We start from the raw sequence: 72089 nt of genomic DNA, 5'->3' as shown, positions 1-72089 counted from the left end.
TGCATCATATGCCTCTACTAATGCTAAGATTCACTTACTCCTAGCACCTAGAAATACTTTGATCTATTTCCTAATTCCAAAAAAAATACCTCTCTAGCATATGTTTTCTCACTTAAAGTTACATCATTGCTGCAGTGGTTGTATTCTTGGAGGCCAAAGGAAAAACTTTCTTCATGCCTGGAATCAACACATTACAGCATTAGTTGCAGAAGTATATTGAGTCCGAAGTGGGGGAGGAATATGTTTGAAAAGTAACATGTTGCCTGACTCAATTAAACTATTTATACTTAGGCCATGAACTTTTGAATTGCCCTTGTAAATTAAAAAAATTTACAAGGGCAATTCAAGGAGAGGATTTATTTTTAACTCTCATTGAGTATGTATTACTATTGTTTATACTGATTTTAAAGTTTAACTGTAATTTGCCTTGTTTAAATTTCAACATTTTAATTTTTTTTAACTTATTACTATTTTTAGAGCTTCTATGAGAGTAACTTAAAGAAACATTTGCAACATTGTGCAATATATAACAGTGAGTATACTTATTATATAGTTCATATAAATGGTATATTTTCTTTATATTTTTAATAAACTGAATCAATAATTTTCTCTTATTTTACACAAAAGCAGCAGTTTCATGCAATGCTCTCATCAGTGCCAGTGGCCTCAACAGTCCCACACTGGTGTTGTGCACAGTGTCAAGCGAGATTGGTGGGGAGGAATAATCTGCTGTGGGTGACAACCCAATGTAGGGAAGGGGGCCTGAGCCTTAGGTGTAAAAAGTGGGAAGGATCCAGAGAGCTTTTATATCCCATGCCTCGGAGGGACTGGGTCTGTGACAATTCTAAATGTCCCTATTTGTCCCTAAATTTCTTTAATATAAGAAATTATAAGAAATTAAATGCTTTGCACCATATAGAATTGATGAATTAATTTATTGAATGTTGAAGAAAGATGTTTATTGCAAATATATATACTGATTAGGCAAACCTAATGTAGATGGACCCTTAGCCTTAGGTGTTTCTGAATTCTCATTGGGATTTTGTCATCAGCCCAACTAGAAAGGTTAATGATACAAAGAAATAAAGAAACTGGTGAAAAATAAGATTAACTATATTTATGAGAAATGAAAGGATATAATAGAATAAATAAAATTGATAAAATATATGATAGAAAAAATAAAATAACTTGAAAGGAATAAATAAATAAAATAAAAGTAGTTTAAGAAAATGTTACAGAATGTTTAGCAGAATAGACTGAAGCATCTATTCTACTTAAATTTTAAACTGAGAAGTTAAAGTTATAAAGGAAACTAGTTGAAAAGTTTATTAAATTAATATACAATACTAAAGTATATTAATTTAGGCCTTTTTTGATATGCTAAATTAATATGTCAAAATAGGCCTAAAATATTTAATGTAAGAAATGAAATGCTTTGTGCCATATACAGTTGGATAATTAGTTTATTGAATGTTGATGAAAAATGTTTATTGCAAATATATACCAATATATTTGGAATTCAGAATTTTGTAGATTCGTTGGATGATTATTTTCTACAGCAAGCATGTTCGAGAGGCAATCAGAGGAAGTAATATTCTTGATCTGATTATCAGTAGTGATTATTCATGCATTAGGAATCTGTAGATAAAGAAACCAGTAGGCAGCAATGGTCATAGTGTACTGATGTGTGTTTTACTCAAAGATGTAACTACCATCAGGAGTAAAGGGAAGGGTTTTTTCTTTCATAAAGGTGACTACAGTGGTCTCAGACAGTTTTTAAATTCTATACAGTGGAACCATCTGATAATGTTACCAACAGTAAATTCTAATTTGGAAGCATTCAAGGAATTAATCTTGGAAGCTACTAGACTTTTCATACCAACTAGGAAATACTGCTCAAATTTTAAGCCTAAATGGATGTCAGATGAACTAATGAGACTCGTTGCAGAGAAGAAAAATGCATGGGATGTATATAAATTATCAGGTAATAGAGAAATCTCTGGTTGATATAAGCTAGTCTGTAATTGAATCACAAAGGAAAGTGAAGTCAGATTACCAGAAATCTTTAGCAAAGGATGCAAATAAAAACAGCAAAGACTTCTTTTCATATGTAAACTCTAAAAGAAAGGGGTGAATTATATTGGTCCACTTGATATCGATGGTTTGACTGTTAAAGATCCTGCTTAGGTAGATGACAAACTGAATAAGTATTTTGCATCTACATTCACATATGACAAATTCTGTGGGGAAAGGGGGACCAGAAGCTTATTATTATTATTAGCTATATAGTGCAAGGAAGCCTGAGGCTTATGCTGCACCAGCCAAAAAAAAAAATTCCCAGGTTACCCTGAGAGAGAGAGAGAGAGAGAGAGAGAGAGAGAGAGAGAGAGAGAGAGAGAGAGAGAGTCAAAAGTAGAAGGGCACACCAAGAAAGAGAAGAATGATGATGGTATCCTGCTCAGGACCCTGGGTGTGCCAATCCCATACTTACCAGATGTGAGCCCCTGGGGTTATCAGACTCTAACAGGAAGCTAAATGATTTTGTAATAACTGAGAGGTGCCATGTAGCCAGGTGGGTAGGAGCAGCAGTGCATAGCACACGCTTCTTGATTAGACCGGGGTTCGAGCCCGTGAACACTAAATACAGAGGATGCGGAAAGGTCAGGGAATGACCACTGCATATTCCCGGAGCAATATGGTCTTAGTTGCTAATGCTCCTAAAAACAAAATAACGACAATAACAATAACTCAGAGCAAAGTGCAGGAGAAATTATTGAAGTAAACATAAGAAAGGTATCTGGGTTGGATGGGATCTATCCAGTTATATTAAAGGAGGGTGACAAAGGAAGTAAGCAAACCCTTAGCCATAATTATGAGAGCATCCTTGGACTCAGGAAGGGGATCCCCACAGACTGGAGATGTGCAAATGTATCCCCGATTAATAAAGGGGGAACAAAGGGTGAAACCAGTAATTACAGACTTAGTTTCACTTCTTTTTCAGGAGAAAATAATGGAGTCACTGGTTAAAGAAGCATTGCAGGATCATCTCGAAAAAACTTTCCAGCAAGGGGAAGTTTTGTCTCACCAATTTGACTCGATACTACAATGTGGTCACAAAGGAACTGGATTCAAAAAATAATTTTGATATCATATAGTATTAGTATTAGTAACAGCCACATGGTGCAAGGAAAGCCTATGGCTTACGCTGCACCAGCCAAAAAAAAAAAAAAAAAAATATCCGAACAAAACAATGATAAAAACAAAAAAAAAAAATAATAATAATAAATAAATAATAATAATTAATAAAAAAAAAGGAAATTAAGCCTATCATCCTATGCACTTCCCTTACCCGAAGGTACTATCCAGATGACCTTTGAATTTCCCCAAACTGTCAGCCTCTACCACCCATGAAGGCAACTTATTCCAGTAATTTATAACTCGCTGGATAAAATAAAACTTCCTGCAGTCCAATCTAAACATTTCCCCCCTAACTTGAATTTATGTCCCCTAGTTCTAGCATCATTTATAACCTTGAAAATTTTTTGTCCTTGTTCATTTTACTGATGCCTCTCAGAGCCTTAAACACCTCAATAAAATCTCCTCTAAGGTGTCTAGTTTCCAAACTCTGCAACCCACATATTCGAAGTCTTTCTTCATAAGGATGGCCTTTTGCCAATCTTACCAGGCGAGTTACCTGTCTTTGCACGCTTTTAAGAAGCTCGATATCTTTCTTTAGGTGCGGTCTCCATACTTGAACATAGTATTCCAAGTGTGGTCTAACATAAGCCTTATATAAAGGGATTATCACGCCCGTATCTCTACTTGGAAAAGTTCGATAGATCATCGATAGGACACCATGGGCCTTCCTTGCAACCTGTTTACAATGCTCAGAGAATTTCATGTCTGATTGTATCGCAACACCCAAGTCCCTTTCCTCCAGTACTGGGTTTAGTTGAACTCCACCAAGTGAATAAGTTATTTTGGGATTACTGTTTCCCAGGTGTAATACCTTACACTTTGTTGGATTAAAGCATAGCTGCCATTTTTCTGACCATTCCTGAAGTCTATCTAGGTCTCTCTGAAGAAGCTCAGCTTGACAGTGATCATTAACTACTCTACCAGTTTTAACATCATCTGCAAATTTAGACATCGCAACCTCTATCCCTTTATCGATGTCGATTATGAAAATTAAAAACAACAGTGGTCCTAATACTGATCTTGGGGAACCCCACTTCTTACATCAACCCAATCTGAGGAATAGCCATTTATCACAACCCTCTGCCTCCTGCCCTGAAGCCATCCTGCTATCCATCTAAGCATTTTCCCAGTGATTCCAACCTGTTCCAGCTTATAAAGCAACCACTCATGTGGGACTGAGTCAAAAGCTTTGCTGAAATCTAAATAAACAATGTCGAAATTATTCCCTAAATCCAGCTCATTAGTGACCCTTTCAAAATAGCGAACTAGATTTATTAAACATGATTTTCCCTTTACAAAACCATGCTGAGTATCCTTGAGAATTTCAATTCGATCCAAATGATCCTGAATTCCACCCTTGATCATTGCCTCCATGATTTTCCCTACTACTGAAGTCAGACTGACAGGTCGATAATTTCCAACTTCACTTTTAGAACCACCCTTATGTATGGGAGATACATTTGCACTTTTCCAATCCACGGGAATCTCCCTAGAGTGTAGTGATGCTCGCATAATTAGCCTCAATGGTTCAATGCACTCACTTGCCACCTCCCTTAAGATTATAGGGTATATTCCATCAACTCCAGGAGCCTTACTGGTCTGTAGGCTCGAAAGCTTTTTCATTAAATAATCTTGCGAAATTTCAGCATCATTAATTACATATTTTTTAACTTCGCTCCCACAATTTCCCATTGCCACAAAAGGTTTTTCATTTGTAAATATTGATGCAAAATAACTGTTGAGTTCTTCTGCAACTTGGTGTATTTAATACTATCCCCTTTCCCTTATGTAAAGGTCCGATCTGGTTTGTCCTGCTCTTCTTGGCATTTATATATGTGAAGAATTCTTTATCCCACCCCTCTTTGCTCTGTTTGCTAGTGATTTCTCATAAACTGCCTTTGCCTGTCGAACCTTTTCTGTGGCTCTATTACACATCACCTTGTAGCTGTTATAGGCTTCAGTACTTTTTATTGCTCTGTAACCTTTCCATGCCACCTTTTTCTGCTCAAGTAATGGCAACTTCACTATTCATCCAACTTGGAACCCTCCTCGTGGAGTATTTTTTTAATGGTATATACGCATTCAAGGCATCTGTGATTAATGTTTTGAAAGCGTACCACAGTTCAAATGTATTCATTTTCTGCACGATATCTACTCAGTTAATAGAGGCCATGTAGTACCTTAAGGCATCGTAGTTTCCTTTTCTAAAATTAAAACCCATTCCTTTGCCTTTTACTTTTGCTACCTCTCTCATCATCATCCACCATAGAACTCCGTGATCACTTCCTGCTACTGGTTCCTCTACTGTCAACCCTGTTATGTAATCTGATTCATGGGTGATGATGAGGTCTAGGATATTCTTTTCTCTAGTACTTTCCCTGACATGTTGATACAAATAAAAGTCATCTAGTTGATTTAAAAATTTTGTTCCCCCCGTCGAGTTTTTTCCCATTTACTCCAATCAATTAGAGGCAAATTGAAATCACCCATAATAAGACATTGACGCTTACTTGCCCATTTCATTTGCATGTAGAGGCTTTTGTCATAATCTTCACAATCACCTGGTCTGTAGATTACTCCTACTCGCATTATACCTTTGTTTCCAACTATCTCACACCATACAGACTCTATACTAGCATGTGAAATATCTGAATCCAGGAAAGCTATCGTCACACTCAGGCTGCTTCTGATAAGAAGCATTACCCCACCACCCCTTCTATCTACCCTATCCTTCCTAAATACATTATACAAGCCGTACTTAAACTCATCATCCCCAATTTCCGGGTGGCACCACGTCTCTGTAAGCCCTATTATGTCCGCGTTACTTGTTTTAACCAGCAGTTCGAATTCACTCATTTTATTGACAACACTTCTAACGTTACTGTATAAACAATTAAGATTTACAGTTCTTGTATATTTAACAACACTAACACAACCCTTGAAGTTTTTTAGGCTCTTTTCCCTGATATTAGCTACCCGCTCACATGAAACGTTTCTGCCCCCAGAACATCTAGATAATAGATAGTCCAGTTGGGGTAGCAGATATGAACTCTTAAGGTATGTGCAAGAGTTACTTTGACCAATATTATCAGATAAACGCATGTCAGTATTACCCACATCCCTCCTAGCTAGCAGTTTCCCTGAACCTTTAAGGTATCCTCAATAATACTGGCAAAAACTTTTGCACCACCTTTGTTTAATTGTATCCCGTCTCTACAAAACAAATTCCTTCTACCTACAAGTGTGGGTCATGCTGATAGAAATTTCCCCCCTAAAGCCTTGCAGATTCCTTCAAGTCTTGAGTTAATCCATAAGGCTCTTAACATATAATCCCTCCTATCGTGTCTGGGCAGAATTGCAGACACGTAGACATTATGGCCTAGCTTGCGGCATTTCGTCAGCATGGTCCTGTATTTTTCCAACAAATCGTCAGATCGTGTACGTTTAATATCATTAGTTCCCACATGAATAATAATATTCTCTTTACCCCCTTTAAAATCTGACAATCTGTTGGTGACATCATCAATAGTTGCTCCCGGCAGACATACCCTGGTTCTACTCCACCTATCCTTATTACAAAAAATATTCCCCATTTCCCTGACAATGGAGTCTCCTAATAAAACAAAGTCCATTTTAACCAGAGTAGTTTGCACTTGGTTTTTCTGTTTTGAGGCTCGAATCGGGTGTGCATCACTTGGTAGATTGCTGGAGTCTTGAGTCCCTGACGAGCTCCCAGATGCATTATTCTCGAGGGCAAGCACCCGTTTTTTCAGGGACTCAAATAGTTCCATCAGTGCACCAAATTGTAATTTAAGATCGTTGCACTCCTTACATTGATCACAAAGAAAAGAATCCCCAGGTGAGGTAGGATTAGTCACCAGGTCGACCTTGGAAAACATTCCACAGGTTCCACAACGGATTAAATCATGACTCACCCGTAAATCGCCATCGGCTATTTCCGTGTAAGTCATGATACCTTGTGACGTGTTTAAGGCAGATCTCGTAACTACCATTATAAAATTAAATAAATATCAATGAAAGTTAACTTTAAAAAATTATATCTATAATATTATTAAAATCAAACTGTTACAGGAAACCTATAACAAAATAATCCAACAATATCTAAATAAATCAAATATTCAAAAGCACTATCCAAAAGTAAACCACTTAACTGAGGAGCCCTGACTAAGTGCGTCCGCTCACCTCGAATGCCAACACTGAACTCCCTTGGATATACTTGGATCTCAGGACAGCTTTTGATACTGTTGCACATGGAAGACTACTGTACAAATTGGAGCAGTATGGATTTAAGGGCTAGTTTACACTATGAATAAAGGGGTGTTGAGTGGGTGAATACAAAGAATGGTAATCAATAGATGCTGCTCTTCGTGAACTAATGTTATTAGTGGAGCCCACCAGAGTTCAGTTTTGGGCCCACTGTTGTTTTGTGTATTTATCAATGGTATTCATGAAGGTATATCAGGCTTAGTGTCGAAGTTTGCAGATGATACAAAGGTTAGCAGGGTTGTTAATGACAATAATGGCAGTGTGCTACTGCAACAGGATCTAGAAAAGTTGGCCAGATGGGCTGAGAAGTGGCAACTGAAATTTAACATTGATAAATGCAAAGTACTGCATATGTGTAGAAGTAACCCCAGAGAAACGTACCAACTGTGTGGTACTGGACTTAAGGATGATAGAGAATGAAAAAGACCTAGAGGTAATTGTGCAGTTAGATATGAAGTTTTCTGATCAGTGCAGACAGGCTGCTAGATCAGGTCATGAGGTATTGTCAATGATATAGAGGAATTTTGTGAGCAAGGATAAGGAGGTGATTATCCCTTTGTATAAGCAATGGCCAGTCCACGCTTTGAGTACTGCATACAGGTGTGGAGGTCTCATTATGGACTAATGGATACACTTAAATAGATACACTTATGGATACACTTAAATAGAAAGGGTGCAAGAATATTTGCTGATGCTATCGAGGCAGTGTTAGGTGGGTCAGAAAACTGCTAGCTTGGGGGGAGACAAAGACCAATAGATTGACAGTAGCCACTGGCAGAGGTGAAAGAGATTCTTGCACTGCTTCTATTAGAATGAGCAGAAGCCTGAAAAACAAGATGCATGATATTTCAGAGACTGCTGGGAGCCATTGCGGTACAAGTAAACACATGGGTTGTGTTAGGGTAGCTAAGAATAGAAACAGGTGCAGGTATACTTGCATGTACACCAATGCTAGGAGTTTAGTAAACAAATTTGATGAATTTGAGGTATTGCTCAAAACATCAAAGGCAGATATTGTTGGGATATCAGAGACGTGGTGTCAAACAGATATAAGGGATGCAGAACTGGAATTTGGGGAGTACAACGTCTACAGAAAGGATAGACAGGATAGGAAGGGGGGAGGGGTTATGCTATTAGTTAAGAAACACATAAAAACCAAGGAAGTGAAGCCAGTCGACATCGCTGGACAGTGCAGTGTTGAGTCAGTTTGGTGTGACATAAGCATTGGGAGATCAAAATTGAGAGTAGGAGTGTGCTATAGGCCTAATGACTCTGATGAGTATAATAAGAAACTGTACAGGAAAATAGAGTGGGCCAGTAAATCAGAGAGTCTTATAATGGGAGATTTTAATTTCCCAGATATTGACTGGAATTTGGGGGCTGGTCACTCACACACTAGCAGGGCTTTTGTGGATTTATTGGATGATTGTTTTCTACATCAGCATGTTCGGGAGGCAACTAGAGGGAGTAATACTCTTGATTTGATTATCAGCAGTGATTCTTCATGCATTAAGAATCTGCAGATAAATGAACCACCAGTTGGCAGTGATCACAGTGTGCTGAAGTGGGATGTACTCAAAGAGGTAACTACCATTAGGGGTCATTAGGGGTAAAGGGAAGGGTTATTGCTTCCGTAAAGGCAACTACGATGGACTGAGACAGTATTTAAATTCTATACAGTGGGACCAACTGATGATGTTACCAACAGCAAATTCAAAATGGGAAGCATTCAAAGAACTTATCTTGGAAGCTGCTAGGCTTTACATACCAACTAAGAAATATTGTTCAAGGTTTAGGCCAAAATGGATGTCAGATGAACTAATGAGGCATATGGCAGAGAAGAAAAATGCATGGGATACTTACAAATTAACACATGACACAGAAGCCTATGATAGATACAAGTTGATATGCAACCAAGTTACAAAGGAGGTTAGGCAGGCGAAGGCAGATTACGAGAAATCCTTGGCAAGGGATGCAAAGAAAAACAGCAAAGAGTTCTTTACTTATGTAAACTCTAGAAGGAAGGGGATGAATCAGATTGGTCCACTTGATATTGATGGGTCAACTGTTGATGATCCTGCTCAGGTAGCTAACAAACTAAATGAATATTTTGCATCGACATTCACACATGAGGAGTTATTCAGCGAGGGGAATGCCAGAGTTGTATTCAACTCTAGCAGTAAGCTACAGAATCTTGAAATAACTGGGAGTAAAGTGGAGGAGAAATTGTTGAAGTTAAACACAAGAAAGGCACCCGGGGTGGATGGAATCTATCCAATTATATTAAAGGAGGCGGCAAAGCAACTAAGCAAACCCTTAGCCATAATTATGAGAGTATCCTTGGACTCAATGGAGGTTTTAACAGACTGGAGATGTGCAAATGTATCCCCAATTCACAAAGGGGGATCGAAGGGTGACACGAGTAATTACAGACCAGTTAGTTTAACTTCTGTTCTGGGTAAAATAATGGAGTCACTGGTTAAAGATGCATTGCAGGATCATCTAGACAAGACTGCAGCAATAATTCAGACACAGCATGGGTTTGTTAAGGGAAAGTCTTGTCTGACAAATTTGATAGGATATTATGATGTGGTTACAAAGGAACTGGATGCAAAAAATAATTTTGATATCATATATTTGGATTTCAAGAAAGCTTTTGACACTGTTGCGCATGGAAGACTATTGTATAAATTGGAGCAGAATGGTATTAAGGGTAAGTTGCTACAATGGATAAAAGGATGGTTAAGTGGGAGAAGACAGAGGGTGGTAATCAATGGGTGCTGCTCTTTGTGGACTAATGTTATTAGAGAAGTCCCACAGGGTTCGGTGTTGAGTCCACTATTGTTTTGTATATTTATCAATGATATTGATGAAGGTATATCAGGCTTAGTGCCCAAGTTTGCAGATGATACAAAGGTTGGCAGGGTTGTCAAGGACACTACTGATACTATGCTGCTGCAACAGGATCTGGAAAGGTTGAGCAGATGGGCTGAGAGGTGGCAAATGAAGTTTAACATTGACAAATGTAAAGTACTACACATGGGAAACAGCAACCCCAGAGCAACGTACCAACTGTGTGGTACTACACTTAAGGTGGTAGAAAATGAAAAAGACCTCGGAGTAATTGTGCAGTCAGATATGAAGTTCTCTGAGCAGTGCAGACGGGCTGCAACAGTAGGTCATGGAGTTTTGTCAATGATATATAGGAATTTTGCTAGCAGGGAGAAGGAGGTGATTGTCCCTCTGTATTAGGCAATGGTCAGGCCACACCTTGAATACTGCATAGAGGTCTGGAGGCCTCATTTTAGGAAGGATGTAGATTTACTTGAGCGTGTACAGAGAAGGGCAACAAGATTGGTGAGGGGAATGAAGGGATCCTCTTACCAAGAGAGGCTTAAGTTCTGCAAATTGCAGCGGCTGGAGACTAGGCACCTCGCGATGATCTGATTGAGGTGTATAAGGCCTTGAATGGGTTGAGCACGCTGAATTCTGATGGGATCCTTCCACTTTTTCAGATTACGAACCTAAGGGGGCATAAATTCAAATTAAGAAAAGACAGATGTAGAATAGATGTGTGAAAATTTGCCTTTAGCCAGCGGTTGGTTAATTGCTGAAACAAACTTCCATCTGTCGTTGTGGAAGTTGGTAGGTTGAATAAATTTAAGGAAGAACTGGACAGGCATTTGGAGGGAGTGGTGTGATTTTTTTTTTTTTGGCTGATGCTGCATAAACTCATACACTTGCTTTCTTGCATCACATGCCACTACTACTACTATTAACAACCCTGCCAACCTTCAAACATGGCCAGTTCATCTGTAAACTTGGCCAGTAAGCCTGATATACCTTCACTAATATCATTAATGAATACAGAAAACAACAATGGACTCAACACTGAACCCTGGAGGCGTCCACTAATAACATTGGTCCACAAAGAGCAGTGTCCATTTATTACCACTCTCTGTCTTCTCCCACTCAACCATCCCTTTATCCATAGCAGCAATTTGCCTTTAATGCCATACTTTCAATTTGTACAATATTCTTCCATGTGCAACAGTGTCAAAAGCTTTGTTAAAATCCAAGTCTTTGATATCAAAATTAGTTTTTTACATTGAGCTCTTTTGTGACCACATCATAGTATCCGATCAAATTGGTCAGACAAAACTTCTCCTTAACAAACCCATGCTGTGTAAGAACTATAAATGCAGTTTTATCTAGATGATCCTGCAGTGCTTCTTTAACCAGTGTCTCCATTGATTTCCCAGGAACAGAAGTTAAACTGTAAGGTCTGTAATTTCTAGTGTCACCCTTTGATTATTATTATTATTATTATTATTAGCTATAGGGTGCAAGGAAGCCTGCGGTTTATGCTACACCAGCCGAACAAAAAATTCCTGAGTTACCCTGAGATAGAGAGAGAGAGAGAGAGAGAGAGAGAGAGAGAGAGAGAGAGAGAGTCAAAAGTAGAATGGAATCACCAAGAAAGAGAAGAATGATGATATCCAGCTCAGGACCCTGGGTGTGCCAAGCCCATACTCACCAGATGTGAGCCCTCTTTGTGAATTGGGGTCACATTTGCAATTCTCCAGTCCATGGTGACCTCCCATCCATCTAAGGAAGCATTCATAATTATGGTTTGCTTATTTTCTTTGCTGCCTCCTTTAATATAACTGGATAGATAGATCCCATCCATCCCATGTGCCTTTCTTATGTTTATCTTCAACAAATTTCCTCCCTCTTTGCTCTCAGTTATTAGAAAATCAGTCAGCTCCCTGCCACAGTTTGATAAACTTCTGGCATTCTCCTCCCTGGATAAATCCCCATGTGTGAATGTAGATGCAAAATACTCATTCATTTTGTCTGAGCAGGATCATCAACATTCGAGCCATTGATATCAAGTGGTCCAATCTAATTCATCCCTCTTGCATCCTTTGCCAAAGATTTCTCATAATCTGGCTTCCCCTGCCTCACCTCCTTTGTGACTTCATTACAGACCAGCTTATATCTACCTTGGGCTTCCATGTCACGTGATAATTTATATGCATCCCACTCATTTTTCTTCTCTGCTACGAGTCTCATTAGTTCATTTAACATCCATTTAGGCCTAAACCTTGAACAGTATTTCCTAGTTGGTATGAAAAGCCTAGTAGCTTCCAAGATTAATTCTTTGAATGCTTGCCATTTAGAATTTGCTGTGGGTAACATCATTGGTTGGTCTCACTGTATAGAATTTAAAAGCTGTATCAGACGACCGTAGTCACATTTACAAAAGTAAAAACCCTTCCATTTATTCCTGTTGGTAGTTACATCTCTGATTATACATCACCTTAGCACACTATGATCACTACCACCTAGTGTTTCATTTATCTGCAGATTCTTAATGCATGATGAATTACTACTGATAATCAGATCAAGAGTATTACTTCCTCTGTCAGCCTCTCTCGAATATGCTGCTGCAGAAAACAATCATCTCCAATAAATCCACAAAAGCCTTGCTAGTGTGCGAGTGACTAAACCACAAGTTCCAATCACTATCTGGGAAGTTAAAATCTTCCATTATAAGACATTCTGATTTACTGTCCCACTCTGTTTCTCTGTACATTATGCTCATCAGAGTCATTCATTATGCTCATCAGTCATTCATTATGCTCATCAGAGTCATTAGGCCTATACACACTCCTATTCTCAATTTTGCTTTCCCAGTGCTGTGTCACACCAAAGTGACTCAAAATTGCACTGTCCACCCATATCAACTGGATGCACTTCCTTAGATTTTAGTGTTTCTTAACTAAGATCATAACGCTTCCTCAATTCCTCTCCCGTCTATCCTTCTTGTACATATTGTACTCCCCAAATTCCAATTTGGCATTCCTTATATCTGTGTGACAATACTTCTCTGATGTTCAAACAATATCTGTTGCCTCTGATGTAGAGGCAGACCAGCACCCCAAATCCATGAAATTTATTTACTAAACTCCTGGTATTGGTGTAGATGCAAGTATACATGCACCTGTTCTTATTCTTAGCTACCCTAACACAGCCCATCTATTTACATGTTCAATGACTCCGAGCAGTCCTTGAAATCCTCAGCATCTTGTATTCCAGGCTGTTGCTCATATAATAGAAGCAGTGCAAGAATTACTTTCACCTCTGCCAGCGGCTTCTGTGAATCTTGTTAGTCCCTGTATCCTCCAAGCTAGCAGTTTTCCAACCTACCTAACACTGCCTCTATAGCATCAGCAAAATTCTTGCACTCTTTCTATTTAGGTGTATCCCATCCCTGTAGACGCAGTCTCTCCTGTTAACAAGCACAGACTAGGCTGTGAAAAATTCTACCCCATGAGCCTTGTTCAATCTCTCCAGAGCTGAATTGATTGACAAGGCTCTCATCATATACTCTCTCCTATTGTGTGTGGGTAGAATTGCAGACATTTTCCAACTGCTAACTCGTGACTTTTTTTCAACATTGACCTGTACTTGTTAAGTAATTCCACTGTTCTCCTACTCTTAATGTTATTAGTGCCGACGTGTACAGCAATATCTGCTTTTGTGTCCTTAAAAGATGATATCTGCTCCACCTATCCTTTTTGCACAATATGTTATCCTTTTACCTGAAAATAGAGTCGCCGACTCTATTTTCAAAGTCGGTGACTGAAAATGTTTCCTATGGGAACAAACAGTGGATTTTTCCTTGGGAATTGCCGCTGGGTGCCTGATGTTCAAGTGCAAGCTCTGGTGTTGATATGGGCAGCCGAGAGCTTGAGGGGCACACAATTTGAATCCTTATGATTGCATCTACTCCATTCTTCAAGTTCTCATATTAGCAGATAACAGTGCTGAGTTGGCACCTATGTTCCTCCCACTCCTTACATCAAGCACACACGAAGACAATCCCCCTTGGCAATATCTTATCCCATTCCTAATAGTTTCACAAACATCAAACAAGCAGTACATTTGAAAAAGATTGTGATTCAGAGGACAATCCCCACCTCAGTTCTCCCCTCAAGCCACAATACTCCCACTACTTTGATCCTTTTGCTTTGCTGCTCTGGTCTGAGGCATGATTTTGATTCAATTTTTATACAATTAAAATTATTAGACTAAAGTTATATCCCAATGCAGTAATAACACTATATATATATATTTCAGTATCTAGTTTTATGTGCTACCGGGTTAATGATATTCGAATTTCATATCTCCTATCAAGTTTAAGTTATATGTATTAAGCTATAACATTACATTTGTAAAATTAATCTGGTTATATGTATTAAATTAAAACTTTATTTTTGTTAAATCTAAGTAAAGTCAGTCCTTGTATAGCACGGTAGTTGTGTTCCTAGAAACCATTGTGCATTGCAAAATTGTGCAATATAAATAACAGGCCTTATGGAGAAAATGAGGTTAGTTGCCGACCACCCAAGGTTGAACACACATTTGTAACCAAAACATTGCCAAACACAATAAATAATCATCATAAAATACGTATTTTATTATGATTATTATGTAATAAAATATTGATAATGTTTTTGCTTCTGTTGTAAGAAAACTTGTTCTTTGTTTGATCTTCTATTCAAACAGATAACAGACGTTCCATCTCTTCCAAATCTTTGCCTTGATCTAATGGATTTTGTTACACATTGTGTTGTTCCTGCTATGAAAGTTGCTTTTATCTTCCTTGCATTCTTTCTAATTGTTCTCAGCATTACCTTGTTTAGGCCTATATATCACATGTTCTTTCATTTCGCTCTAAGCGTTTCACAATTTCATATATTTCCCCCTATCGATATTGCTTTTCTTTTTCTCTCTGAATCTGTAGATCTTCTCCAAGACGCTTCTTTTCACACTTTTTTTCAAATATTTTACTCATTTTTAGGGAATAAAGCAACAATTACAATATAAAAAGAACAAAAATGAGGAGGCACACTTGATACACTAACGAAGCAGTGCACATGTAGCAATTGTAAAGCAACAATTACAATATAAAAAGAACAAAAATGAGGAGGCACGCTTGATCTGCGTAAACAAAGCAGCACATGTGCAATTGAATAAACACTGCAGTAAAGGCAGAAACACATTATTATCACCTCACTCTAGCTCACATGCTTGCATTTTACTAAAGCACATTTCTGGAGGTCACTACCATAAAACATTAAAAACAATCTGCAGTTTCTGGTTTGTTGGACATTCCTGCTAGTGGAATCTGTTATTAAAGTTAATAAACGCAATCTAATTGCATTTGTGATAATACCGATAGCTGGAATTCTGTGGGTTTTTACGTTATTATGGTGAAATGTATTTCCCCTTCACTGAAATCTTCAGTCATATAAATAAATTTCAGAATCTTCTCTTCATTCTTATTGTGTTGCATTCGGTTGGAGTGATTCCAGTGTTCAACTGCCATTTCTTGTAAACGCAAAAGTGGATCATGCATAAGCGAATTCGGTTTGTGTTATATACGACATCGTTTCCCTATTCATAAATCGTGTATAATCGAATTCTTGTAGTGTAATCATGTATTATACGAGGACTGACTGTAGTTATAATAGATAATAAATTTAACTGTCTATTGCCACCTACATGGTTCAAATCTCGCACTAGCTATTTGTGATATTGTATCTATGCTAAATCACTTATTCACCGATAAGGTGGTGATTATCACCTTGTATAAGGCAATGATCAGGCCACACCTTGAGTACTGCATACAGGTCTGGAGGCATCATTTTGATAAGGATGTCGAGCTGCTGCTGGAATGAGTACAGAGCAGGGCAACGAGATTGGTGAGAGGGAACAAAGGGTTGCTCTTACCAAGAAAGGCTTAAGTTCTGCAAATTGTAGTGTCTGAAACCTAGGCACCTGCAAGGTGATCTGATTGAGGTCGATAAGGCCTTGAAGGGTTTGAGCAAGCTCAGTGCTGATGGGTTCTTCCTCTTGCTCAGATTACACATCTGAGAAGGCACAAATTCAAAGTAAGGAAAGTCAGTTGTAGAATGGATGTGTGGAAATTTGCCTTTAGCCAGCGGGTGGTTGATGCCAGAACAAACTTCCATCTGTCGTTGAAAGTTGATAGCTTAAATGAATTGAAGGAAGAACTCGACAAATTTTGGAGTGAATGGATAGGTGAAAGGGAAAATTATTTATTTATTTTTTTGACTGATGCTATATAAGCTTGCTTTCTTGCATTATATGCCTCTACTAATGCTAATCCTAAATAGCATGTCATAATAGTCAACTCTCTAAATTTTTGATAGATTTAGGGCTGAGATGAGGAGCACAACTCAAAATAAGAATAGATGTATTGGGTCCTTATAATGAGATTATAAGTAGGAAATGCCTCAGAGTGAAAGTGGTTATGAAAACACAATGGAAATTCAATCAATTATGGGAACAGCATACGATTAAATCTAATATAATTAAAGATAAAATGAAAAAATGATAGATAATAAAAAATTAATAAGAAAAAAGTAAAAAAAAACAAAAAAACATCAGACACCAAGATTCTTGTCATAAAACAGTAATTTTTTTTATATGCAGTGTCCAGTGAAGATCACAAATGCCAGGTTAAGTTATTCTTATAATTCATAAGTTCATTATAGTTCATGTAGTATTATTAGCCAAAATACTAACTTTCAATCAGATGTGAAAAATCTACCTGTATGTTCACTTTAGTTATGAAAAGCTTTTATGGAAAAATTACTATTACTGTTATGAACTGGGTATTTATATTTAGGAAGAAAATCAGATCATTAACCAAAAAAATAAATTACAAAAAGAAATTCATAATTTTGGGTCCATTCTTACTCAAAATGTCTTCTTATGTTTCAAAGCCTGATGTCTACTGAGGTTAAAGACCACTACTCCTCCCTATTATATATTAAATGTATTGTTTTCATTTGACTCCCCTTCATGACACTTGAAAGTCAACAAGATGATGTTAAATAATGAAAATTATCTTTTATGGTGCAGTGAATATGTCAGCACTTGAATTAACTTGATATGTCACACTTGCAAGTTCAAGAGTTTGTCTTAAATTTTAATGGCTTCATAATAAATAAAACCGTTTATGGGACTTGTGTATTTCCTGTGGCAATGGACTTTTATTATGCCCTATAATTTGGCTGATTACTGCATAAATGCTATTAAAATACACCGATGAGCCAAAACATTATGACCAGTGAGTCATTATGTAAATCAAAGCAACTGCAGGTGAACACGGTATGTACGTGGGTTGGGACATGGTATAAAAATCACCTGATACTGTGCTCCGTTAATCAGTGTTACTCTTGTTCTTCAGATGGGAAAGGCAGCGGACTTAAGTGAGTGTGACAAAGGCCAAATTGTAATGGTCAGATGACTGGGTCAGAGCATATCCGAAATAGTACAGCTGGTGGGATGCTCATGGTCAGCCATGGTTAGTACCTACCAAAAGTGGTCCGAGGAGGGAAAACCCATGAACTGGCAGCGAGGTGTTGGATGACCATGGCTCATCGATGCTCGAGGTGAATGAAGGCTCTCCCAGATGGTACGTGGCAACAGAAGGGCGACTGTGGTGTATTTCGCCAGTAATTGGAATGCTGGTGATGGGAGTAATGTGTCACAAGACACAGTACATCAAATCCTGCTGAAAATGGGGGCTGCATAGCCTCAGGCCGTTCAGAGTGCCCGTGCTACCCACGGTTCACCGGCAGCAGTGCCGGGCACACGAGCATCGAAACTGGACCTTGAGTGATTGGAAGAAGATCATCTGGTCCAATGAATCACATTTCCTGTTGCACCATGTGGACGGCCAGTATGTGTGCGTTTGTTTACCTGGGGAAGTGATAGTGCCTAGATGTGGTGCATCCAGGCAAAAACAAGCCAGTGGTGGTGTTGTCATGCTTTGGGCGATGTTCTGCTGGGATACCCTGGGTCCAGTCATCCATGTGCCGGACACTCTGATGTCTACCACCTACCTAAATATCTATTTAGGTAGGTGGTAGACATCAGAGTGCACATCTGACCAGGTACACCCTTTCATGTTAACAATCTTCCCCTCTGGCAGTGCCGTCTTTCAGCAGGATAATGCAGCATGCCACACTGCCCAGATTGTTCGAGACTGGTTCGCAGAACATGAGGAAGACTTCCAGGTATTGCCCTGTCCTCCAAATTCCTCAGACATCAATCCCATCAAGCATCTGTGGTTTGTGTTGGAACAGCAACTCCGATCTGCGGCGTCTCAAACACGGACCTTACAAGAGTTAAAGGATCTGCTGGTTATGTGTTGGTACCAGATACCACAAGACACATTTAGAAAATCTTATAGTGTCCATGCTTCGCCAGGTATGAGCTGTTTTGGCTGCACGTGGAGGACCAACCTCATATTAGGTAGGTGATCATAATGTTTTGGCTCATCAGTGTATGTTACCAATATATTTTCTGTTAAATTATAGTTGAGCTCAAGAGATATTAACAAGTAGTATAAGTAAAACTGTAAATTTCCTTTTTTTTTATCTAGATCATCCCCTTCTTCAGAGTCCAAATCACACTAGCCTTGAAGACTTGCCTACTTTTCATAGAAATGATAGTTTTGAAAATGAGAGGAAAATTCAGAAGCAGCCTTCTTCTCTTTCTCTTTCATCTCTCAATTCCAAGAGGGATCCAGGCTGTGTCTGTGGAGGATTAACTTTTGAAAGTCAGTCATCTTCGCAAACAAATGAAGACGTCATAAATACAGAGGCATCAAACTTATGTTTAACAGGCCTTACAGAGTGTAAGTTTTACCTTACTCTTTAACTATCTCATTCATTAAGTAATTGAATGCTGTTTTGAGGTGAATCCATAGAATAGTGCATGCAAAACTGTTTTATCCAAGGTGAAATGCCTCAATATGGACTTGTTATACCTTCAGCCTCATGTTTGCCTTTTTAATTTTGATTAACAAAATAGCATAAATGTAACTGAATAATAGACTAACAGGAGTTTAATTAATGTTACAGCTGGAATTTAAAAAAATCTGAATTCAGTGTGAGTTGTATAAAATTATTTTTACATTTTCAATTGTATATTTATACGAGTAGACTGTTTTTTTTTTTTTTTTTTTTTTTAAGAAATAAACAAATTTTCTTATTTATTCTTGATAGCTGTGAAGTTTATTATTGATGGCACATCTTTGTTAGCTATTGAATTGTCTCCTGTTATCAGTAGGAGACAGTTCAATCACTAACAAACAATTACTAATAAATAATGATAAACAAACAAACAGAAACAGTTCAGTGGTCAGTCAGACAACAATAATTGCAACAATTTTATGGAAGGAATGGAATTACCAGCCTTACCGGCAATAATGACTGCTTTGATATTCATCAAAGATTAGGTTACATATGATTATTGCTAATGAAACTTTATTATTGCTGGTAATTTCTCTTTTCTCAGTCTAAACTAAACAATATTAAGATTGTATTTCATTAATTGATATAAATAATCCTCTTTATTGAACTAATAAATACAGAAATACAAATCAAACAAAAAACAATGTAGTATAACACTTTTCTCAGACTGTTTCAATACTTCCATTGAAATAGTACCTGCTCCTTTACATCGTTGAAACAAACAGTACTATGAAAAATACACTTCACTGAATGAATAATGTGTAATCACTGAAAATTACTAATTCTTTTTGATGAAATTGTTTACACTTGATTTTTAGCAAAGAGTGAAAAAAAATTACAATTTTCTTAGGAATCTAGGTGCTTTTATTACTTAGTTTTTGTATACAGTAACATTAGTTTTGTATTTTATATTTGTATTAGTTTTTAGGTGCATTCACAAATGCGTAAAGTGCCTATTATTTTTAACTTGCCCACCCATATGCATGTAAACAGCTTGACTTTTTTACAGAGGTTTATCAGACCATCCTAAATTTAATTAAAATTGCACAAACAGAAATCCTGCAGTTATTTATTATAATTATTATTTAATTTTTTTTCAATACATATCATATAGGTTATCCATATGCTGCATACTGTAGCTGAACTCTGCTTCAACAGCTTGTCCCAATTAATCGAAATAAACCCTGGCTATTTTCTTGTTTGAGCTCTGTTTTTTAAGATTTTCCCGAAATAAACAGCTGCCTCGATTAACCGGTGGCCAAATAACTGGAATCCACTGTATATGTTATGGACAAAGTGATTAATTGGGCATTATTCATACTGCCTGGGCACTATATAAAGGACTGGAGATATTGGGCAGAGTGATAAAAATGTGTTAATTTATTACTTTGACCGGGCATTATAAATTGGCACACCCAGGGTCCTGAGCTGGATACCATCATTCTTCCCTTCTTGGTGATTCCCTTCTTCTTCTTCTTCTCTCTCTCTCTCTCTCTCTCTCTCTCTCTCTGGGTAACTTGGAAATTTTTTTTTTTAGCTGGTGCATCATAAGCCTCAGGCTTCCTTGCACTATATGGCTAGTGATAATAATAATAATAATAAAATAATGTTTCCTGATCTCCGGGCAATGTGATATCCTATAAAGTTAGAAAATATTTTTCAACGATTTTAACTTACTATGTTGGTCTGAAGGTTTGTTGCCTTCAGTAAAGATTATGCATGCTAATTAACAATGAAACAAACTATGAAACTCTTAAAGTATTAAACAGTTATTTGTAAAATACATGGTTAAAAATTCTGAAAAATTCAAGTATGATATTTTGAATATTCAAACACAAAAAAACAACACATTCTAATCCAGTATTTTTTTAATTTTATATAGAATTTTGTTTTAGAAAATTGGAACTAAATAAACAATTATCCTAACATTAAATTAACAAGTCTTCTTAAAATGACCACAAAAATAATACATAGCAGCATTGAACAAAATAGCTTTAGTTACAAACAAAAATGAATTAAAAACACAAACAAGGCTAATTTTTATTTTTAATGAATCGAGAAATTTGTCATATAATTTTTCCAATTTATTCGAACAATTGAGACTTTAGTGGCATTTGGAATTACATATTTTTTTTATCGTTCCGACATTTACATCTATCAGAATTACAGCCACCTTTGCAGTTACATTTACTGTAACCTTGCCCTCCTAAAACTGATGACATTCTTGAGCATTCTCTCAGCAAAATTTCCATATCTGTACATCTTCAAAGGCCAAGAAATTTTCTTTGCAAATAGTAAATTCGTTTCTGGAATACAGTGGACTTAATTTTCCATATTTGGTGCCCAATTTATACGAATTTTGATTAGAAATTTCCAGAACAACGGCTAAAACATTTTTTACATCACTGCGTTCTCGGTCTACATCTGGTACTTGAATCCTTACAGTTTCACCAACATTTACAGGAGGATATTTTGAATATGAGGTGTTTAGCATTTTCTTTGCTTGCTTTTCTAGTTGCAGATATATTTTTATTTTTTCTTCTATTTTTGAATCTTGAATTTCATTTTCATCTTCATTATTCATGACCTCTTCATTAGTCGCCAGATCATTTTTTAAAGATGAAATTAATCTAAAGACGACGTTTGGGAGTGTTCAGCTGCACCATGAGTCGAGTGTAGCATTTCTAGACCTATATCGTTTGTTGCAGTATTGACTTCTTTAATATTACCTTCACTTTCCTCTGGATCATTCTGATTTCCATGAATTTTTCTTCTGTTTAATAGTACCTCCAAGTCCTCATCTGTTTGTTCAATAATTCGGAAGGTAAAGAAGTTTTTAAGCCAATTCTCAACTTACAATCCGTAGCCAGGTGGGCAGGAGCAGCAGTGCATAGCACACGCTTCTTGATTAGGCCGGGGTTCGAGCCTGTGACCATCAAATATGGAGGATGCAGAAAGGTCAGGGAATGACCATCGCATATCCCCGGAGCAATATGGCCTTATTTGCTAATGCTCCTAAAAACCAAATAACAAACAAACAAACATCAGCTTACAATAAAAAAAAACATCAGCTTACAATCAAACATGGCTTCGTAGGGACTGTAGTTAATACCAGTATGATGAGCTCTGTTTTTCATGATTTGCACAAACTTTATGCCTTCCGACCATTTGTTGGTATTGTTAGTCCAATCAACCAAGAACTGAGGATGTTCTTGATTTGTCCTTTCTACTGAACCTTGACTCTGTGATTGTGTAGGTTTTCCATGAACTATTTTAAGTTCATCCCACATACTGCACATTTCCTCAATAATTTTGTTGCAAAATTCCCAACCATTATCACTCTGTGAAATATTTGGCACTCCAAAAATCGTGAATATGTCTAAGAGAACATATGCTACTTTTTCAGCCCTTTTTGTTTTTAAAGGATGAAGCTGTACAAATTTTGTGAGATGATCCTGATAAACGAGAATAAATTTATATTCTTTATCTTCTTGACTTTGCATGTCTATCAGATCAACTTGACATCTGGAATTCAGTGAATGTCAGTGAACTAATGGGACTCGTTGCAGAGAAGAAAAAAGGCATGGGATGCATACAAATTATCAGGAGACACACAGATGCCTATGGCAGATATAAGCTAGTCTGTAATCAAGTTACAAAGGAGGTTAGGCAAGCAAAGGCAGATTACGAGAAATCTTTGGCAAATATTAATACTAATAATATTAAGAGTAGGAGACCGGCAGAATTACTTAACAAGTACAGGTCACTGTTGAACAAAAGCCGAGAATTAGGGTTGAATTTGAAAGTGTCTGTAATTCTGCCCAGACACGATAGGAGGGAGTATATGATGAGAGCCTTGTTGATCAATTCGGCCCTGGAAAGATTGTGCAAGGCTCAAGGGGTAGAATTTTTTTCAGCCTGGACTGTACTTGTTAACAGGAGAGAGAGAGATTGCTTCTACAGGGATGGGATACACTTAAATAGAAAGGGTGCAAGAATATTTGCTGATGCTATCGAGGCAGTGTTAGGTGGGTCGGAAAACTGCTAGCTTGGGGGGAGACAAAGACCAATAGATTGACAGTAGCCACTGGCAGAGGTGAAAGAGATTCTTGCACTGCTTCTATTAGAATGAGCAGAAGCCTGAAAAACAAGATGCATGGTATTTCAGAGACTGCTGGGAGCCATTGCGGTACAAGTAAACACATGGGTTGTGTTAGGGTAGCTAAGACTAGAAACAGGTGCAGGTATACTTGCGTGTACACCAATGCTAGGAGTTTAGTAAATAAATTTGATGAATTTGAGGTATTGCTCAAAACATCAAAGGCAGATATTGTTGGGATATCAGAGACGTGGTGTCACACAGATATAAGGGATGCAGAAATGCAATTTGGGGAGTACAACGTCTACAGAAAGGATAGACAGGATAGGAAGGGGGGAGGGGTTATGCTATTAGTTAAGAAACACATAAAAACCAAGGAAGTGAAGCCAGTCGACATCGCTGGACAGTGCAGTGTTGAGTCAGTTTGGTGTGACATAAACATTGGGAGATCAAAATTGAGAGTAGGAGTGTGCTATAGGCCTAATGACTCTGATGAGTATAATAAGGAACTGTACAGGGAAATAGAGTGGGCCAGTAAATCAGAGAGTCTTATAATGGGAGATTTTAATTTCCCAGAAATTGACTGGAATTTGGGGGCTGGTTACTCACACACTAGCAGGGCTTTTGTGGATTTATTGGATGATTGTTTTCTACATCAGCATGTTCGGGAGGCAACTAGAGGGAGTAATACTCTTGATTTGATTATCAGCAGTGATTCTTCATGCATTAAGAATCTGCAGATAAATGAACCACTAGGTGGCAGTGATCACAGCGTGCTGAAGTGGGATTTACTGAAAGAGGTAACTACCATTAGGGGTAAAGGGAAGGGTTATTGCTTCCGTAAAGGCGACTACGATGGACTGAGACAGTATTTAAATTCTATACAGTGGGACCAACTGATGATGTTACCAACAGCAAATTCAAAATGGGAAGCATTCAAAGAACTTATCTTGGAAGCTACTAGGCTTTACATACCAACTAAGAAATATTGTTCAAGGTTTAGGCCAAAATGGATGTCAGATGAACTAATGAGGCATATGGCAGAGAAGAAAAATGCATGGGATACTTACAAATTAACACATGACACAGAAGCCTATGATAGATACAAGTTGATATGCAACCAAGTTACAAAGGAGGTTAGGCATGCGAAGGCAGATTACGAGAAATCCTTGGCAAGGGATGCAAAGAAAAACAGCAAAGAGTTCTTTACTTATGTAAACTCTAGAAGGTTAGGGGATGAATCAGATTGGTCCACTTGATATTGATGGGTCAACTGTTGATGATCCTGCTCAGGTAGCTAACAAACTAAATGAATATTTTGCATCGACATTCACACATGAGGAGTTATTCAGCAAGGGGAATGCCAGAGGTGTATTCAACTCTAGCAGTAAGCTACAGAATCTTGAAATAACTGGGAGTAAAGTGGAGGAGAAACTGTTGAAGATAAACACAAGAAAGGCACCCGGGGTGGATGGGATCTATCCAGTTATATTAAAGGAGGCAGCAAAGGAAGTAAGCAAACCCTTAGCCATAATTATGAGAGCTTCCTTGGACTCAGGGGAGGTACCCATAGATGGAAATGTGCAAATGTGACCCCAATTCACAAAGGAGGATCAAAGGCTGACACAAGTAATTATAGACCTGTGAGCTTAACTTCTGTTCCAGGAAAATTAATGGAGGCACTGGTTAAAGAAGCGCTGCAGGATCATTTAGACAAGACTTCAGTTATAGCTCAGACACAGCATGGTTTTGTTAAGGGGAAGTCTTGCCTGACCAACTTGATTGGATACTATGATGCAGTCACAAAAGAACTGGATGCAGGGAATAACTTTGATATTATATACTTGGATCTTAGAAAGGCTTTTGATACTGTTGCACATGGAAGACTGCTACACAAATTGGAGCAGTGTGACATTGGAGGCAAATTGCTGCTATGGATAAAGGGGTGGTTGAGGGGGAGAAGACAGAGAGTGGTAATCAGTGGACACTGCTCATCGTGGACTAATGTTATTAGTGGAGTCCCTCAGGGCTCAGTGTTGGGTCCATTATTGTTTTCTGTATTTATAAATGATATTGATGATGGTATATCAAGCTTAATGTCCAAGTTTGCAGATGATACAAAGGTTGGCAGGGTTGTCAAGGACACTACTGACACTATGCTGCTGCAACAGGATCTGGAAAGGTTGAGCAGATGGGCTGAGAGGTGGCAAATGAAGTTTAACATTGACAAATGTAAAGTACTACACATGGGAAACAGCAACCCCAGAGCAACGTATCAACTCTGTGGTACTACACTGACAGTGGTAGAGAATGAAAGGGACTTGGGGGTGATTGTGCAGGCAGATATGAAGTTCTCTGAGCAGTGCAGACGGGCTGCAAGAGTAGCTCATGGAGTTTTGTCAATGATATACAGGAATTTTTCCAGCAGGGATAAGGAGGTGATTATTCCATTGTATAAGGCAATGGTCAGGCCACACCTAGAGTACTGTATACAGGTCTGGAGGCCTCATTTCAAGAAGGATGTAGAGCTGCTGGAACGAGTACAGAGAAGGGCAACAAGATTAGTGAATGGAACAAAGGGGTGCTCTTACGAAGAAAGGCTTAAGTTTTGCAAATTACAGTGTCTGGAGACTAGGCACCAGCGAGGTGATCTGATAGAGGTGTATAAAGCCTTGAATGATTTGAGCATGCTCAATGCTGATGGGATTCTTCCTCTAGGGGCACCTCCGTAGCCAGGTGGGCAGGAGCAACAGTGCGTAGCACATGCTTCTTGATTAGACCGGGGTTCGAGCCCGTGACCACCAAATACGGAGGATGCGGAAAGGTCAGGGAATGACCACCGCATATCCCCGGAGCAATATGGCCTTAGTTGCAAATGCTCCTAAAAAAAAAAAAAAAAAAAAAAAAAAAACTTCCTCTAGCTCAGAAAAATCACCTGAGAGGGCATAAATTCAAATTGAGGAAAGACAGATGTAGGATAGACGTGCGGAAATTTGCCTTTAGCCAGCGGGTGGTTGGTTGGTGGAACAGACTTCCATCCCTTGAAGTGGAGGTTGATAGCCTAAATAAGTTTAAGGCTCAGCTGGACAGGTATTTTGAACGAACAGAGGGGTGAAGTGGGAGTGGGTTTTTTTTTTTTTTTTTTTTTGGCTGATGCTGCATAAGCTTGCTTTCTTGCATCAAATGCCTCTACTAATGCTAATGCTAATATTGCAAAGAAATAATGCAAAGTCTTCTTTACTTATATAAACGCCAGGTGGGCAGAAGCAGCAGTGCGTAGTACACGCTTCTTGATTAGACTGGGTTTGAGCCCGTGACCACCAAATACGGAGGATGCGGAAAGGTCAGGGAATGATCACCGCATATCCCCTCTCCCCCAGAGCAATATGGCCTTAGTTGTTAATGCTCCTAAAAACCGAACAAACAAACTTATATAAACTCTAGAAGAAAGGGATGAATCAGATTGGTCCACTTGATATCGATGGTTCAAGTGTTGATGATCCTGCTCAGATAGCTGACAAACTGAATGAGTATTTTGCATCTACATTCACACATGAGGAATTCTGTAGTTGAACGCTCAAGAAGCTTAATGTCTTTCTTTAGGTGCGATCTCCATACTTGAACACAGTATTCCAAGTGTGGTCTAACAAAAGGCTTATATAATGGGATTATCACTTCCCTATCTTTACTTGCAGAAGTTCGATAGGACACCATGGGCCTTCCTTGCAACCTGTTTACAATGCTCAGAGAATTTCATGTCTGACCGTATTATAACACCCAAGTCCCTTTCCTCCAGTACTGGGTTTAGTTGAACTCCACCAAGTGAATAAGTTATTTTGGGATTACTGTTTCCCAGGTGTAATACCTTACACTTTGTTGGATTAAAGCATAGCTGCCATTTTTCTGACCATTCCTGAAGTCTATCTAGGTCTCTCTAAAGAATCTCAGCTTGACAGTGATCATTAACTACTCTACCAATTTTAACATCATCTGCAAATTTAGACATCACGCCCTCTATCCCTTCATCAGTGTCATTTATGAAAATTGAAAACAACAGTGGTCCTAATACTGATAAGAAGAACCCCACTTCTTACATCAACCCAATCTGAGGAATAGCCATTTATCACAACCCTCTGCCTCCTTCCCTGAAGCCATCTTGCTATCCATCTAAGGATTTTCCCAGTGATTCCAACCTGTTCCAGTTTATAAAGCAACCACTCATGTGGGACTGAGTCAAAAGCTTTGCTGAAATCTAAATAAACAATGTCGAAATTATACCCTAAATCCAGCTCATGAGTGACCCTTTCAAAATAGCGAACCAGATTTATTAAACATGATTTTTCCTTTACAAAACCATGCTGAGTATCCTTGAGAATTTCAATTCTATCCAAATGATCCTGAATTCCACCCTTGATCATTGCCTCCATGATTTTCCCTACTACTGAAGTCAGACTGACAGGTTGATAATTTCCCACTTCACTCTTAGAATCACCCTTATGTATGGGATACATTGGCACTTTTCCAATCCAACAGAATTTCCCCAGAGTCTAGTTGATAAACACATTGATAACCACTCTGTCTTCTGCTCAACCATCCCTTTATCCCCACCAGTAACTTGCCCCTAGTACTCCACTGCTCCAATTTTTACAGCAGTCTTAAGTGCAACAGTATCAAAAGCTTTTCTGAAATCTAAGTATGTGATGTCAAAATTGTCTTTTTTTTGCATCCAGTTCCTTTGTTACTGCATCATTAGCATTAGTAGAGGCATATGATGCAAGAAAGCACACTTTCTTGCATCATATGCCTCTACTAGACCAAAAAAAAAAAAAAAAAAAAAAAAAAACCTTCCCATTTTACCCATCCATTCACTCCAAATGCTTGTCTCGTTCTGCCTTGAGCTTGCTCAAACCATTCAAGGCTGTATACACCTCAATCAGATGCCTAGTCTCCAGATGCTACAAATTGCAGAACTTTAGCCTTTCTTGGTAACAGCAACCCTTTGTTCCATTCACCAATCTTGTTGCCCTTAAATCATCGTATCCAATCAGATTGATCCTTAATCATAGTATCCAATCAGATTGATCCTTAATCATAGTATCCAATCAGATTGATAAGTCAGTATCGCTCCCTAACAAATCCATGCTGTGACTACTATAAAGCTATAGTCCTGACTAAATGGGCCTGCATTACTTTATTAATCAGTAACTCTGTTGTTTTCTCTGGAACTCAAGCAATTACAGACTTGGCTTACAGATCTGTAATTACCCACTTTCACATATGTAATTTCATTTCATCTTTCATATGTCTTAGACCTCTTGAAATTTTGTTTATATTTCAGTAGAGATGTATTAGTTTTTTTTTTTGCCAAGAATTTCTTATATTTTTTCTTTTCTTTAATTGCTTCTTTAACTTCTTTGGTTTATCAAGCTATTCTGAATTCCATGTCTTTATATACCTTCACGCTACATCTCTTTTATATCTTCCCCTAAAGTTCTCTCAAATTTTTGCTGCTGTTCATCCCAAGTCATGGATATTTAAATGCCATCAGGAATGCATTTAAATTTTGAACAAGAATATATCTGTGTTTAATGGGTGTTGGCTTTTTGATTTTTGTCCGTTCTAACTTTTTTATACTTCTTATTTTTGACACTTATTATTATTAGTTTTCTCAATATAAAATGATGGGCACCTCTAGTCTCAGATTTTATGTTTATCATTGTATCTTAAGCTAGTTGTGACAGTCAACTTATATCGAGAAAACTAGAGTAAATTATGGTTCTTCTGTGTAAACTTGTGGCTATCTCATTTCTGAAATACTGTTTTTGTAATTAACCCTTTCAGCAGTATGCAGTTGTACATTTTTCTTGTATGGACTTTGAGAGTATGTACATAGATCTACTTTTCACATGTGGGTTCTGGGTAGTATGTATGTAGATCTACATTTTGAAGGTGGCTTCAAACAGCATTTCTGTTAATGTATGAATTGTTTTGAAAGTTTTCTGGTATGTACTGCCATCTCCTTTCTGTGTTTTCAGCTAATTGTAGACACAGTTCACAATAGATGGTGGTACCAAAATTGCTTTGAAAGTTAAATGAAGAAAATTCACATGTTCACTTCATTTGTCTGATTTGGACTTACAAAATTAAAAAAGTTGAATTTAGAAGTTGATAAAACCGAATAAAATACAATAATACATAAATTGATATAGAGGATATTAATGCGTTAAAAAAAGTAATGGTGGACTTTATTTAAATTTTTTGTTAACCTTTAACTTTTTTTTTTTAAATTCTGATTTGATTTTTGACAATAATGAGGATCGTGTTGACCAGAGTGACTTTCCAGCTGCTACATTTCTTGACTGCTTTATCCTACCATGATAAAATTTTTGTTAATTTGGTTGGGTTAGTCCCATGATGGTAGCCAATCTTAATTTAGCTTATTTGTAGCCATATAACTGGCTCTCCTCACTACAGCTTACACCATGTGAAGGCATGAAGTGGTCTTTGGGTCTCTGCCCTCTTGGTTCTCCACAGTTTGTCTTATTAGATGTGGAGATCTTCTGGTTAAATAACCTCTGACTTTTCAGTAATCTCTTTAGAAAATTGAGTTTAGATTTAGCATTAGCATTAGCATTAGTAGAGGCATTTGATGCAAGAAAGCAAGCTTATGCAGCATCAGCCAAAAAAAAAAAAAAAAAAAAACCCACTCCCACTTCACCCCTCTGTTCGTTCAAAATACCTGTCCAGCTGAGCCTTAAACTTATTTAGGCTATCAACCTCCACTACAAGGGATGGAAGTCTGTTCCACCAACCAACCACCCGCTGGCTAAAGGCAAATTTCCGCACGTCTATCCTACATCTGTCTTTCCTCAATTTGAATTTATGCCCTCTCAGGTGATTTTTCTGAGCTAGAGGAAGTTTTTTTTTTTTTTTTTTTTTTTTTTTAGGAGCATTTGCAACTAAGGCCATATTGCTCCGGGGATATGCGGTGGTCATTCCCTGACCTTTCCGCATCCTCCGTATTTGGTGGTCACGGGCTCGAACCCCGGTCTAATCAAGAAGCATGTGCTACGCACTGTTGCTCCTGCCCACCTGGCTACGGAGGTGCCCCTAGAGGAAGAATCCCATCAGCATTGAGCATGCTCAAATCATTCAAGGCTTTATACACCTCTATCAGATCACCTCGCTGGTGCCTAGTCTCCAGACACTGTAATTTGCAAAACTTAAGCCTTTCTTCGTAAGAGCACCCCTTTGTTCCATTCACTAATCTCGTTGCCCTTCTCTGTACTCGTTCCAGCAGATCTACATCCTTCTTGAAATGAGGCCTCCAGACCTGTATACAGTACTCTAGGTGTGGCCTGACCATTGCCTTATACAAGGGAATAATCACTTCCTTATCCCTGCTGGAAAAATTCCTGTATATCATTGACAATACTCCATGAGCTACTCTTGCAGCCCGTCTGCACTGCTCAGAGAACTTCATATCTGCCTGCACAACCACCCCCAAGTCCCTTTCATTCTCTACCACTGTCAGTGTAGTACCACAGAGTTGATACGTTGCTCTGGGGTTGCTGTTTCCCATGTGTAGTACTTTACATTTGTCAATGTTAAACTTCATTTGCCACCTCTCAGCCCATCTGCTCAACCTTTCCAGATCCTGTTGCAGTAGCATAGTGTCAGTAGTGTCCTTGACAACCCTGCCAACCTTTGTATCGTCTGCAAACTTGGACATTAAGCTTGATATACCATCATCAATATCATTTATAAATACAGAAAACAATAATGGACCCAACACTGGGCCCTGAGGGACTCCACTAATAACATTAGTCCACAATGAGCAGTGTCCATTGATTACCACTCTCTGTCTTCTCCCCCTCAACCACCCCTTTATCCATTGCAGCAATTTGCCTCCAATGCCACACTGCTCCAATTTGTGTAGCAGTCTTCCATGTGCAACAGTATCAAAAGCCTTTCTAAGATCCAAGTATATAATATCAAAGTTATTCCCTGCATCCAGTTCTTTTGTGACTGCATCATAGTATCCAATCAAATTGGTCAGGCAAGACTTCCCCTTAACAAAACCATGCTGTGTCCGAGCTATAACTGAAGTCTTGTCTAAATGATCCTGCAGTGCTTCTTTAACCAGTGCCTCCATTAATTTTCCTGGAACAGAAGTTAAACTCACAGGTCTATAATTACTTGTGTCAGCCTTTGATCCTCCTTTGTGAATTGGGGTCACATTTGCACATTTCCAGTCTATGGGTACCTCCCTTGAGTCCAAGGAAGCTCTCATAATTATGGCTAAGGGTTTGCTTACTTCCTTTGCTGCCTCCTTTAATATAACTGGATAGATCCCATCCACCCCGGGTGCCTTTCTTGTGTTTATCTTCAACAGTTTCTCCTCCACTTTACTCCCAGTTATTTCAAGATTCTGTAGCTTACTGCTAGAGTTGAATACACCTCTGGCATTCCCCTCGCTGAATAACTCCTCATGTGTGAATGTCGATGCAAAATATTCATTTAGTTTGTTAGCTACCTGAGCAGGATCATCAACAGTTGACCCATCAATATCAAGTGGACCAATCTGATTCATCCCCTTCCTTCTAGAGTTTACATAAGTAAAGAACTCTTTGCTGTTTTTCTTTGCATCCCTTGCCAAGGATTTCTCGTAATCTGCCTTCACCTGCCTAACCTCCTTTGTAACTTGGTTGCATATCAACTTGTATCTATCATAGGCTTCTGTGTCATGTGTTAATTTGTAAGTATATTAATAACTTGTATTTGTAAGTATATTGATTTATTAATAACTTGTTTACAATAGTTATGAACTTTGGTGTAGGTATAAAAGGAAAGCGGAAATGTTCACAAGCCAATTGTAATATGCTTTATTGTTATCAATAGTAGCCATATACTTTTTTTTGAAAACCATGGTTTAGATCAGAGGTTCCCAACCTTTCTCGGTTCACGGTGCCCTTACTGTCCCAGTAATTTTTTCACGGTACCCCTAGGCCAAAAGAAACTTAGCACAGTGGTTTCAACCTTTTAATATATACCTATATAATAATTTTATTCTTTATATAGAGGTATTAAATAAAGATCAATTATAGATCACCACAAAATTAAAAAGATACGGCACAATAGATATTGTATCGTACTCTTTTTATAATGAAATAAATATATAAATTTAAAAAAATAATAATAATAATAACTTTAAGTAACTTAAACCCAAATTACACGGCACCCCAAGAATGTTGTTGTGGCACCCTAGTGTGCCACGGCACCCCGGTTGAAAACCACTGGTTTAGATAAAGGATAAGAGCTTGGGATGGAATAGACATTAAAGGGTTTTGTTCCTGCAAGAATGATTTCATTCATATGATATGAGCAAATATTAGGAACAGGAGATCTAAAATGGAAGTGCAACTGGGGAAAAGAGGAATAGAAATAAGCATATTCACCATATATTGCAAGGAAGCCAGAGGCTTTTGCTGCACTGGTAAAAAAAAACATACCAAAAAAAAAAAAAAAAACACCTAAGTAGATAAGAATATACAAATTATATGCTTCTCTCTTCACACAGGTAACTCTCCAGTTGATCTTTGAATTTATTCAAACTGTCAGCCTCAACTACCTGTGAGGGCAGCTTGTTCCACCAATCAACGACTCACTGGATAAAAGAAAACTTCCCACAATCTAATCTAAACTTCAACCCCTGGGCTTTCCTTCTTTTGATCTTGCCATTTGAATTTCCAGTCTTTGGATCCTTTCATGCAGCTCAATGTCTTTTTTCAGATAAGGTCTCCATACTTGAACACAGTATTCCAAATGTGGTCTTACAATTACTTTATACAGTGGAATTATGACCCCCCCTATCTCTACAGGAAAACATTCGATAAATCATTGATAGGACACCACAGACTTTCCTGGCTGCCTATTTGCATTCAGAAATCTGCCCATATTGTAACTCCCCGATCCCTTTCCTCCTCCGCTGTTTTTAATTCAACCCCACCAAGCATATAATTTATTTGTGGTTTGTTTCCCCCAATTGTAAGACCTTGCATTTAGCAGCATTAAAACATAGCTGCTACTTCTCTGACCATATTTTGAAGTCTGTCAAGTCATCTTGAAGGAGTGCTTGATCATTAATGATTCTGCCAATCTTTATGTTATCTGCAAATTTTGACATCATGCCTTCTATCCCTTCATCAATGTCATTTATAAAAATGAGAAACAACAGTGGTCCAAGAATTGATCCTTGAGGGATCCCACTCCTGACATTATACTAATCTGAAGAATATCTATTAATCACAATCCTCTGCCTTCTGCCTTGCAGCCACCCAGAAATCAATCTTAGATCATCCCATTTAGCATTGTTGTAATCAAACAATATGAGAATAGCTTAGAGATAGAGGCTGGATTGGTTAAGATACCATCACCAAGTTCTGATCTGAGGTACCTGGAGGGCAGTTAATTTTAGCTGTGTACTTTTGAAATTTTATTAGCGAGATAAAGATCAATAATATTAGGTGTGTGGTTAGGACTGTCTAGTATTCTAGTAGAATTAGTAGTGGGTGGAAAATGATGCAAGGAAGCAAGCTTATATAGCATCAGCCAGTTAAAAAAAAAAACAAAAAAAAAAAAACATCCACTTCATCTGTCCATCCCCTCTGATAATTTGCCTAATTTCTCATGATAATTTTATTTAATGCCATTAGCAAATCGGGAAATCTCAATTTTATAGCAATTATAGATGCAAGTCTACTTGACCAATGAGTTGTATTTAATTTCTTTAATACAATATTACATTCACTTGTAATTTGAGATAAGTCCCAGCGGTTGATACTGTAGCCAAAAAACACACATATACTTTGAACAATGCTGAAATAGTTGGATATTTCTGGTACTCCATTTGCTGCATCATTAATAACTAGATTGAGATTGTGCACCGCACAATGTACATACAACGCATTCGGTTATAATTCTTTTAGGTGGTATTGTACTTCTGAATATACACCACTCATTATGTTTGCTCCATCGTACCCTTGCCACAACAAAAGATCCAAATCATTTGAATTTATGGAGTCACAAATAATTGATGTTATTCCAGTGGCTGATCCATCAGTAATGGTGAGAAAACCAAGGAACGTTTTTCACTAACATCTATACGGATAGGTCTGTTGTTATACAGATCTTTTACAATATGGACATAACGGTACACCAAGCTTAGTTGGTCCATTTCTGAGATATCTTGCATTATATCAGCAGTGATGGAAAAATATGGGGCTTCTTTAATATCGTTAGTTAATCGTTTTCTTAAATGTTGGGCCAAGCATTCAATAACTTCATTCTGGATTTTGGGACTTAAGTAAGTAATGCTTCTGGTCAGTAAATCCACAACCTGTCTCATGATTGGGTCATATTCTGCTAACAACTTTACATCTGACAAAAAATTTCCAACGTATGTATCATTTAAATTTTCTTGATGGCCTCTTAAAGCTAATGAATTTCTCAACAATTTTAGAATTATTTTAATCACCCCTTCTAATACTTTTCTCCAAAAATTACATTGTTCATGCAAATTTTCTTCCATAATTCTATCAAGTCCTGCATTGCTTTTCCATGTTTCTTTGGTAATGCATGCTTCTATGTGCTTAAAGCTGTTTTCTTGGTTCTTAACTTTAGTAGATAAATTTTGCCAATCATTGATGCCTTTCATCCAGTTACATCCAGTTCCAGAAAATATCCAACGTGCCTCGCAATATACAGAATCCAGTTTTTTGGAATAACACATCCATTGCCTGTTCATTTTTAATCTAAATTTACTAGTGGTTGAGTAATATTTTACAGAAAATTATCATTCTGAAAACTATCATATTTTACGAAAAATAACTAAAATTATTTTTGTTATTTTTCAGAAATGGTCCTTTTGGCTTGCAAGCACCATATTTTATAATAAATGTCTTCATATCTGCTGTTAAATTCTCTGGATAGTTTTCAATGTCAGTGGGGTAATTCCCTTTTTTAAGATTTTCGATATTGATATTTTCAGTTTCTTTCAACTTTGAAAAAACTTCATTTTCTTCTGCGGAAGGTGATGGTCTACTTGAGGATTCTTCATCCTCAGGCAGTTTTTTGAATGTCATTCTCTTGCTTAATTTCAATTGATGGTTCTTTTCCCATTTCATTGGTGTCAAAAGTTGTAGATTGGCTTGTCGATATTAATTCTGTTTCTGGATGAGCGAAATATGAAGTCAATTTTGGAATTTTTTTAGCTTATTTTGTTAGAGCTTCATCAGCAGCATGTTTTATTTTGCATTTAAAAGCACCGCTTTTATGCTTTTCTCCATGGTTAATTCGAAAAATAATTATAAAATTTTTATACTGAACTAAATAACAAAATACTAACGAAAAATAAAATGACACTGAATATTAGCACAAATCCGAAATTGCACTTATAGACTTTCAGCAAGGCTTACTCCAGTTATGTTGTCACCCTAGCAGAATACATCACTCCTAATCTCAATAACCTACACTTTACCACCACTAATGCTGATCTGTTACTGTTTTAAAAATGGATGTGAATTATAATGTCATGAGTCATTTATGAGACGATTGGGGGACGTAAAGAACAAAGGAAACTGCAACCTTTAGATATTTTAGTTTTGGTTTGGATTTGGATCTAACTGAAACAAACAGCAGTGTCATTAATCGCTTTTCCCTTTTTGGCACCCAAACTTAGTGACTTCACCTTTGTTTATATAAATAAAAACCACACTGATGGGATACAGAGATATGTCTATATAAACATACCACCTTGAGCGAAAATCATGAATACTCTACCTTACTATGTGAGAAGGTTGGGAGAGGGAATAAATGGAGGTAATGTGAGCCCAATAACATAAATTTTGTTTTGTTTTTTTTAGTAATTCGTTTCAAAACCTCATGAGTTGAAATTTTCTCTATATAACTAAGTTATTTATCTCTCTAAAAGGTTATTTTTATAATGGAAATTGTATTAGTTTTATATAAATTTATGTAAAATAAGCACAACACACAAAAATCACTTTTACTAAAGGATGCAAAAAAAAAAAAAATATATGCGTCCGACACTTTTACAAACACTGCTATTGTTTGAGAGGAAGGGCTATGTAATCCAGTTGGAGACAATCGTAAGCCCATCGTATTGTAAAATAAGTAGGCACTGGTTAATTTATAGAATAAAATTTCAAAAAACCAATTCAAATAATTAAAATGCACTACACTTTCATCATTATCATATGTTCAGTTAAAAGAATCAATTTTGAATCCCTTTGTGATATTTTTCTAAAGCACATTTCTGGAGGTCACTACCATAAAACAATAAAAACAATTTGCACTTTCCAGTTTATTGAGCTTTTGTGTTAGCACAATCTATTATAAACAGGTAGTAAACCCGATCTTATTGTATTTCCGATAATAGCGATAACTGGAATTTATTGGTTTTTAAGTTACGGTATTATGGTGAAATATGTTTCCCTTCACTGAAATCTTCAATCGTATAAGAAATATAATTAAATTTTCAGAATCTTCCCTTCTTTCCTATTTACTTATTACAATGATGAAGCAAAAGTGACTAAAGTAAAGTGATCAGATCCTTAGCATTCCAATGTGGGACATTAGGGGGAGAATTTTACAACCTGTACACAGTGCTCAAGGTGGCCTGAACATTGCCTTATACAGTGGGATAATCACCTCCTTATCCCTGCTGGAAAAGTTCCTGTATATCATTGACAGACCCTCATGAGTTGGTCTAACAGTCTGTGTACACTGTTCAGAGCACTTCATGTTGGACTGTACAGTTACCCCTAGGTCTCTCTTTCATCCTAACCACCTTGAGTGTGGTAACACACAGTTAGTGTGTTATTCTGTGATTACTGCAGTCCATATGCAGTGCCTTGCATCTACCAGTGCTAAACCGCATTTGCTACTTCTCAACAACCCACTGTCTAACTTTTATAGGTCTTGCTGGAAAAATTAGTATACCTTGATTTCTGTTATTAACCACTATGCACACCTTTATTAGCTGCAAATTTAGACAAGTTTGATATGCCTTCATCAGTATTGTTTATAAATATTGTAAACAGTAAGGAGCCTATCACTGAACCCTGAAGGACTCCACTAATAACATTAATTCCAAGAACAGCAGTGCATATTTATAACTAATAATCATGAGAATTAATGTCACTGCCTGTTACAGTCTGTTTTTTGAAGTTAAAGGATTTGCAAGTAGGAAAAGAGAAAGGATGCAATTATTAAATGTTCTGTTTTATAATAATACAGTCAACCAGATCTCTCTCTCTGTAGGGAAAATAACATTGAGTAGTAGTAAAGGAAACTGACAGTTGCAATTCTTTTAAAAAAAATTACGTTGCAGTTACAGGAATATAGATGGAATTGGAGGTTTTGAGATTACAACTAACACCACTTATATTTTGTTAAATGAATTAGAAATTTTTGGATAGTTTAGTTCTTTTAATAGGTAAGTTTGTTTCTTTGAGATACAATGTAGACAGACTTCTTATATAAAGTAAAGTTCTTAGATAAATCATACACGTGGCAAGATATATCCATTTTATAATGTGATAACATGAAATGGTCTTGGCTGTGTTTCCCCTCCCATTCCATGCTGTTGTTGTTGTTTGGTTTTTAGAAGCATTAGCAACTAAGGCCATATTGCTCTGGTAATATGCGGTGGTCATTCCATGACCTTTCTGCATCCTCCATATTTGGTGGTGACGGGCTCGAACCCTGGGTCTAATCAAGAAGCGTGCGCTACGCACTGCTGCTCCTTCCCACCTGGCTACGGAGGCGCCTCCCCATTCCATGCAACACTATTTTGACTCCCTCCATTCATTGCTATAGTAGTTTGAAGTAAGATTGTACACTACATCAGAGAATTACCAGTTTGGTGGAATATCTTGTGGCCACTGTGCAAAAAAGCTGTCCACACAAGCAGGCAGACTGTTGCATTACATGCAGACCTCAATATCTTTAGAAAAAAAGGCAAGGAATTATTTAAAATGGTGCACTTTGAAATTTTTTTTTTTTTTTTGTTCTGACACTATAAGAATAAATAATATATTTAAAAACAGTAGTCTTATTATCCAGAAATATTTCCTGGCTACCTCTCTTCTAATGTATAGTATCGTGGAGCAAGAGAAATTGAAGCCAAAAACCAAAACTCTATGGAAAAAATATATATGTGTATTTTATATGCTAACACTGGGAAGCATTCAAGGAATTAATTGTGGATGCTACTAAAAGTTTCATACCTATTAAGAAATATTGTTCAAGGTTTAGGCCTAAATGTTTATCAAATGAACTAATGAGACTCATGACAGAGAAGAAAAATGCATGGGATGCATATATAAATTATCAAGGGATATAAATTATCATGGGATGCATATATACTTAAAGTCGAGTCGCTTGAGTCGCGACTCAAGCGACTCGACTTTAAGTTTTGAAAATTGCAGTGGCTGGAAATTAGGCACCTGCGCAGTGATTTGATTGAGGTGTATAAGGCTTTGAATGGGTTGAGCACGTTGAATTCTGATGGTATCCTTCCACTTGTTCAGATTATGAACCTAAGGGGGCCATAAATTCAAATTAAGAAAAGACAGATGTAGAATAGACGTGTGGAAATTTGCCTTTAGCCAGCAGGTGGTTAATTGCTGGAACAAACTTCCATCTGTCATTGTGGAAGTTGATAGGTTAAATAAATTTAAGGAGGAACTGGACAGACATTTGGAGGGAATGGTGTGATTTTTTTTTTTTGGCTGATTCTGCATAAGCTCATACACTTGCTTTCTTGCATCACATGCCACTGCTACTACTACTACAACACTGATTTTTTACAGATACACCTTTTCAATAATGAATGAGTGATGCAGAATGAAATTAAACACAATATTGAGAACATTTAAAAATTCATAGTGACAATTTTAATATGTAAATTTAAGAGGGGTGGTCATGGTGTATATCGCACCTGCTGATGGATTAAAGCTTACTTCTCAAAACATAATGAGTGTCAAGTTTCACTCATGATATTTGGTATAATTTCATAAGATGTCACTCATTCCGCAGAATAGAACAGGTGTGTTAGTCTGGAGCTTTGCTTTGGAAATCAAACATGGTTTTGTCCAATTCAAGCCTCCATTACAATAACAAAATGATGATATATATATTGCACCTACGTAGCATAGATAAGGTGGCAGTGGTTCAGTAGGTTGTAAAATTCTGAGTGTGAAGGGTAAAAGGAAGGATTTATTGGACTTTGATAAAGGACAGATTGTGGGTGCTCGATGAGCTGATGCCTCGATTTCCCAAATGGCTGAACTAGTGGGGTGTTCGAGAGCTGCTGTAGTTAAAGTGTACCAGGACTGGCGTCAAAATGGTCAAAACAATGACCCAACAGCAAAACTGCAAAGGTCAGCGAAAAGTTGATGTTAGAGGTGAGTGCTGGGTCCGACAACTCATACAGATGAACAGGCGCAGCACTGTTGAAGAGTTGACTACCCAATACAACATGGGCCAACCCGAACAATATCTGGCATGACCATGCATCGCACACTCGCACGTATGGGCAATACCAGTAGACGATCCCTATGGCATCCTCTCCTAACCAAGGTTTATCGGCGTAAAAGACTCACCCGGTGCAAAGAGCATGCAAGTTGGACGTTAGAAGACTGGAAGAAGGTGTTCTGGTCGGATGAGATGTTATTTACTCCACACCGTGGATGGTCGTGTACAGATTTGGCATCAACATAAGGTTCTTGATCCATCATGCATGGTATCAAAAGTGCAGGCTGGTGAGGCGGTTGTATGGTGTGGGGCATGTTTCACTGGCAGGAACTTAGACAACCGGTGCATATAGAACAACGTATCAGTGATCTCCACTATCTGTGTACACCCTGCTATGTTACACTTTTCCCGAATGGCGATGGTGTCTTCCAAGATGACAATGCGGCGAGCCATCAGGCACTTGTTGTGCAGATGGACAACAAGTGCCTGATTCTTATTTTGAGGAACACAGTTCTGACTTCCAGCATATTGATTGGCCTCTGAACTCCACTGATATCAATCCCATAGAGCACGTGTGGAACACTATGGAAAGGCACATCAGGCATCTGGATACACCAATCACCATCACACCTGCATTGCTGACCGCATTACACACAACTTGGTTGGCCATATCTCCCGAATGCTTCCGACATCTTGTTGAATCAGTGCCACGTCGGATAGCTGCTGTACTGAGGGCAAAAGGAGGACCTACGAAGTATTAAGTAGGTGGTCATAATTCAGTGATCACTCAGTGTATGTTAAATCACTATCCCTTTGAAAGCAGAAACTCTTTGCTCTGTAGATAATATGATGAAATTATTCGAGATGCTGATTTTCTAAGAGAAATAAATTGATTTCAGAAATAAGATATACAGTTTTTCTGGTCATGCAAATTTCATTTGATTGTATGTATGCAGAACATTCATTTTTACATACATCAAATGTTTTTACTTATATAAAATTATTTTCCCTTCTAAAATATATTGTGTATGGTTGATGAACCACTGCCAAATGTTTCTCACAATTGTCTCACAATTGCCAGAGTCTCTCTAGTTCCTTTAATAATGCAACAATTTGCAGACTAGATAATGACCTGTATTTTCATTTAGATCCTTCACAATTCTTGGGCCACTTGCTTTTCTCTTAAACAGCATACAGGGAAATATGAAAGAATGAAAGTTGCTGTATCATTGTTGTTTCATGTACGAATCTAATAAATTTCGTGATGTGATTGGAGTGTAGTAAAAACCACACTCACACTTCAGATGAAATTACCATCTGGTTTAATCTCTGAGGAATTTCTTAGGCAGATGTTCAACCCAAACACTAAATATGTTGATTCATCCAATTTCCTTAAGATAACCAGAAAATGGGTGGTGCTAGCTAATGGATTTCTGGATTTGGGAGGTATAACTATATTGTAGAAATAAAAATGTCTTGCACTTTCACTTCATAACCATATGGTTATAATATTCTGACTGAAATACTCCAAGAGCCACTAATCAAAACAAAAGTAAAATGTTAGTTGGCTGGAAAATCAGGTAAGAAAATTAGCATTAAATTGTAAAGCTTTTAAACAATAAAGATGGTATTTGTAATGCTTTTCATTTTAAAAACATTATTATTTTATTTATTCATTTTATTTGTGGTAGGACCTACATTCTTATTTTATAGTATAGGCAGTAAAAAAAGGGGCTAAATCTTGGAAAGGCACTGATCTCTCAAATCAGTATTGTTTTGAGAGGCTACCACCATGAGTTGTTGTATGTTACACTACTAAGAAGTTTATGCACCCCTAAACCCCCGTAACACACACATACACTACTAAGAAGTAAAACTTTCTGAAAAAGAAGAGCATATTGTTAATTATTAGTAATGTGGTGCCCCCTCAATGCCCATTTTGGTGCTTTCCATCTCTTCAGTGGGAAGCCAGATACTCTTTAGTACAGTATTTGACAAATAAATGTTAATTTAACTTGCAAGATTAGAGATGCCAAAAGGGTGAATAATGAATTTCCAAATTTATTTATAGTATTTTTTGCAGGCAGCTCAGAGCATTTCTTAGCTCCAGTTTGAAAATTTTATTGATTTTATATAACACTGTTAAATAGTTTTTGTCTGAATAGATTTTTCAATGATAAAATTCTAAAAAAGTAAAAATAAGTTTAAGAATTAGTCATTCCCTTACCACAGTCAGAAGTGGATCGTCACTGGCTGTTCAAACAAGACAAGTTACTTTTCATGTTAAAGAAGGACAAATGGTAAGTAAATAATATTTTTTGCATTATTTCAGAATTACTTTTAAGATTTTACTTTACATAGAGATTTATCTTTTTTATAAGATAGTAATATGAAATTTCATAAATGGCAAAAATTATAGCTTGATATCATTTTGTATTATCATTGCCTGATGTTAGAAAAGTTTAAAGCAGTTATAATACAGTATGATCACAAATTATCTTTGAAAATTTGTTGAAAATTCATTCATTTCCCTGCTAGTTATCTCAGTTTTTTAGCCCATACAACATGCAAATTTGTGCATGAACAAACACACACTTCTACAAACATAACACACTTATGGTTATGAATGCATTCTTGGGAACCATTAAGTGCATGCTTGAGAACCACGGACCCACACCGTTGGTCTCCATGGTGCAGGTCTGTTGCTTCAGTGGGCTGACCTTTGTCAGTTGCTTTCCTTTGCAATGATTTGCGTTGCATTTGAAATGCAGTATTTTCCATGACACTTTTTTCCAGTAGCTCTCTGATGAGAATGGACTCAATGGTCGTCTGTTTTTCTGTTTTTTTATTTTTAGTTATTTTGTCTGTCTTGCTTTTGTGTTCGGTTTACCATGTCTTTATTGTGATAATTCATGTTTTTTGGCCTCGATGTTTACTGGTTGCTGCCGCTCTAAATTGGTTCCTTTTTAGCTTTTAAATCTAGCTACTTTTGCCTACTTTCTTACATATTAAATTTTTTTTTAGATACATATTCCTTCCACTCCATTCATTATCTTAGTTTTCTATTTTCTCTTTCACCATTTATTTATTATACATTTATTGGATGGTTTATTGTATCTTGTGATTTTCATATTTTTGACCTCAGCACCATAAAAGTGCACTGGTCTAAATTTGTTTGTTATTTATTGGCTTGTAATCTTGGCCACATTTACCCTTTCTTTATAGTGTGCTAAATTTTTGATAATATATTCCTTCCACTGTACTCTACTTTTTTTCTTTTTTTTTACTTTTCAATTGGTTTAACTACTGTCTTAGTGTAACTTGTTTCTTCACTTTTCTCTGCACTTTTCCATTTGCTTACCTCTCCTATTTTCTTTACATATGTTATATATATATACAGTAGAACTTCAATTGTCCATCACCCTATTTACTGTCAGTCTCTATTAACCGTAATTTAACCCCACTATGCCGTAATGCATTGTGATATTGGCGTCATGTGTCACTCAGTCTTTGTTTACAACCGGTTGTACTTTAACCTCTTGTTTCATATTTTAATAATTTTTATTTAGTAAACCCATTGAAATGACAGAGAAATGTAAGAGAGTAGTGTTGGGATTATCACAAAAAATTTAAATAATCAATCATCTAAGAAAAGGTGAAAGTGCTACAAGTGTAGCATCGGTTTATGGAATAGGAAGATCAACAGTAAATGATATAAAGCGTGATGCAGATAAAATTGAAAACCATGTGGCGAAAATGGAAACCACTGATGGTAATGTTAAAAGTAAATTTCTTTTTTAGAAAAGAAATTTAATTATGTAATATTGTTTTCTTTTAAATTTCTTTAATGACATTAGAACAAGTTTGTATGTATGTAATATTGTTTTCTTTTAAATTTTTTTTATGACATTACTAGACAAAATATTAAGTCAAAATATATTGAAATAGTCAAAATAGTAAGTCAAAATATATTGAAATAGTCAAAATAGTAAGTCAAAATATTAAAAATAGGTATGTATGTAGATATCCGTACTATGATTTTTTGATGACCCGGTAAAAAATAAATAATAATTAAAGTTTAATTTAATTTTTATAGGTTATGTATTATGAAATAAAATAAACAAGTTAGATGACCTGGTATAATGTTTTAATGTACATATTCTATTGTCCATCTATTTGATTATCCATCATGGCTCGGTCCTGTACTCTGACAGACAGTCGAAGTTCTACTGTATATATAGATAGATAACAAACTTACCCAAAGTTTTGCATAACATATGTAACCAGCAATCAATTTCAGACCAGATTTTTGTCAGAATTCTGGCATCAACAATCTCAATTTCTGTGGTAATTTGTTCCTTGAAGTTACTGATGTTTGCCGCAGTCTCACAAAAACGAAGCTGAATGGAATTAAGTTGCCATTCAACTTCATTTTTGTGAGACTTTGATTCTGGTGAATGTGGCAGCCAAGGGATTGGACCACTGTAACTGATTTAATTGTTTGGAAATGTTGATTTTTTACTTGGGGATCCAGCAAAGCATGCATACTTTAAATTCTAGAATGGGGATGATCATCATGTTGGGAAGAAAAATAGTAACACACCAAGGTATATTTTTATAAGTTGTATGTGAACTCCACTGTGTGTGTGTGTGTGTGGGTAATTGCTAAAATTACATGCTTGTCCACAACAAAGAAATGGACCACTTGTGAGGCAGACCAGGGTTGTTTGATAAGTTTTTGGCCTAGAAGGAGCTTTTACCGGACATTGACTTTACACTGTTTTTTGAAGTAGTCTCCTTATAACTCAATGCACTTTTTCCGGATATGGTCCAGATTCATGATCCTAGTTTTTTAGTTGCTTTCTTGAAGGTCCTGAAAAAATATGTGCAGCCACTCGTCATCCGTCCCAAATTTCCTTTCAGACAAGATGGTTATTAGTTTTGCGAATAGATGGAAATCAGATGGGGCTAGATCTGTTGAGTATAGTTGGTGGAGCAAAAATTCATAGCCAGCCTGATGAATTAATGCCATAGCAACAGCTGATGTATGAACAGGTGCATCACCCTGGTGAAACAAAACACCTTTAATCAGCTGTCCTTTAACTTGATTAGAGCTTAGACTTTAGTTACTAAATTAGCATAGTATCCATCATTTGGAAAATTCACTATTCAGATAGGCATGGACATCAGAGAGAAAATATGGAAATGCACCATCCTGTTGAAACTACACTAGTCCATCTAGAAACACATTTTGGAATGCATTTACTTTCTTCAAATGTTATTAGCATTAGTAGAGGCATATGATGCAAGAAAGCAAACTTATGCAGCATCAGCCAAAAAAAAAAAAAAACACTTCCATTTCACCCCTCCGTTCGTTCGAAATACCTGTCCAGCTGAGCCTTAAATTTATTTAGGCTCAGCTGGAAAGGACTTCCACAACAAGGGATGGAAGTCTGTTCCACCAACCAACTACTCGCTGGCTAAAGGCAAATTTCCGCACAATCTATCCTACATCTGTCTTTCCTCAATTTGAATTTATTCCCTTTCAGGTGATTATTCTGAGCAATAGGAAGAATCCTGTCAGCATTGAGCATGCTTAAACCATTCAAGGCTTTATACACCTCTATCAGATCACCTCGCCGGTGCTTAGTCTCCAGACACTAATTTGCAAAACTTAAGCCTTTCTTCATAAGAGCAACCCTTTGTTCCATTCACTAATCTTGTTGCCCTTCTCTGTACTCGTTCCAGCAGCTCTACATTATTCTTGAAATGAGGCCTCCAGACCTGTGACCAGTACTCAAGGTGTGGCCTGACCATTGCCTTATACAAGGGAATAATCACCTCCTTATCCCTACTAGAAAGATTCCTGTATATCATTGACAAAACACCATGAGCTACTCTTGCAGCCCGTCTGCACTGCTCAGAGAACTTCATATCTGCCTGCACAATTACCCCCAGGTTCTTTTAATTCTCTACCACTGTCAGTGTAGTACCCATTTGTTTACTTGTACCACAATGACTCACATCAGTCTCTGAAATATCCTGCATCTTGTTTTCCAGGCTGCTGCTCATTCCAATAGAAGCAGTGCAAGAATCACTTTCACCTCTGCCAGTGGCTACTGTTAATCTATTAGTCCTTGTATCCCCCCAAGCTAGCAGTTTTCCGACCCACCTAACACTGCCCCGAAAGCATCAGCAAATATTCTTGCACCCTTTCTATTTAAGTGTATCCCATCCCTGTAGAAGCAGTCTCTCCTGTTAACAAGTACAAACCGGGCTGAAAAAAGTTCTACCCCTTGAGCCTTGCACAGTCTTTCCAGGGCCAAATTGATCGACAAGGCTCTTATCATATACTCCCTCCTGTCATGTCTGGGCAGAATTGCAGACACTTTCAAATTCAACCCTAATTCACGGCTTTTTTTCAACAGTGACCTGTACTGGTTAAGTAATTCTGCCTGTCTCCTACTCTTAATATCATTAGTGCCAACGTGTACAACTATATCACCTTTTGTGCCTTTAAAAGATGATATCTGCTCTACAACATCATCAACCTTTGCCCCTGGCAGACATACCCTGGTCCTGTTCCACCTATCCTTTTTACAAACCATGTTCCCCATTTGCCTGACAATAGAGACACCAACAACTACTAGTTCCTGTGGGACTAGTGCATTCTGCCTTGGGGTTGCCGCTGTGTTGCGTGATGACCAAGTGCAAGCTCTGGTGTTGATGTGGGTAGCTGAGAGCTTGATGGGCCCCTCAATTTAGATCCTTCGGGGGCATCCACCCTGTCCTTCAAGCTCTCGTATAGGCGCATAACAATGCTGAGTTGTTGCCTGATTTCCTTACATCGCACACACACACACACACAAAGACATTCCCTATGGCAATATCATGTCCCGTACCCGATTGCTCCACAAACATTATGCAAGCAGTCCATTTTAAAAGGCTATGATTCAGAGGGCAACTCTCTGTTCTCCCCTGAGCCACAGCACTCCCATTAGCTTGAGCCGTTTGCTTTGCTGCTCTGGTCTGAGTCATGATTTCGATTTAATTTCAATAAAATATCAATTTCAGTACAAAATTATAACCTAAACTTTTATCCCAACACAGTTATAACGCTATATATATTTTTCAGTATCGAGTATTATCTACGAGTTCCATTTATATAACTTCTGTATCAAGTTATGTATTAATTAATTATGTTACATTTGTAATCTAAGTTGTTATATGTATTTAGTTAAAAGTACAATTTAATTGACAATGAAGTTTAACAAGATTAATAGATTTTACTGATTAATTGACATTATTATATTATATACTATACTATACTAAGCTTACGCTATCTAGTTCGGGATATAAAGTTGTGTCGTATAACAATGGTGGCAAGTTACGAATGGTAAATCTACGGACACTTAAGTATTAATTAACTTCCAAATCTTGCTGTCTCAATTCAGAATAAACTAAGGATCCTGACTAGGTCTATAAGCTGCTTATAGAAAATAATTTGATGTAACAATTGGTCAATAAAGCGGCTAAATATGGCTAAAAAACTTCTTGTTCAGCGGAGCTGCAACTTGTAACACGTGGATTTGATACCCTTACCGATACTTTTATGCAGTTACAAGGCCGAGTAAAGAATAAATACACCAGATTAATCAGAAAATCACAAAATAATGCTATACTACTAAATTTAAATCAAAAGTTTTAGAAAAACAATAATTTCAAATCAATAAATAAGAAAACCGAGCTTCTTGAAAGGGTGCAAAGACGGATAACTCGCCTGGTGAGATCGGCAAAAGGGTGTTCTTATGAAGAAAGACTTTGAATATGTGTGTTGTGAAGTTTTGAAACTAGACACCTTAGAGGAGGTTTGATTGAGGTGTTTAAAGCTCTGAGAGGCATCAGTAAAATGAATGAGGATGAAATTTTCAAGATTATAAATGTGCTAGAACTAGGGGACATAAATTCAAGTTATGGGGTGAAATGTTTAGATTGAACTGCAGGAAGTTTTATTTTATCCAGCGAGTTATAAATTACTGGAATAAGTTGTCTACATGGGTGGTAGAGGATGACAGTTTGGGGAAATTCAAAGGTAATCTGGACAGTACCTTCGGGTCAGTGAAGTGCATAGGATGATAGGTTTAATTTTCTTGTCTTTTATTAATTATTATTATTTATTTATTATTATTTTTAAAAATTTTTATTATTTTTATTATTATTATTATTTTTTATCATTGTTTTATTCGGGTTTTTTTTTTTTTTTTTCTCTCTTTGGTTGGTGCAGCATAAGCCATAGGCTTTTTTGCACCATGCAGCCATTACTAATACTAATACTAAAAAATCCACTTAGCGGCTTTGAACACTTCTGACTCCCACTAGCTTCGTCTACAACTGCATATTTATTCTCCATACTCATCAAGTCACCAGTTAATCTGCAGCACGATGAAAACTTATTAAAAACCTGTTATTATAGCCTCAAAAATATTCAACAAATTTCTTGCATTATTGTATTGTGGGAACTGCATCATTCAACAGTTCAAGGTAAATCTGTCAAATATCACTGAATCTGTAAGGTCGGATTATCCCACAAGAGGAGAGGCCCATTCACATCCTAATCCCTGGCAAAGTAACATCCTTTTGTAGAAGTGAGGATTGTCACTGGCCCAGTAAACCAAGTTGTGATGACTCGAAACTACCATTTAGCCTTTTTAAAATTTTCATACTTTTGGTACCATTTCAGAATGCATTTGCTTTCTTCAAATGTTATTCTTCATACTCGTTGAGTCACCAGTTAATCTGCAGCACGATGAAAACTTATTAAAAATCTGTTATTATAGCTTCAAAAATGTTCAACAAATTGCTTGCATTATGGTCATAGAATTAAATTGGAATGGCAGTGTTCCAGTTACATAATACATGATGTCTTTCATGGGGGGTACCTACGGAGTAAATCTGATCAGTCATGGAAGTGACGTCATCCACAACGTCTTCCTATGCTCACACCATTAGTCTGTGTGGAGCACTCACTAGTAGTATGATTAGAGCACGTGATGCATTTTTCATGACCAGTACGATATCTTGAGTTCTAACTTTTTAGAATTTTTGAATAGTATGATGTCGCAATCATACTTCCTACAGTTACTACCGCATAAGTATGATTGCAAGTATTTGTCATCTGATTGCAACAATACAAGTATTTTTCATATGACTGCAATAATACAAGTATTTGTCATATGACTGCATCAATACAAAGATTTGTGAACAATTTCTTTTTTCATCTCACATTTTCATTACATTCCATTGTTAGGTTCCCCGAACAGCTGCGTATGTCATTTCAACTAAAAGATTGGGTACCTTAATCGATGCTGTTTTCAGAGACATTTAGATACGTGCATAGCAAGTATATATCTCTTACTTTAGTTATCATAAATCCATTGTATCTTGTCTTCCAGAAATTATTGAAATTTGTGAATGATCAATAAATTATTTACAATACAAAAGCTCTTTTATTTTGTAATCAATATATACAAATCAAAATATCTAAAAGAAACGTGAAGGATGTTTCACATAAAACCATCTACCACGCATGCTCGGCAGACGTGCGACTGTTTTATTCTTATTTTTACAACTAGGGAAATATAATGGATACATTTTTTTACATTTCACAAATAAAACCGATCACAAAACATTCTAGAAAATAAAAACAAATATTACATAAAAAACAAACTGTTCTAGAAAAGATACACAAAAATCACAGAATATTTATACAAATATTCAAGAAAAATTTATTCTAAAAATTGCCTTGTAGAATTTACTTTATTAGTATTTGTTGTTGATCTTCTGCTTTGCTCAATAACTGAGCTATGATTACGGAGGAAAGATTTGACTTAACGATCTGGATCAAATTGAAGCAATGGTTTTCCATATAGAAATTAGATGTATGGTCATCATATCTGCAACATGTTTAATTGTCAAAGATGTTATTTTTATTGTCACAATATTATTCATTACGATGAAAGCTCACTCAGTTTTGGCACTGCTGATCGCAATGGCTTCAAGGATATTTTTGACTTTTTAATTGAAAAGAGAATTTCAGTTGATTTTAAAGATGAACTGTCTTTGACAAAATCTATAAAATCATTAATTTTTATTTCATATTTTATTATAAAACTTAAATTTCCTATTCGTTTTTCGTGCCATGGAGATGAAGGTTCTTCAATATTCTATTATTTTGGGTAACATATGTTTAAAATTTCTTTCAATTCCTCATCCTCAATGATATCATTATTTTCTTTATTTCATTTAAAATTACTCTGTTGCATTAATAACCAATGCTTTAAGGATAAAACAATGCATTTTAATAACTTGTCATCAGGTAATTTTTTAAATGTATTCTTACTTTCGATTTTGGTTCCATTAAATTCTTTTGACTTGCTTTAGCTTCATAATTTCCTTCAGGATTTTTCAAATTAGCAATAGCATTGATAGTTTGAATAATTAATTTATATGCTTTTACTATAGTGATGTAAAGCTTCTGGAAGGTAAGAGAGCTCCTGCACGTGTCAGTCATTAATGCTAAATCGTTAAAAAATTCCAGATTTAAAATTCGGTTTAATAATCCCGAATATTTAACTTCTGATTCAAAATGATTGCACAAAGCAGGATAATTCCTCCAAACTGCTATTATCATCCACAAGCTACAAGCTGCCCATCTGGGCCCGAACACGACCAACCTTTATAATTTCCACTTCAAGTTATTTAGCAATCATCCTCAATCAATTGTGCTGGTTTTTTGGAGATTGGTAATATAATGCATACAGTTTTTTTATTTTTTTTTTATTTAAATTATTCCCTGTATGCCGTTATGTTTTGGAACATTTTCTGCATAGTGAAAGTCTCAACACAGTTTCAAAATCTGCCAACATTTCATCTTTGGAAAGTTTATTTAATATCTTAGTTGGCCTCATCCCCCCCATAAGCCACTTCGACGTCACTACTGTCACTAGTTTTTTTTTTTTTTTTTTATGTAAACCCCAAACACGAGAGGTATTAGAACCTATAGTACTTAGTACTGTTCTTGGGTTGGAGGTTAAGAAGGCGAAAGAAGATATTTGTTGACATTGGACTTGAACTTCTGTAGACTGTAATTTTCGAGAAATACATATGAAGGAAGGTTGTTCCAGAAAACGGCAGTTGAATGAATGAGGAAGATGAAACGTTTGTTCTGTGAGTTTGGAGTTGGACAGTAAATGGATGTTGGCTGATGGCGGCACATGTTCGGACTGTTTTGTAAGAGAGAGCGGGAATTATAGAAGCCAATTTAAAAGAACAGTGCCCATGGAAGTATCTGTAGAAGAGGCATGCAGCAGAAACAGTACGTCTATGAGACAGCGAGTGGAGAGACTTTGTTAAAGATGAATCATTAATTAACCTAACTGCCCTCTTCTGAATGGAATCAAGAAGCCTGAGAGAGGTTCTAGGGGCACCACCCCAAATGTGGGAAAAATATTCCATGGCAGGGTGGATTTGCGATTTATACAGAGTGAGCAGCTGTTTGGAAGAAAAGTAACACCGAGAGTGAAAGAGAAAACCAGGTTTTTTAGATGCAAAGGAAGCAATATTTGTAATGTGCTTGTGCCAAGAGAGATTAGAAGTCAGAGTAATCCCCAAAAGAGATATATCATTTTGCCTAGAAATCGGAGTGTCACTAAAGATAACCATAGAAGCAGAAGAATCCTTTTTGCGAGATATAAGACAGGACTGAGTTTTAGAAGGGTTGAAATCAATTAAGTTGTCTTTGCAGATTGGTAGCAGATAGTCTAGAAGTTGAAGCTGATTGAGCAGGACAAGGTTTCTCAAAATGGAAAGTGGAATGCAATGTGCTATCATTGGCAAAACTATGGATAGGATTTCCAGTCAATGGAAGAAGGTCATTAATATACAAGAGGAAAACAGTGGGGGAAAGAACTGAACCTTGGAGGGGACCGGCATTAGTGGAGAAGTTAGAAGACAGAGAGCCATCTACCATCACCCTCAGTGAGCGATTAGAGAGAAAACTGGATAACCAATTACTAAAAACAGTTGGCAAACCATAAGATGGAAGCTTGTTTAGAAGACCTTTATGCGAAACACAATCGAAAGCCTTTGAGATGTCAAGAGCCACTACTTGTGTTTCACCGAACCTTTCCTTTGAATTAGTCCATAAATGGGTAACATAAGCCAGAATATCACCAGTGGATCGACACTGACAGAATCCATACTGGCGATTGTTGATAAGACGGAAGGTTTCTAGGTAGTTTAAGAGTTGGCAGTTAATTGATTTCTCCATTATTTTAGAAAGAGTAGAAGTAATTGCAATGGGACGATAATTGGATGGGAGGGATTTGTCACCCTTTTTAGGAACTGGCTGGATATGAGCAAATTTCCAAGCAGAAGGAAAAACACCTTTGGAATAAGAAAGTGAGAAAAGGCGGAAAGAATAGGAGTAAGTTCAGGAGCACAGGTTTTGAGAACAAGTGGAGAAATACCATCAGGACCTGGAACTTTCTTAGCATCAAGATTCGTCAAAATCCTTCTGACATCCTTTTGACAGAAGACCACAGGGGGCATTGAATGGAGCTTGTTGGGAATGGTGGGAGGTGTTTTACCAAGATCATTAATACGTGAGTTAGAAGAAAAATGGGATGCTAGCAGGTCAGCTTTATCCTTGGCTGAAGTGACAACAGAACCAAGTTTTCTACTCAGCCTGTTCGAACTCTCATTTGGATTGATTAATAACTGCTTTACAATTGTTGCGAGCTTTAGTGTATGCAGAAAATGAAACTGGAGAATTAGAAACAAGCCAATTATGATATGTAGCATTCTTTTCTTGAACAGCCTTAGCACATTTATTGGAAAACCAAGGTTTAGATAAAGGACGAGATTTTAAAGTGGAGTGTGGGATAAAGGATTCCATTCCTGCAAGAATAATTTCACTGACACGATCTGAGCAAACATTGACATCAGAAGTTTTGAAACAGTTATCCGACCAAGGAAAAGAAGAAAAGAAGTCTCGCAATTCATCCCATTTTGCATTCTTGTAATGCCAAACAACATGAGGTTGGGAATAGCCAAAGGTTCCATTGGAGAAGAGACAATCACCAAGTTGTGATCTGAGCTGCCTAAAGGACCTCTCACTTCGACCGTGTACTTAGAAGGGCTGTTTGTGAGAAAAAGATCAAGCGTATTGGCTGTATGATTAGGATTGTCCGGTATTCTTGTAGGTAAATGAACAATCTGTGCAGGGTCATTAGTAATTGCAAAAGCCTCAGCATCTCAACCAGCTGGGTCGGTGTGACTAGAAAACGGAAGCCAGCTGGAGTTGTGAACATGAAAATCACCAAGGAAAATTACCTCACTGTTCGGAAAGTTTGACTGGAGAAAGTCAAGTTGCAAAGAGAGGAAGTCAAAGAGTTCCAAGTGATTAGTGGAGTTGGGAGAACGGTAGAGACAACAGATGAATTTGAAACAATGAGGTAGAGAGATTTTAAGCCAGAGAAGATCAAAGAGAGGAGATTCCAAATTGCCAAGTCTCTGACAGGGAATATCAGAGCGGACATATGCACAAGTACCACCTTTGAGGCGAAAGGAATCATACAGCGAATAATTTGGGCATCTGAGATGAGCAGTAGTTGAATCAACCGATAACTGAAATTCTGTCAGAAAAAGTACATGGGATTTGACAGACTGCAAGTGGAAATGGACATCGTTGAGATTAGAATTGAGACCACGTATATTTGTGAAATGAATTAGGAAGTGCTTGGGAGGTTTAGATTTTTTCGCAAATAAGCTTGCTCTATTAGTTTGACAATTCATGGTATATTCAATAGTAAGAAAAAGTGGGTGGGACATGCTGTATGAAGTAATGAAATTTTTGGATATGGCGTACACATGGTAAGAATATACCCAGATCCTTGACATAACGTGGCCTCGACGATGCTCCCGACATACACACTGCTCGGACTCCCTCCAGTCACTATCTGGCAGAGTAGAGGTAGCAGGATTATACACTAGCTGATCCGGAAGCCTCCTGGAGAGTTACCAATAGGTTCGGTCCGGTGTACTAACTAGTGGCCGGCCTGCGATCACTGTTTTAGAGCTATACCCTTGAAATGTAAGGAATATTGGATCTCGCTACAATGTTCATCATAACTTCAAAAGTCATCAATGATAATGCATGATGGAAGAGATAGTTCTTTGAATACTGCCCAAATTGTCAGAATCACCCACATATTCAGCTACTGTGACTATGTAAACTTAGACAGGAGAAATTTACTGAAAGGCGTGGATCACTCATTTCTCTGAAAAACAGATGACTTCTTTCGGGAGAAGGGGAACCACAACACAGGTTGACTAGAGGCTATTATCAGTGTCGGGAATACGCCTTAATCTTCTGACTAGCCATCGAAAACATATTGAATAGCGCAACTTATCGGTAGGTGGGAGAGGTGGCTGCATTGGTTTTACGGGCACCACTAAAATTACGGAATGGTAATCCCTTTAACCCTTAATTCACCCTTTCTAATTGCCTAAAGGCTATTGGTGGGAATAATACATACAAAGTTAAGTCTCTCGTAATCTGTTTGTTATATGGAAATTTTCTTCATTCTACAGAAACTAGTTTAATTGTAATTAACAAGGGGAATTAAAAAAAATTCGCTGTAAAGAAGTTCGTTAAACAGAGGTCTGACTGTAATTAAATTAAAATGCTGGGGATGGGCCCCTGCTCACCCCACCATAGTTCCGGCTCTGTATACTCAGTAATTGAATTCAGCATTTCATTTGTAAAATAAATGATTGATTCAACGGTGGGCTCGCAAAAAAAAAATAACAATGGGCTCTTGCGAGCCCACTATAGCTCACCACTGCCTTTAATTACGAGTATTCAAAACAGTGGAGTTTCATTAAGAGAAAAAAAAGAACTGATAATGAAGTGGAGTGTGAACATAAACATTGGTAATTGCAGGAAATCTGAAGTAACCAACTATGTTAATACAAAAAAAAAAGCATAAAATCAAATCAACGTGGCCTGGAAATGCTTATTTTTTTGCAAAATATTATGCAGCAATTTCAATGGAAAAATCCAGTGTCTTACTGTAGTGAGTGAGTTGACAGTGGCCTGTCATATCTTAAACACAATCATTCCTTTAGATTGGCTGATTGCAACAGTGAACTATTTAAAGAAATATTTTGTGACTCAGAAATAGCTGGTAAATATTCATGTACATGAACTAAAACTGCAGCTCTTATCAAAAACATTACCAGAGTATTTTTTAGACAAGATTTATTGAGAGATTTAAAAAAAGTCCCTGCATTTCGAAATATCTATGGACACAAGCAGTCACAAAACATAAAAGATTTTCATTTAGTTTGTTATTTTTGCAAAACAAAAGAAATTCAGATAAAAATATGGAAAATTGAATCATTTACCAATGAAGGGAGGAGGGGTTATGCTATTAGTTAAGAAACACATAAAATCCAAGGAAGTGCAGCCAGTCGACATCGCTGGACAGTGCAGTGTCGAGTTTGGTGTGACGTAAGCACTTCGAAATCAAAATTGAGAGTAGGAATGTGTTATAGGCCTAATGACTCTGATGAGTATAATAAAAACTGTACAGAGAAATAGAGTGGGCCAGTACTATCAGAGAGTCTTATTATGTGGGATTTTAATTTCCTGGATATTGACTGGAATTTGAGGGTTGGTCACTCGCACACTAGCAAGGCTTTTGTGGATGATTGTTTTCTACATCAGCACGGGAGGCAACTAGAGGGAGTAATACTCTTGATCTGATTATAAGTAGTGATTCTTCATGCATTAAGAATATGCAAATTAAGGAACCACTAGGTGGCAGTGATCACAGTGTTCTGAAGTGGGATTTACTCAAAGAGGTAACTACCACCAAGGGTAAAGGGAAGGGTTTTTGCTTTCATAAAGGCAACTACGGTGGTCTGAGACAGTATTTAAATTTTACCAACAGCAAATTCAAATTGGGAAGCATTCAAAGAATTAATCTTGGAAACTACTAGGCTTTACATACCAACTAAGAAATATTGTTTAAGGTTTAGGCCTAAATGGATGTCATATGAACTAATGAGATATGTGGCAGAGAAGAAAAATGCATGGGATACATATAAATTAATGGGTGATATGGAAGCCTACAATAGATATAAGCTGGTCTGTAACCACAAAGTCAGGCAAAGTTAGGCAGGCAAAGGCAGATTATGAGAAATCTTTAATTTCTCATAATCAAAGAAAAACAGCAAAGAGTTCTTTACATATGTAACCTCTAGAAGGAAGGGGATGAATCACATTGGTCCACTGGATATCGATGGTTCAACTGTTGATGATCCTGCTCAGGTGGCTAACAAACTAAATGAGTATTTTGCATCTACATTCACACATGAGGAGTTATTCAGGGAGGGGAATTCAGAGGTGAACTAAACTCTGGCAGTGAGCTAGATGATTTTGTAATAACTGAGAGGAAAGTGGAGGAGACATTGTTGAAGATAAACATAAGAAAGGCACCTGGGGTAGATGGGATCTATCCAGTTATATTAAAGGAGGCAGCAAAGGAAGTAAGCAAACCCTTAGTGATAATCATGAGAGCTTCCTTGGACTCAGGGGAGGTACCCATGGACTGGAGATGTGCAAATGTGATCCCAATTCACAAAGGGGGATCAAAGGGCAACACTAATGCAAGTAATTATAGACCTGTTAGTTTAACTTCTGTTCCAGGGAAATTAATGGAGGCACTGGTTAAAAAAGCACTGCAGGATCATCTAGACAAGACTTCAGTTATATCTCGGACATAGCATGGGTTTGTTAAGTGGAAGTCTTGTTTGACAAATTTAATTGGATACTATGATGTGGTCACAAATTAACTGTATTTAGGATTTTTAATGAAACTAATGACAGTACACTGCTGCAACAGGATCTAGAAAAGTTGAGCAGATGGGCTGAGAGGTGGCAAATGAAGTTTAACATTGACAAATGTAAAGTATTACATATGGGAAGCAGTAACCTCAGAGTAACATATCAACTCTGGGGTACTACACTGACAGTGATAGAGAATGGAAAGTACCTGGGGGTAATTGTGTAGGCAGATATAAAGTTTTCTGATCAGTGTAGATGGTCTGCAAGAGTAGCTCATGGTGTCTTGTCAATGATATACAGGAATTTTTCTAGCAGGGATAAAGAGGTGATTTTCCCCTTGTATAAGGTGATGGTCAGGCCACACCTTGAGTACTGTATACAGGTCTGGGAGGTCTAATTTTAAGAATGATGTAGAGCTGTTGGAACAAATACAGAGAAGGGCAACAAGATTAGTGAATGGAACAAAGAGTTGCTCTTACGAAGAAAGGCTTAAGTTTTGCAGATTACAGTGTTTGGAGACTGGGCACCTGCGAGGTGATCTGATTGAGGTGTATAAAGCCTTGAATGGTTTGAGCATGCTCAATGCTGATGGGATTCTTCCTCTTGCTCTGAATAATCACTTGAGAGGGCTCATAAATTCACATTGAGAAAAGACAGTTATAGAATAGATGTGTGGAAGTTTGCCTTTAGCCAGCAGGTAGTTGATTGGTGGAACAGACTTCCATCCTTTATTGTGGAAGTTGATAGTCTAAATAAATTAAAGCTGAGCTGGACAGGTATTTGGAACAAATCACAGAGGGGTTAAATCGGTGCATTTTTTCGCAGAGGGGTGAAATCGGTGCATTTTTTTTTTTTTTTTTTTTTTTTGGCTAATGCTGCATAAGCTTGCTTTCTTGCATCGTATGCCTCTACTAATGCTAAACTTCCAATTCCATTGTTGATTTCATAATTAACAAGCTTTGTGAGCATGATGTTGATATAAAAAAGTGCATTGCTTATAGAACAGATAACGCTAACAAAAATTCTTGGGAACTGTTAAGAAAATGTACAATGTAGTAGTAGCAGTAGTGGCATGTGATGCAAGAAAGTAAGTATATGAGCTTATGCAGCATCAGCCAAAAAAAAAAAAAAAAAATCACACCATTCCCTCCAAATGCCTGTCCAGTTCCTCCTTAAATTTATTCAACATGTCAACTTCCACAACGACAGATGGAAGTTTGCTCCAGCAATTAACCACCCGCTGGCTAAAGGCAAATTTCCGCACATCTGTTCTACATCTGTCTTTTCTTAATTTGAATTTATGCCCCCTTAAGTTTGTAATCTGAACAAGGGGAAGGATCCCATCAGAATTCAGCTTGCTCAACCCATTCAAGGCCTTATACACCTCAGTCAGATCACCGCACCGGTGCCTAGTCTCCAGGCCACTGCAATTTGCAGAACTTAAGCCTCTCTTGGTAAGAGGATCCTTTAATTCCCCTCACCAATCTTGTTGCCCTTCTCTGTACACGCTCAAGCAAATCGACATCCTTCCTAAAATGAGGCCTCCAGACCTGTACGCAGTACTCAAGGCGTGGTCTGAACATTGCCTTATACAGAGGGACAATCACCTTCTTCTCCCTGCTAGCAAAATTCCTATATATCATTGACAAAACCCTTTTATAAATTATGCAAGGAAATTAAACTTGATTTACTAGATGTTGGATGTTGTGCACATACTTTGCATCTTGAAATGTAGTGTCGGGAGCTGAGAAATTATCCTGTGATGTAGAAATGGTAGTCGTAAAAATACTGTTGTACTTTTCAACTTATGCAATATGTACTGAGCGACTGAATAATGTTTGTCCTCTGTTAGATATGCAGTATGAAAGGTTATTGATCCATTCAAAAATTCGGTGGTTGAGTTTGTACAATGTAGTAGAGAGAATATTAAAAATGTTTGAAGCGCTGAAAGAATATTTTTATTCAGAGGAAACGCCCCCAATTATTGCGAAAGTTTTTGAATCAACAGTAAATGAAGCATACTTCCATGCAATTCTTAACATTATTGGTTTATTTAATTTGATAGTATATAACAGAGCTATGATGCTCAATATGTTCTACATTGATATCAATATTTGTAGAAGAAGAAGAGAAATTCACCTCAATATGATATGTAGAACATTCCGTATGATACTCTCCAGAAATTAATCTCCAAATAAAAGATTAATGCAAAATGATTATAGCAAAAAATCAATTGAAAACAATTCAAAAATTAATTAAAAAATCAAAAAAAAAATGTAAAAGTTAATTAAAAATTCAAAAACAATTAAAAAATTAATTTAAAAAGTTTAACGTAAATTTTGATAAATGATTTTCCTTCCTGATGCTCGCAGTGCTTTTCGACTCTATGTCGTGATCACAGAAATGGAAATTACGGAGTATGTGAGCTTGAATCTTAAATGGAGAGATTATTTGTCCTCGCTCATGCACATGAAAAGCTGTGATTATTTGTCTTTGTGCATGTGCACAAAAGACCACAAGTCGGAGATTAGATATTGATGGCGAACGTTAGTAGAATTCTCATATAATTTAATTTCAATGGTTTATGCAATTAATAATCTCGTATAATTACCTTGGACACTAGGTATTTTTGGCCTCATTAAATAAAAATGTATGGTTTTCCTTAACGGCATGAAAGGCTAATTCTGAAGCTGCTGAACGAGAAGCATGTACTAAGGACGCATGCACTAAGGACACATGCTTTTTTACTCAAATATTCAGCGGAAATCATATAGATACTTGGTAAGACGAGTTGCAATCACTGCAAGAAATGTTGTATACCAAGTCTTTGTGTCGCAAAAGAGGAAAGGACTGAGCAATTGTTCAGTATAGTGTATAATTTCTGTATTGGTCTGGCCACAATCTTAAATTCAGTATATTTAAAGAATCTGTTAAGCTGCTTGTGCTACTGTTCAACGCACGGGACAGAAATAAAGTATTGTTGATGATACCATTTGTTGGTTGGTGTAGTTTTTTTGTATCCTATCCTTAGTTTGTACTCTAATTTAGTTTATTGTAGCAACGGGTACCCTGTTTAATTATCGGCTGGTTAATATCCGTATTTCTGAGTCTAAAGCAGATTATGTCGTTCAATATTTATAGGCATTGAGAAACTGATTAAAGATAATAGATATTTTGTAGGTGAACAGGTGATAGTTGTTATAATTTAGAAGCATACCGTGTTTGTTGGTTTACGATAGATGTTAAATTGGATTTTATTTGCATCCTGAATAAGCATGAAATTTAGAAAATTTAATGACTTACTATCTGTATTTCCCCTTTCCAATGTAAAATTGAGTCTAGGATAAATATTATTAAACGAATGTAAAATGTCTTGAATAGTGCTACTATCAGTAATAACCAGAGCATCGTCTAAATACCTTCCATAGTATGTGACACCAGGTAGAAAAGACTTCAAATGTATAAGCTCAATCGCTGAGAGATAGACCTCTGATATTATGCCGTTTAGACTCAATCCCATTGGCAAACCAAAAATTTGTTTATATACTTTATCACGAAAGGTGTTATAGTTGGCTTCAATTAAAACTTTATTAAGCGAAAAATTTCCTTCATAGGAAGCTTCATATAATTAATCAATATCTATATATATCTAATGTGTATTCGATGTTTACATTCGTATATAACGAAGTAACATCTAGTGAGAATAAATTATCGTTATCACTGAGTGTATAGTCCTTAAGGTTATTAAATAGTGTATTGTAATTTTTTATCCCAAATTGTATTGCCTGTCTAAAGGGTTTTTATAATACAATATACATAGCATTAGCATTAGTTGAGGCATATGATGGCAAGCTTATAGAGCATCAGTGGAAAAAAAAAAAAAACCTTCCCATTTCACCTATCCAGTCACTCCAAATGTTTGTCTATTTCAGCCTTAAATTTATTTAAGCTATTAAATTCCACAACAACAGATGAAAGTGTCTTCCAGCAATCAACTACCCGCTGGCTAAAAGCAAACTTCTGCACATCTATTTTACAACTGTCTTTCCTCAATTTGAATCTATGCCTCCTCAGTAGGCGCCTACGTAGCCAGGTGGGAAGGAGCAGCAGTGCGTAGCACACGCTTCTTGATTAGACCGGGGTTCGAGCCCGTCACCACCAAATACGGAGGATGCGGAAAGGTCATTCAGGGAATGACCACCGCATATCCCGGAGCAATATGGCCTTAGTTGCTAATGCTCCTAAAAACCAAATAACAACATAACAACAACAACAGCCTCCTCAGTCTCCTCAAATAGGCCTCTGAGGTTGGGTATATTCATATTACGTTCTTAGCGTTTTTTCACCAACCTTTCATGGAGTAAAATAAAATTAAAATAAAATAAAACAAAACAAATCTTGATAACTATATTTACAATAACCTGTATTTACAAAATTAATATACGTATTACAATATTAAAAGTATTAAAACACAAGATTAAAATGCATTAAAATATACTAAGTTAAAAGCGATAAAATCCCGTAGCTTTCAAAGGCTCCAGCCTTCTTCTTCAGCAGTACCCTCTATTATTCAGTACACCTTTAAATATCAGCAGGGTAATGGTAGGCATCACATGTTTCCATTCTCACGTGTTCCGCTTTCTTGCATTGTGAAACCGGAAGTGGCTCGAACGGAAGTCTTACGGAACCGTTCATCCTTTTATAGGATAATAGTCTCTAAAAGGGGGTGAATCCGTACACCCCTATCCCTATTAATGTTGGTTGTAGAGCTGATCCGCAAACTCTCGAGCCACTTACGGTCCCAGAACCTATGCGCCCGATCGGTGATAGTGGCATCGTCTGGGGAGATCTGGTGCTGCTTCTCCCAAAAATGTTCGGCCACGGCGGACTTGTCATATTCCGCATTTCTTATTGCTTTTTTTTTATTTTTTTTTTTATTGCTTTTTTGTGTTCCCCCAGACGATCTTTGAGACGACGTTTTATCTCCCCTACATAACATTCCCCACAATCCGGGCATCTAATATTATATACGACCCCACTAGCATCCTCTTTTTGAATGGGGTCCTTAACTTGAGACACAACTGTGCGCAGTCTTCGTCCCGGAAGCTGCACACAGCGTGTCTGATATTTTCTTAATACTCTAGTTATATAATCCGTCAAGCCCGGATAATAGGGAATGTATGCAGTAGATACTGGTATAAAAGATTCATCTCTCCTCTGATTTTCATTAATAAATTTATCTATAATCCTCTGGGGGTAACCACATTTAGTAAGATCCGCCGTGACACGTTCATACTCTGCTTTCCTATCATCGGAGTTACTGCAATGTGATTTCGCTCTATCAATTAGCGTTCTTATCACACTGTTCCTATGATGGAACAAAAAAAAAAAAAAAAAAAAAAAGCAATAAGAAATGCGGAATATGACAAGTCCGCCGTGGCCGAACATTTTTGGGAGAAGCAGCACCAGATCTCCCCAGACGATGCCACTATCACCGATCGGGCGCATAGGTTCTGGGACCGTAAGTGGCTCGAGAGTTTGCGGATCAGCTCTACAACCAACATTAATAGGGATAGGGGTGTACGGATTCACCCCCTTTTACTTAGAGACTATTATCCTATAAAAGGATGAACGGTTCCGTACGACTTCCGTTCGAGCCACTTCCGGTTCCACAATGCAAGAAAGCGGAACACGTGAGAATGGAAACATGTGATGCCTACCATTACCCTGCTGATATTTAAAGGTGTACTGAATAATAGAGGGTACTGCTGAAGAAGAAGGCTGGAGCCTTTGAAAGCTACGGGATTTTATCGCTTTTAACTTAGTATATTTTAATGCATTTTAATCTTGTGTTTTAATACTTTTAATATTGTAATACGTATATTAATTTTGTAAATACAGGTTATTGTAAATATAGTTATCAAGATTTGTTTTGTTTTATTTTATTTTAATTTTATTTTACTCCATGAAAGGTTGGTGAAAAAATGCTAAGAACGTAATATGCCTCCTCAGGTTCTTAATCTCAGCAAGTGGAAGTATCCCATCAGCAGTGAGCCTGGTCAAACCATTCAATGCCTTGTACACCTCAATCAGATCACTTCGCAGGTGCCTAGTCTCCAGATGCTGCAACTGACAGAATTTAAGCCTCTCCTGGTAAGAGAACCCCTTTGTTCCTCTCACCAATCTTGTTGGCCTTCTTTGTACTTATTCTAGCAACTCTGCATCCTTCCTAAAATTAGGCCTCCACACCTGTACACAGTACTCAAGGTGTGGCCTTGAGTACTGTGTACAAGTGTGGAGGCCTGTGCAATGTGTGCAGTACTCAAGCATTCCTACTAACATTTCCTTATATAAAGGGATAATCGCCTCCTTTTCCTACTAACAAAATTCCTGTATATCATTGACAATACCCCATGACCTGCTCTGGCAGCCTATCTGCATTACTCAGAAAACTTCATGTCTGACTGCACAGTTACTCCCAGTTCGTTTTCATTTTCTACCAACCTAACTGTAGTGCCACACAGTTGGTATGTTTCTCTTGGGTTACTGCTACTGCATATGCAGTAGCAGTAACCCAATATTAAACTTCTGTTGCCACTTCTCAGCCTATCTACCTAACTTTTCTAGATCCTGTTGCAGTAGCATACTGGCTTTACTATCATTAACAACCCTGCCAACCTTTGTATTGTCTGTAAACTTGGACATTAAGCCTGATATACCTTAATCGATATCATTAATAAATACAGAAAACAACAGTGGGCCCAGCACCAAATCCTGGGGGACTCTACTAATAACATTAGTCAATGTAGAGCAGTGTTCATTTATTACCACTCTCTGTTGCCTCCCACTCAACCATTCCTTTATCCATTGCAGCAACTTGCACTTAATGCCTACTGCTCCAATTTGTACAGCAGTCTTCCATGTGCAACAGTATCAAAAGCTTTCCTGAAATCCAAGTATATGATATCAAAATTATTTTTTGATACATGTGTGGCTAATGATGAAAATGCTGAGTTTCTCTAAGAAACAATGGGCCGAATAAGAAATCTGATCTTATGCAGTTTTACCTGACCAAAAAGTGCAGGAATATTGTGTGTTCTGACCTTGAATTCCTTTAACTGAGCCAAGGTAAAGTAGCCATTTTTTTGATACATGGTTAACGTTTTATTCAGGACGCAAATAAAATCCAATTTAACAACTATCATAAACCAACAAACACTGGCATGGTTCTACATTATAACAGTTATCACCCGTTCACCTACAAAAGATCTATTAACATTTAAACAGTAACAGTTTAACAGTAAAAAACAGTTTGTAATAGATATTGAATTTGGTCTTCGTAATGTTCCACAAAAAGATTTATTTATTGAACAGGTTAACCGAGTGGTGAATAACATAAAAGACATGGACTTCCTAAATTGAATAGACATGAAAGTTCAGCTTTACGTGAACTTCGGGAAAATAAAGACATTATTATTCAGAGACCAGATAAAGGAGAGACAGTTGTTATACATGACAAAACCGATTATATAAATAAGTTCAATTCAATTATATCAGATACCTCCACTTATCGTTTGTATTTTTATTGGTGAACGGGTGTCACCTACAAAATATCTTTTTTTTTTTTTTTTTTTCTTGTTAGTTGTTGGTGCATCAGCTTCTATGGCCATAATGCACCTCCCAAAGTTTTTGCAATTTACTGTGATCCAAGCCCGAGGCGGGAATTGAACCCGCGACCTTTGGGTTGCCAGGCATGCACTTTACCTACCTGGCTAGCCCGGTCAGCGCAAACAAAATACCTATTATCTTTAATCAGTTTCTCAATGCCTATAAATATTCAACGACATAATCTGCTTTAGACTCAGAAATACAGATATTAACCAGCAGATTCTTAAACAGGGGTTACCCCCTTGCTACAATAAACCAAATTAGGGTACAAACTAAGGGTAGGATACAAAAAACTACACCAACCAACAATAGTAACATCAAAAAATACTTTATACTTTATTTGCACCACATTGAACAGTGGCACAAGCAGCTTAACACATTCTTTAAAGATATTGAATTTAAGATTGTGGCCAGACCAATAGAGAAATTACACACTGTACTCTGAGCAATCGCTCAGTCCTTTCCTCTTTTGCGATACAAAGACTTAGTATACAATATTTCTTGCAATGATTGCAACGTGTCTTACCAAGGATCTACATGATTTCTGCTGAATATTTGAGTAAAATAGCACGTGTCCTTAGTGCGTGCTTCTCGTTCAGCAGCGTCAGAATTAGCCTTTCATGCCGTTAAGGAAAACCATACATTTTTATTTAATGAGGCCAAAAATACCTAGTGTCCCAGGTAATTATACAAGACTATTAATTGCATAAACCATCGAAATTAAATGACATGAGAATTCTATTAAAGTTTTCCATCCGTATCTAATCTCTGACTTGTGGTCCTTTGTGCGCATGCGCACAAAAGAGTCTAAAAAAAATGGGTTAAACCCTTACTGAAATTGAAATATATGGAGTGGATACTCCATAAATTCCCCAGTTTGGGAAGATGTGCGAAATATGTCTAAATATGTTATAGACATGGGCTATCAAGTTGACAGAAATTTATTTAACAGTTTTCATTGCTTAAAAATTTGATTACAGAAGAATTGAACAAGGGAATGATGAGTGGCTTAACAGATCTTGCTACAGCTGGTGGTCATATATTTTTTCAAAATTTGAGTTTCAAGAACAGATCTCAGAATTTGAAAAATTGTGTAGCTTTTTGTTTGCCTTTCCAGCACACAACAGAAATGTGGAAAGAATATTTTCGCAAATAGAGATTCAATGGTCTGATGAATGAAATCGCTTGGATATAAAAACTATCAGTTCCATAACGATATGTAAATTTAACTTGAATTGAACATGTAAAAGTTTCTATGACATGATTAAAGATGATGCAAAGTTTGTCAAGGCAGATAGAAGTACAGTTGCTCCTCGTCTCAGGATGGAGTTCCATTCCAAATAAGGTGATTCAGTTGTAAGTTGGACATAAGCCTATTTTTTATGTTATATGTGGTCCAATGCTACAAATAAAACAAAGTAGAAGTTATAAAATGAAATACTACAGTAAAAATAATGCGCATTCATCATTAATATAAAGTAGTACATAGAAGTTATAAAATAAAAATATAAAATGGAATACAGGACAAGTAATGTGCATTTAATGTGCAACTGAATGCACATGGGACATTTATTTAACTGTTTATTAAACTGTTTATCTTCTTATTTTATATTTTAGCTTTATTACAAATCTCTAAAATCTGTTTCTTGCACATGTACTTTCTCAACACCCATTGTCTAGGAGTGTCAGTGTTGTCATCATTTGATCAGCTATTTCATGCTATATGCATTAAATAAGTTGCCAGAAGTCTCATTAATGAGAATTGATACACTTGGAATTTGTATTTTGTCTCAGTGTGTTGCTAGGCTTCAAAACAGAAGGATGTTTCTCCATTTTTTTTTTTTTTTTTTTTGTTTTTGGTGTGATTTATGTACATAGATAGACGGGTTTTCAAATGCAGATACAAAGAATTAACTGTTAGAAAATGCATCTAACTTGAAATTGATGATTTTTGGCAATCATGGGCTATCTGTGTGGATGATCCCTTTAATATCACTGTACAGGTAGCTGAGGCAGCAACACAGCTATGTAAAATATTTAAAATTTTTTCCTGGAAAGTCTGGATTGTAAGTCACGATTGTCATATAAGTCAAGGAGAGACTATAATTTAAAATATGATTGAAAGTTTGAAAGCACTATTTACTCCTGTGTTTCATTCTAATACTACTTATTTATTGAATAAATTTATAATTTTGTTTGTTTTTTTCAATGAATTATTGTTTATATATTCTTCTGTAAACATATTCATTTGAATTTTAGAATATTAAAGAACAAAATACCCACTGTCCCAGTTTTTCCCATTTTAAACTAGTTTTGTCCCGGTTATCACCAAAAGCAAATGGACACCCTAATATAAGCATGTGTCTCGTAAAGCTTTCTTTCTAAGTTACAGTCCCTTTTATATGTTTGTAAAGTGATGGGCGAAAATATTTTTATTCAAAACAAAAATAGCCATAGAACTCTTCAATACCTGGAAGATGTTTCCCTGAATATCCAGTGGAAAATTAGGTTCTAACATGATTGCAACACCACTCATTTCAAAGTGGTGACATGTATTTACTGCAATATACCAGGGGAAACAGAGTGAGAATGGTGGTAGTCTGTGCCATGGCTGGACACCACGCACTGAATGAAAAACCAGTGCAACACAAGAAATGCCTTATCACATTCAGGATACCTCTAATTCAATTTGAAATATGCCCGGTATTTTTGAAAGTGTATACCAGTCAGTGTTGCTTTAATGCTGGTTGCATTGCCAAGTTCTAATTTACACTTTGAGCTTCTGTGATTGATTATGGAACCATGATGAAAGGGTATTTAAAAAACTGTATCAAAGGAAGAATTACAAATGCTGTTCCTTGTACTGTTAAGGTGAAATCTTGTCTGACCAATTTTATTGCATACTATGATGAGGTCACAAAGCAACTGGATGCAAAAAATAATTTTGATAATATCATATATTTGGATTTCAGGAAAGCTTTTGATATTGTTGCACATAAAAGACTGCTGTACAAATTGGAGCAGTTGGGCATTAAGGTAAAGTTAATTATATAGGAAAAGGGATGGGAAAAGGGATGATGGATAAAGGGATGAGTGGGAAAAGACAGAGAGTTGTTTTTAATGGACACTACTCATCATGGACTTATTGGAGTCCCCCAAGGTTGGTGTTGTGCCATTATTGTTTCTATATTTATTAATGATATTGATTAAGACATATCAGGCATAATGTCCAAGTTTTCAAATGATACCAAGCTTGGCAGGGTGGTTAATGACAGTAGTGATGGTATAACACTGCAACAAGATCTAAAATAATTTTTATTTTTTTTTTGAAACCCCCATAAATGAGAGGCATTAGAACCTATAGTACTTAGTACCGTGTATCGGCTGACTGTTGAAAAGATGAAAGAAGATATTTGTTGACATTAGACTTGAACTTCTGTAGATTGTAATATTCAGGAAATGAGTATGAAGGAAGGTTGTACCAGAGAATGGAAGTTGAATGAATAAATGTGGAATAAAGAAAGTTGGTTCTGTGAGCTTGAAGCGTTAAAGGTGTGAATTAAAAGGCTGGTTGTGGCAGATGTTCAGTGAATTGACTGGTTGCGGCAGATGTTCAGACTAGTTTGGAAGAGAGAGCAGGAATTATAAAAGCCAATTCAGAAGAACAGTGCCCATGGAAGTATTTGTAGAAAAGGCATGTAGCACAAACAGAAAAACTACGAGACAGAGAGTGGAGCGACTTTGTTAGAGATGAGTCATTATTTAGTCGTCCTTTTAATGGAATCTAGAAGCTTGAGATAGGTTTTCAGGTTGCCGCCCCAAATATTGGGGCGGCAACTACAATATTACATGATAGGGCAGATTTGCAATTTACGTAGAGTGAACAGATATTTGGAAGAAAAGTAACACTGAGAGCAAATGATAAAAACCCAGTTTTTTTAAATTCAGAAGGAAGCAATATTTGTAATGTGCTTATGCCAGGAGAGAGGTTAGATATTAGGATAATCCCTGATAGAGATATATGATCTTGCCTAGAAATTGGAGTGCCATTGAAGATAAGCATAGCAGCAGAAGAATCCTTTTTGTGAGATATAAGACAGGGTTGAGTTTTAGAAGGATTGAAATCAACTACGTTATCTTTGACCATCTGGAGAAATACCTGGAGATCAGTATTTAAGGAATTGGTAGTAGATATTGAAGAATTTGAAGCTGTTTGTGTAGGGCAAGGTTTCTCAAACTGAAATTTTTTATGCAATGTGCTATCATCAGCAAAACTATGGACAGGATTTCTGGTTAATGGAAGAAGGTTATTAGTATACAAGAGAAAAACAGTGGGAGAAAGAACTGAACATTGGGAAAACACCAGCAGTAGTATAGGCATACGATGCAAGAAAGCAATCTTATACAGCATCAGCCAAAAAAACACCTTCCTGTTTAACCCATCCATTCGCTCTAAAGGTTTTTCCAGTTCTTCCTTGAATTTATTTAAGCTATTAACTTCCACAACTTCCAGCAACCATCTCAAATTTACACACATGTATTCTACAACTGTCTTTTCTCAATTTGAATTTATACTCCCTCTCAGGTTTGTAATCTGAGCAAGACGAAGAATCCCATCAGCATTGAGCTTGTTCAAACCATTCAAGGCCTTATACACCTCATTCAGATCACCTCGCAGGTGCTTAGTCTCCAGATGCTCCAATTTGCAGAACTTAAGCCTTTCTTGATATGAAGACACCTTTCTTTCCCCTCACCAATCTTGTTGCCCTTCTCTGTACTCGTTCCAGATGCTCTACATCCTTCATAAAATGAGGCTTATAGACCTGATGCAGTACTCAATGTGTGGCCTGACCATTGCCTTATACAAAGGGATAATCACCTCCTTATCCCTATTTAGCAAAATTCCTGTATATCATTGACAAGGCTCCATTAGCTGATCTGGCAGCCTGTCTGCGCTGCTCATAAAACTTCATATCCAAATGCATAATCACCCCCAGGTCTTTTTCATTCTCTACTACCCTGAGCGTAGACCACACAGTTGGTACGTTTCTCTGGGGTTGCTGCTTGCAATATGCAGTACTTGCCATTTGTCAACGTTAAACTTCAGTTGCTACCTCTCAGCCCATCTGCACAATGTTTCTAGATCCTGTTGCAGTAGCATGCTGTCAATAACAACCCTGCCAACCTTTGTATTGTCTGCAAACTTGGACATTAAGCCTGAGTATACTTTCATCAATATCATTGATAAATACAGAAAACAACTATGGGTCCAACAAAGAATCCTGGGGATCTTCACAAATAATGTTACTCCACAAAGAGCAGTGTCCATTAATTACCACTCTCAGTCTATGCGCACTCAACCATCCCTTTATCCGTAGCAGCAACTTGCCCGTAATGCCATTCTGTTTCAATTTGTACAGCATCTCCCATGTGCAACAGTATCAAAAGCTTTTCTGAAATCCAAATATATGATATCAAAATTACTTTTTGCATCCAATTCCTTTGTGACCACATTGTAGTATCCAATCAGATTGGTCAAACAAGGCTTCCCCTTAAAAACCCACAGTGTGTCTGAACTATAACTGCAGTCTTGTCTACATGATCCTGCAATGCTTCTTTAACCAGTGACTCCGTTATTTTACCCGGAACAGAAAAAGTTCCAGGTAAAATAATGGAGTCAGCTAATTATGGCTATGGGTTTGTTTACTTCCTTTTTCTGCTTTCTTTAATATAACTGGATAGATACCATCCAACTCATGTGCCTTTCTTATGTTTAACTTCAACAATTTCTTTCCCCACTTTGCTCTCAGTTATTACAAAATCATTTAGTTCTCTGTTAGATTTTGATAAACTTTGGCCTCCACTTCTCTGCAGAATTCTTCATGTGTGAATGTACATGCAAAATACTCATTCAGTTTGTCAGCTACCTGAGCAGGATCATCAACAGTCGAACCATCAATATCAAATGGACCAATATGATTCATCCCCTCCCTTCTAGAGTTACCACATACTACCACCAGAATACTAGACAATCCTAACCACACAGCCAGCACGCTTGATCTTTTTCTCCTGTATATTAATGACATTCTTCCATTGACTGGAACTCTTCTAAGTACATGGCCGAGGTGAATGGCACCTCAGATTACAACTTGGTGATGGTCTCTTCTCCAATGGAGCCTTTCTCTCATGGCCATTCTCAACCTCATGTTGTTTGGCATTCCAGAATGCAAAATGGGATGATCTGCAGGATTTCTTTTCTCCTTTTCCATGTTCAGATTACTGTTTCAAATCTTCTGCTGTCAGTGTTTGCTCAGATTGGGTCAGTGAAATTATTCTTGTAGAGATGAAATCCTTTATTCCCCATCACATCCTTTATCTAAACCATGGTTTTTCCAATAAATGTGCTAAGGCTATTAAAGATAAAATGTTGCATATCGCAATTGGCTTGCATACAAATCTCCAGGTTCATTTTTTGCCTACCCCCAACACTCACAACAATTGTAAAGCACGTATTAATCAGTCTAAACTAGATTTCAAACAGTCTAAGAACAGAAAACTTGCATATTGGTGATATTCAAGCAGTTGCTCTTGACATTTAAAGGCTTTTGATTGCATTTGGCATAAAGGTCTTCTAAATAAGCCTCCATCTTATGGTTTGCCAATTGTTTTTTTTAATTGGATATCCAATTTTCTCTCTGACCAATCATTGCAGTGATGGTAGACAGGTCTCTATCTTCACTTCTAACTTCTCCACTAATGCTGGTGTTCCCATGGTTCAGTTCTTTCTCCCACTCTTTTCATTTTGTATATTAATGACATTCTTCCATTGACTGGAAATCCTATTCATAGTTTTGCTGATAATAGCACATTACATTCTGACTTTCAGTTTGAGAAACCTTGCTCAGCACAAACAACTTCAACTTCACGAATGTCCACTACCGATTCCTTAAATGCTGATCTCCAGATAAATCTCGATTGGGAAAAGACAACCTAGTTCATTTCAATCCTTTTAAAACTCAGTTTTATCTTATATCTTGCAAAAAATAATTCTTCTGCCTCCTATGCTTATCTTTGACAAGACTCAGATTTCTAGATTTCAGATCTCTCATAGGGATTATCCTGGCTTCTAATCTGTCTTGGCATAACCACATCACTAATATCATTTCCTCTGCATAATTTCTTTTTCACTCTCAGTGTTACTTCTCTTCTAAATAGCTACTCACTCTTTATGAATCATTGACCTCATCTCAAATTCACCCTACCATGGAATATTGTTCCTACATCTGGGGCGATTCCCCTATAAATTCCCTCAGGCTTCTAGATTCCATTCAAAGAGGGCAGTTAGGTTAATTAATGACTCATCTCTTACACAGTCTCTCCTCTCTGTCTCATAGTCATTCTGTTTTGGCTGCTTGCATTCTCATATTTCCAGATATATATCTGTGCTCACTGTTCTTCTGAATTGGCTTCTATAAGTTTCTTCCTCCTGTTTCTTCCAAACTAG

General features: G+C 37.1%; 1 protein-coding gene and 1 pseudogene across 1 annotated transcript; both read right to left on the bottom strand.

The window, feature by feature from the left end:
- Positions 1 to 21971: 21971 nt before the first annotated feature.
- On the bottom strand, positions 21972 to 22849 carry LOC150077307 (KRAB domain-containing protein 2 pseudogene; annotated as a pseudogene).
- An 11694-nt stretch (positions 22850 to 34543) lies between these two features.
- LOC150077306 (zinc finger MYM-type protein 1-like) lies at positions 34544 to 35251 on the bottom strand. The gene has a single exon (XM_090385852.1). It carries the CDS (start codon positions 35249 to 35251, stop codon positions 34544 to 34546), a length of 708 nt encoding a protein of 235 aa, XP_090241978.1.
- Positions 35252 to 72089: the final 36838 nt, after the last annotated feature.

The sequence above is a fragment of the Mastigoproctus giganteus genome, chromosome 12 (assembly GCF_048544385.1).
Source record: "Mastigoproctus giganteus isolate SK-2022 chromosome 12, ASM4854438v1, whole genome shotgun sequence".
NCBI classification, from domain to species: domain Eukaryota; kingdom Metazoa; phylum Arthropoda; class Arachnida; order Uropygi; family Thelyphonidae; genus Mastigoproctus; species Mastigoproctus giganteus.
This window is presented reverse-complemented; position numbering and strand designations above follow the sequence as displayed.

Excerpts from the sequence above, each read along its gene's own strand:
- LOC150077306 (XM_090385852.1), bottom strand. The coding sequence starts at position 35,251 with ATGAACAGGCAATGGATGTGTTATTCCAAAAAACTGGATTCTGTATAT.